Below are 57,108 nucleotides of genomic sequence, written 5' to 3'. Positions count from 1 at the left end.
TAAGAAATAAAAGCAAAAAAAAAAAAAAAAAAGAAATAAAAGCAATTTTCCTTTTCTGAAAAGAATACTCATGGCTGTATCTATAGGCTGACTTATACCAATAAATACATCATTTAAAATATTTTTTTATTTATTTGAGAAAGTGAGAGAGCGCAAGCATGTACAACAGGGGGAGGGGCAGAGGGAAGAGAGGGAGAAGCAGACTCCCTGATGAGGAGGGAGCCAGACCAGGGCTCGATCCCAGAATCCTGAGATCATGACCTGAGCCAAAGTCAGATGCTTAACTTGTTTATCCACTGAGCCACCCAGGTGCCCCACATCATTTTATTACAGTCACATGTGGAACTATGTAGAAATATACTCTGGAGAGTTCAGAGGCCACCATGGGGATTAAGACAAGGCCAAGTAGAACTCCATGGTTTTGATTCCTATGTCATTCTATTTTATCTGTTTTCTATGTAGGCTCTCATTTGTTTAAGATATTTCACTGCTGCAAAAGAAGAAAAGATCATTGTTAGTAGAAATTTAGAATTGGAAAGATCTTGGAGATAGTGTAGTCCAATTGTCTCATTTTACAGGTAACCTTTTGATTCAAGCAATTTATCTAGATAACCTGCCCAAGATCACATGGTCAGTTTATGGCTATTTACAACCCTGTGACCAGTTGCCATCCTATTGCCCTTCCAGATCAGAGCTGACCACATTGCCCTCCTCCTGGCCAGACCCTTCTTGTTACTATCTATCTTGTGGAGATTACATGAAAGTTCTCTGGTGGAGCTTTCCTGTTTTCTAGTCAGCTTTCCATAAATCTTTCAATTCCAGACTTTATTTAAAATATCCAATCTAGGGGATCCCTGGGTGGCTCAGCAGTTTGGCACCTACCTTCAGCCCAGGGCGTGATCCTGGAGTCCCAGGATCGAGTCCCGCGTTGGGCTCCTTGCATGGAGCCTGCTTCTCCCTCTGCCTGTGTCTCTGCCTCTCTCTCTCTGCGTGTCTCTCATGAATAAATAAATAAAATCTTTAAAAATAAAATATCATGGGCAGCCCCGGAGGCTCAGCGGTTTAGCGCCTGCCTTTGGCCCAGAGTATGATCCTGGAGACCCGGGATTGAGTCCCACATCAGGCTCCCTGCATGGAGCCTGCTTCTCCCTCTGCCTGTGTCTCTGCCTCTGTGTGTGTGTGTGTGTGTGTGTGCCTCTTATGAATAAATAAATAAAATCTTTAAAAAATAATAATAAATAAAAATAAAATATCCAATCTAGGGGCACCTGGGTGATTCAGTGGTTGAGCATCTGCCTTCTGCTCAGGGCATGATCCCCAGGTCTTGGGGTGGAGTCCCGCATCAGACTCCCTGTGGGAAGCCTACTTCTTCCTCTGCCTATGTCTCTGCCTCTCTCTGTATGTCTCATGAATACATAAATATTTAAAATAAACAAAATAAAATATCCAATCTATTCATGGACCGTAGGTGCTCTAGTCACTCCCATTGACTGTAGACAGCCTGTTAGATGTCTACCCAATTTCCATTCTCCTGTCTATTAACAGAGTCCCATTTGGGAAGGGGAGTAGTAAATGTGCCCAGTTAAAAGTATTCCCAGGACCTCTTTTTAGCTCAATACTGAACAAGAGAGCAAAGAGGGACCTCATGAAAAAGCTCATTAAAGGCACTGACTTCCTGTTAGTTCATTTGCTTTTTGTCTTTCCTCCTTCTCTTTGCCTGGAATACAGCTTGATGCCTGCAGCCATGACAAAGATGTGAGCATGAGGTGAAAGTTCCACCCTAGGAATGGAGGAATGGCAGCCTAGGAGAAACCTGAATCCTTGACATGAAGCTGATATTCTGGCCCTTGAATATGATCCCCATTTGCTCCAATTTAGGATAAGAACAAAGTAGACTAGGAATTCAGTTTTATTGAGCGAACTTCTTTTTGAACACTTATTAGTTGTGTATATAGTATCCTGTATGTTACAGGACATACAGCATAATAATTCACTCGGTCATACAATGAAACAATTTCCTCTTCTACTGCCTACCCCTAAAGGTAAGGAGAAGGAACCAGCTATATTAAAAACAGGGAAAAAAAACTTTTCAAACAGAGGGAACAACATATTCCACGGCCTAGAAGTGGGGAGTGGGGAGGGTACATTAGAGGGGGAGCAAGAGACTCAATTGGAGAGATGGAAACTGGTAGATAAAAGAGACGTGCCTTAGTCCATTTAAGCTGCTGTAACACAAGTACCATAGTCAGAGTGGCTGACTATGACTAAAATATAAACAAATATTTATTTCTCACAGTTCTGGAGATGGAGAAGTGCAAGATCAAGTCTCCAGCAGATGCACTGTCTGGTGAGAACCTGTTTCCTGGTTCATAGAAAGCCATCTTTCCTCTGTTCCCTATGTAGTGGTGTTAAGTCCTTGGGAAGGACTAATCCCATTCATGAGGACTTCACTCTCAGGACCTAATCACATCCCACAGGCTCCACTTCCAAATACCATCCCATTGGGCAATTAGGACTTAACATATGAATTTTGAGGGGACACAAAGAGTCTATAGCAAGGTGGTAAAGGCATTTGAACTTCATGCCTTGGGAAGGCGTTGAAGAGTCTAAGCTGCACATAGCCATTAATAGTTTTTTTTGAACTCACTTTTGCTGCTGTACATAAAATGAATTGAATGAGGTGAGAGTGGAACTGGGAGACCAGTGTGTAGGTGGTTTATAGTCTTTCAGGTGAGAGGCAGTGGTGGTCTGGACTGGAGTTGTGACTGATTTGGATAGAGAATGGATTCCTGATATACTTCAGTGAGGGAATCAGTAGGGTTTGTTTCTGGATTAGATGCAGGGTTGAGGGTAATGGAGGACCTTGTGGGTATTGGTTTGAGTAGCTGAATAGATAGTGATACTGTTTACTAAGATGAGAACTGGGGGGAGAGTAGGACTGGAAGAAGGAAAAGATTGGGGAAGAAAACTCAAGAGGTCCTCTTTCCCCCTTTAAGATGTCTGTGAGGCACCTGAGTGTAGATGTCAAGTGCATGATAAGATATGTGGGCCTGTATGTTTATGAAGAGGTTGAGGTTGGAGATACAAAACCTAAATTAAATAATTAAAAGAGTACTTATACTCCTGAGGTCATCTAGACAAGGAGTGTAGAGAGAAGGAAGGAGCATCCAAGAAGCCACAGAATAATGTTGTGCCTTGGGTATAATAGCATCTAGGGGAGGAGCCATTTGGTTAATGATTTCTTCCTTCAGGAGACTAGGACCAGGATGCCAGCCCGAGGCTGCTGGGAGAGGGCTGCTGCTGCTTCTTGTCAGGCAAGGTTTGGATCGCAGGACCTTGAGATGAACTTGAGATGGCCTTGCTTGGGGTTCCTGAGCAAGAGGAGGTACAGAGAAGCAGAAGCTCTGCCATCTGGAAGCAGGTATGCATCCCAGGATACCCTCATCACATCACATCTTGTAAGCTACATTATTACTTGCATGTGACTCTTTTTGTTTCCCCTTTATAATCCCCAAGCCTTTACACAAGCTTTGTATAAGTATCCATCTGGTCTTTGCTCTGCTGTGGGAAATTAAACTAAAACTTGTGTGTCTACACTGATATTAAAGAGCTAAAGGAATGCTAATCTCCCAAGTCCAGCATGGTGAGGGCAGCCAGTAGCAGGAGTCCCTAAGGGGAAGGTAAGACTCTTGTTTGAGAGTTAGGAGTGTTAACTGTAGGCTCTCCTTTCCAGAAGGATAGGCTCCTTCCATGACCAGGCTTGAAGGAGCTGGTCTTCAATTTTTTTTTTAATTTTTTATTTATTTATGATAGTCACAGAGAGAGAGAGGCGCAGAGACACAGGCAGAGGGAGAAGCAGGCTCCATGCACCGGGAGCCCGATGTGGGATTCGATCCCGGGTCTCCAGGATCGCGCCCTGGGCCAAAGGGCCAAACCGCTGCGCCACCCAGGGATCCCTGGTCTTCATTTTTTTAAGGGATCTTTTCTTTTCTTTAGAGTTTTTTCTCCACGTTGGATTATAAACTCCCGAAGACATGTTTTAATTGTCTTTGTACCCTTGGTGTCCAGGAGATAGTCAGTACTCCATGAATATTAGTTTAATAGATGAATGAATATATATTAGGCATTGATATATGCACACCGTGGTTCTCAGAGTTTACAGTCCAGTTGCAGTGATCAGATTGGGTGCATGAATGTGTGGCACAGTGTCAAAAGCACTGTAGGTTACATAAAGGAGCTATGAAATGCTATTTAATCACAGAAGAGGGATAAATTACTTCTAGTGTGGGGCATCCAGCTTGGGACAGACTTCGTGGACGAAAAAACATATGGCTAGGCCTTGAGGGCTGGAGGGATTTTCCACAAATAGGATGAGTAAGAGATGAATACATGCCAAGAAGAGGGATCAGTAAGAACAAAGACAGGGTGAGAAGGCATTCTGTTTCTTCAGTGCATGACCAGTAGTGAGGTTTGATGCAAGGGTAACATTCATGGATAGGAGGAAGAAGTGTCAAAGATAGAGAGGGGCTTGGAGCCCCCACTGCAGAGCCCTTAAAAGTGTCTTTCTCAGTGAGCAAGGCCTCTCTTGTCTTAGAACAAAATATTAATAATAATAATCCAGTAATTTTCAGGGAATCCTGATAGCTGAGATTGGCTTCTCACAATGGAAAAATTTCTCAGGGGTGACTGGGTGGCTCAGTTGAGTGTCCGACTCCTGATCTTGACTCAGGTCATAATCCCAGGGTCCTGGGATCCAGCCCCACACTGGGCTCCTTGCTCAGCAGGAGTCAGGGCTCCTTGCTTCTCCCTCTTCTTCTGCCCTTCGGCCCCCACTCATGTACACATGCGCGCTCTCTCTCAAATAAATGAATAAATCTTAAAAAAAAAAAAAGAAAGAAAGAAAACTCAGCAGTGATTGCTGTTAAACACTAGGATGGTTCGTTAGTGGCAGGTTTAGAAATCTTTTCCCAGAAATGTTTATGTATAAAATGGACTTGCCATTTTAGTCAGTGGTTTCCTGTGGCCCTTCTTAACACCATGACAAGGTACTATATGAGCTCCCAAATTCTATGATACATTTGATTAAATTCAAAAAATATTTGAGTGTTGAACTTGATATGGCCCTTGGCATTGCTATGAATGAATTCATGCCACCTCTCCCTCCCCTGTGGCTCTCTTCCAGTGATCCCCATCTCAGCAAATGACACTTCCATCCATACAACCGTGCACATCAGAAACTGAATAATCCTGGATTCCTCATTCTTCCTTATTATTCACTTTCTAATTAATCCCCTTCATTCTACCTCCCAAACGCCTCTGGAATTTGTCCACTGATTTCTCCAATCCTCCATGCTGGTTGAAGTCACTAGCAACTCTGATGTGGATTACTGCAATAGTCTAAATGATCTCCCTGCCCCCAAGCTTGGCTTTCTCCAATCCATCCCACATGCCTGGTCTTTATGAAATGTAAATTTGAAAGCATTTCACTGTCCTACTTAACATTTCTTCAATAGGTCTCAGGGCCCAGGCTTATGAGAGAGGCAGGAGGCCAGACCAGACTGCTTAGATCTTCCTGTGTGCTTGAACTCCAGCCATGTTACTTACCTACTTACTTGACATTTGGCAGATTGCTTAAGCACTCACTGTAGTTTTCTCATCTATAAAAAGGGGATCATAACAGTAATTCATTTCAGGGTAGTTGGGAAGACTAAATGAATCTGGATCTTCCTCTCCTCTGTGAACCTTTAAATTTGGAATGCCACTAGACTCTCGTCCTCTTCTCCATGCTCATTCCCTTAGTCATCTCAGCTGGACTCATGGCTTTAATATCCATATCCTGATAACTCCCAAATGTACATCTCCAGTTCAGACCTCTCTCCTGAATCCTAGACTCATGTATATCTAGCTGGCTTCTCAACATGGCCATTCAATGGCTATCAGATATATTTAATTTAATATGACCAAGGCTGAACTCCTAATTTTTTTCATTCAAACTTTCTCTGCCCAAAATAATTTTTTCCCTAAGGATTTTATTTATTTATTCATGAGAGACACACAGAGAGAGGCAGAGACACAGGCAGAGGGAGAAGCAGGCTCCCTGCAGAGAGCTCAATGCAGGACTCCATCCCCCTGCATCTTCCTGCATTCTTTCTCCAATCCTAGTTCGAGCCATATTTAATTCTCTTATCTCTAGAGCTTTCCACATGTAATCTTCTCTCTGTCCTTCTACCCTTTTATTGGAGGAATCTACATTCATCTCTCATAGGATTTCCCTAACTCTAGGCCAGCCCCCTCCACCAGCAAACCACCCCCGACCCTGACCCCCCCATATACTCCTTGCTCATCACGTTGCTTTGTAATTACTGCCTTCTCAATTGTCTTCTCCAGCTAGCCTTGGTGACAATAGACACTATGCCTGTGATGGTAGTCATTGCAGCATCTACAGCACCCAGCACAAGGATTGATACATAGGAGGCTCTCCGTAAATATTAATGCAGTGAATGAGAACAGCCCACAACAGTGATTGCATTTCTGCACTTTCAACACACATTGCTTAGTAACCATGTGCAATTGCATCTTGTGCTGCTTCTTAGGTAATAACAATCGCTGACGCTTTTCTAACTCAATCCTCACAACTCTGGGAAGTTGGTACTATTAGTGCCCTTACTTGAGAAGGGAGGAACTTGAAATTTAGAGAAGTTAAAATACTTTCTCAAGGTCACAGAGCTGGTAAGTGTTGGATCAGGATTAAAACCCAGGAAGTCAGGCACCAGAGCCCCTCAGCTTATAGGAAGACACATCATTCAGCCATTTTGATTTTGGATTTTCTCTTTTACTTACTTAAAAAATTAGTCAAGTATCTGTCCTTAACAAGTATGTCAAAGAACAATCCATTATCACCTTCAATATACAATTATCACAGTCTTCTCTATGGAGGAGTTGCCACTTCTGCTTCCTTTCACCAAAGTGAAAAATAAAGCCCAAGCAGGGTGACAGCCTTGTGGTGTAGATTAACGTTATTACCATTAACATCAACATGCTGTTTTATCGAACACATGAAATGTGCCAGGCACCTTCCATTCCTCGTCTTACTTAATAATTTTGTTTAACTAAAGGTGAACCTTGTTGTCTGACGTCTACTTCATGACTCTCTGGATCACAATGATTTGAATCACTTAAAATATAATATCAAAGTCATTAGAACTCCCATGCAATTTGCAGAGTGACCTGCCTAAGTACCTCCTTTTCAGATCTGAGAACTGAGATTTTTGAAAGGTTAAGTGCCTTGTCCAGGGTCAGGCAGGTGGTGGCCTGGTTGGGGCTGGAAGAGGCCTCCTGAATCCAGGTCCAGAGCTCTCCATAAGACTCTACAGCCCTTTACTTCACCCGATGCACATAAACGAAAAGGCATCGTGTCTCTCTCTTTTTTTTTTTTTTTTTCATCGTGTCTCTTTTTAAATGCATTTATCTAATGGAAAGGAGTCATTACTGCCCATGCTTTCTTACCCATGATTTCCTATTTGACAAATCCTGCCCTGGAAATCACACTTTTTAGCATCCCCATCTAGGTACCTTCCACGGGTATCTTTACGCAGGCAGCTGCAGCCGCCCCTTTGTGACTGGGTGATTCAAGGCCAAGGGGCCCTCGGACTGGTCACGACAGCCAATCAGGGTGCGGAGCCACAGAGCTGCACCAATTGGAGATTACTGAAGCCTCAACAAGGGCCAATTGAGGGCTCGAAGCCAAGAAGACAGTGACTGGCAGACAGCTATCAATCAGAGGAGCGGATCATCGATGTCCAATCAGAGGTTTTGAAGCCACGGTCGTGGGCGGTGCTGGCGTGAGGCCCAGGGGCCGGCCAATCAACGGGCGAGCGGCCGCCGGCGCGCGTGCGGGGGGCGGCCGAGGGGGCGGGGCCTGCCGGCGCGTCGGGACTGTGGGCGCTTCGAGGAGCGAGGCTGGGTGAGGAGGGCTGGCGACCCTGGTCGGGGTTGCGGGCCGAGCGTGCATGCACCCGGCCGGGGGCTGAGGGAGGCGGGCGGGGACGCGCGAGGGTCCGGGCCGGGGGCGCGCCGGGCAGGTCCAGAGTTAGGGGATGCGGTGGGATTCACCCTCCAGGCTACAGGATGCGGCGGGGAGAGCTGAGGGAGCGAGTACGCGGCTGGGGAGGCGGCCGACGCCGTTCCGGGGGCTGAGGGAGGAGGGGACGTTGTTGCCATGGTAACGCACGTGTGCAGTCTGGCGACCTTTGTCACCGCCTGGACTTGCGCCCCCCTGAAATCCGCCCCCCGTCACCCCCGCCCTAAATGGCCTCCATCATCCTTCGCTCTTAGGCGGTTGAGGTGGACCAGCACAGAGAGAACCGCCTTTAGCAGCCACCCCCCCTTCTCCCAGCCCAGTTACCCCCTCTTCCCCTCCCGCCGGCCGGCTGTCAGCGGGCAGAGGGATGAAGCTTGCCCTGGGGTCCTGGTGTTGCAGGCTTCTGCGGTGTGACCACCTGGGCCGGTTCGCCGCCAGCGCGGGGAGTGGCCAGAGCTGGGCTAGATGCCTAGAGAGCATCCCCCAGGGGGGTTGTTGTAGGGCACCCGGTGCAGAACCTTGTTCCTAACCAAGACCGAAGTGCCGGCTCTCCAGCCGTTGACCGGCTGTCCAATAGATTATAGTATAAAGAGAACTAAATCTGTAGTTTTGGGGATCCCTGGGTGGCGCAACGGTTTGGCGCCTGCCTTTGGCCCAGGGCGCGATCCTGGAGACCCGGGATGGAGTCCCGCGTCGGGCTCCCAGTGCACGGAGCCTGCTTCTCCCTCTGCCTGTGTCTCTGAGCCTCTCTCTCTCTCTGTGACTATCATGAATAAATAAATAAAATCTTTAAAAAAAAAAAAATCTGTAGTTTTACATTTTTCTAGTAACCACGTTTTTTTAAAAGGTTAAGTTAATTTTAATATATTTCATTTAGCCTGATATATCAAAATATCAATGTTGAGTTAATGTTAATATTATATTATTGGTATCTAAAGTTCCTTCTTAAATATAAGACCTTCAGTGTGGTGTGTACTTACAGCACATTTCAGTTCAGACCAGACATATTTCAAGTGCTTAGTGGTGGCCTTTTGCTAATGGCTACCGGTTGAGACTAAGCAACTGTAAGCATTTCATGTATGTGTGAGTTGTGGCTAAATACATGAAACTCATCAATATTCTCTTCTGTGCAGGGAGCACAGCAATGAGGCAACAAAAAATGTTAAGGCCTGGTCTTTTTTCTCAAGGAACTTCCAGTCCGGTTGAGAACACAGACATCCAAAAATTAAGTCAAATTTTAAATGGTTAGAATTAAGGCAATAGTAAAGATAACCGGGCAGTAAATGATTTGCAGACAAGGTGGCTGATAATTATCCTTAGGAATTCTAGAGGGGGATACTTCAGGCTCTTACGTAGAGGAAGACTTGAGTCTGCTCTTGAAAGATAGGTATGGTATTTTGGCTGAGTGAAACTGACTGTACCTTCTTTTATTTTTAGGGTTGAAAATTGTCTGTCCTGAAGGTTTTCAGACCGAAAAAGACTTTCCTTTCTCACTGACAATCTCCACCATGATTCATAGCCTTTTCTTGATCAACTCCTCTGGAGATATATTCCTGGAAAAACATTGGAAAAGTGTGGTCAGCCGATCTGTTTGTGACTACTTTTTTGAGGCGCAAGAGAGAGCTACTGAGGCAGAAAACGTACCTCCAGTTATCCCTACCCCTCACCACTATCTCCTAAGTGTTTACCGTCACAAGATCTTTTTTGTGGCTGTGATCCAGACAGAGGTCCCTCCTCTTTTTGTCATTGAGTTCCTTCACCGAGTAGTGGACACATTTCAGGTGTGTGAATTTGAGGAAGCTCGTACATGTAAACTGTATGTCTTTGTGATTCTTTTTTCTTTGTATTCAGCTTCAATTAAGGAACAGTTTAAAAAATCAAAACTGCGATTGCTCACTTCCTCTCCCATCTTAGAAGATTCTTGTTTCTGTTTATTGAATTGGCTATATCTGAAATGGCAAATTGAATACCTTTGAACGTGTTCCATAAGAAAGCCACTCGGTATGATTGTATACAATCATTTTAGTTATATGGAGATTGGAGTTGCCCTATTTTTTGTTCATAAATCAGATGAATTTAGTTTTGGGGTGTTTTGTTTTCTTAGTGGACTTGATGCTAGCCATTGTCAACTACATTGCTTTGAGTTGCATGAAAAAGTGATGAGTGTGTAAAAATATGTATATTTTCAAGAGCTAGGCAAAAACTCAGTAATGCTTGTTTCACTCTGCTTGGCAGACGTAATCTCTGAACCCAAACTTCATTGTAGGTTTGGGTGCTTATCCACACAGTGTGTCAGTACTAGTGATGAGCTCTTGTTGCAAACTAAGATAAGGTTGGAAATCTTCCGTTCCTGTAAGAATTTAAGTGACACATTTTACAAGACACAGTTTTCACTTTGAGTTTTTCTTTCAGGAATAGATTTGAAGATCTTGGGGAGCAGGGCATAAGGGAAGTATAAGTAAGTTATACCAGGATGTCAGCACCATTTATATTATAGCACAGGGTTTTAGTCTGTCCAGACTGTGGATTCAAACAGTGGGGTCCCTCCCCCTAAAAGAATTGTTCAAATGCTAACTACTATGGTTATTTGCATAACTCAGACAATAAGTGAAAAGCAAGGGCCCTTTAGTTCAACCTCTGTGTTATGTGAGGTCTGGAATTGGTCATATGAATACAGAAATCGTGGAATCAAGAGATGATGACTCAGATATTATGATGAAATTAAAAAACAAGTCAAAGAGTCCTTTCATTTGCACTCATATCTGTATCACATGTCTAGAACAGCTTTCATCCCAAGAAAATTAAATATATTTTATAATTTTTTTCCCACAAATACTAGCTGGTGTACGATTCTGGGTTTCCAGTTCTCATGTGGCATACTAGTTCCTTCCCACAGTGAAAACTTGAGAATTATAAACCCGAGTATGTGGAAGAAGTAAAAGAAGAACCCAGTAGTTAGGACCTTAAACTTCTCTCATTGGGCCTCATTATGATTTCCACATATGATACTTTACCCCATTCTAAGATTAACAGCCCCTTTGGTGAAACCCAGCATTTGCTTCATACTGCTATAGCAATATTATGTAATTTATTACAAGACAGGAAGTGAGAAAAGTTGTTTAATCTGGTGGAAACCACAGAGGAATTTGGGATAATAGTAAAGTCGCTAGCTTGGAAGTCGGGCTTCAGAGCTTGTCATTTTTGAAGAATTTGTTAAAAGTAAATGGATATGCCCTGATTTTAGTGTCTTTTCTCTCTGACTGCATTATTTTTTTAGTACTAGAATATGATGGAAGAGTTCCAGCTGTAGAATTGCAAACACTTTGCTATAGTAATTTGCCATACTTTCCAACTGCTCAGTTCACATTATGTCTGATTTATAAAATCTCGTGAGGTGTTTTGTTTATTTTTCAAAAGAAAAGCACTCTTGGGATGGAACTGCCTTGCTCCCCCTCCCCCTTAAATCCTCGTTTTTAAAGAATTCTTGTTCTGCCTCTTACGTGTTCTTGGATATTGGAATGTCTCTGATAATTGCTATTATTTGTGTAATTTAGATCACATCTGGAGTCTGTTCAGTTTTGAATATTGTAATTTTAGGAGCATATTGGAAAACTAGAGCATGTTCAAAGAAATGGCAAGGTGGTAGAACTATCTAAAAACCATATACCACACCATCAACAGTGGAAGAATCAAACAGAATTGGTCTGGAAGAAAAACCATTGAAGTGAAAGCTTGTAGCTGTCTTCAAATAACTGTGGGGCTATTATGTAAATTTGTTCTGTAAGGCAGATCTAGGAAGCAAATTTCAATTTAGCAAAAGAAAGAACTTTCTAATAATCAGAGCATTCCATGAATAGAATGGGCTTTCTCAAAAGGGTGAATTTCCCTTCAGTGGATGAATTCAAGGAGGGTTGTATGACCATCTCCAAGGTCCTGTAAAAGATTTGACTGACCCTGCTAAAAGGGGCACACCCAAAGACTACAAGCATTCCTTTCTTTTTATCATCCTGCATCACATTTTGCAAAGCACTTTATAGTTTACAAAGTACTTTCACACATACTATCATTTAATCAATCATGCTTAGTTCTTATAACATCCCTGTGTGTCCAGTACTATTAAAGAAATCAAGGCCTGAATTAGCAAGACTTTTTCAGTGAATGACATTAAGGTTAACACCTAGGTCTTCTGATTTGGAATCCAGTGTTTTTTCCACAACTCAGATAATTTAGTATCTAAGCCTTTGTTAGTAAAAGCACAAAGCATTCTTAGAATCCTACCATTTTATTTTATTTTATTTTTTTTAATTTATTATTATTTTTTTTTATTTATGTATGATAGGCACACAGTGAGAGAGAGAGAGGCAGAGACACAGGCAGAGGGAGAAGCAGGCTCCATGCACCGGGAGCCCGATGTGGGACTCGATCCCGGGTCTCCAGGATCGCGCCCTGGGCCAAAGGCAGGCGCCAAACCGCTGCGCCACCCAGGGATCCCCAGAATCCTACCATTTTAGAGTAGAAATGATCCAAAGAGATTTTCTGATGTGCTAGTCATCTCCCTCATTTCATTTTATTTCCCTCTCAATTCTTATTTGCTGTATGAATGTCAAGGAATAACACAGCAGAAAGGGTTAAAAAGATTTTCAAGTCCAACGTGTATCATATCAAGTATTATTTTGCATACTTCTTTCAAATTCTTGTTCATAAGCACATATGATAGTCTAGATTCCATTTTGTATTCTATATATTTTGTCTAATTGAAGAAACTAACCCCCCAAAAGTTAAATGGCTTACTCTTAATTTGTAAAAGAAGTTAGTAATGACACTAGTACTATAAGCCAATATAGTGTTCTTTTTACCAAACTGGGCCAATTAAGAGAACTACAGTTATATTCCCTCATTGTAGAAGAATGTACTAGAAGCACTGTGTAAACACATGGACAGGACTAGATCCTTATTCTCTAGGAAGATTCTTTCCCTTCATTACAGTCTCTGACTGATTTACATTATATATATTGTATTTTCATCAGGATTATTTTGGAGTCTGTTCAGAGCCAGTGATCAAAGATAATGTGGTTGTGGTTTATGAGGTACTGGAAGAGATGCTTGACAATGGGTTTCCATTGGCTACCGAATCAAACATCCTCAAAGAACTGATCAAGCCTCCCACTATCCTTCGAACAGTGGTCAACACAATAACAGGTATGGAAAAAGGGGAAACCCACAGAAAGCTGCCATCTTGGGTGTGGCTTCCTCCCGGGGTGTGTGTTGTTTTGAGTGCTTGTCTTTGGGGCTCTCGGATGTCCAGGTGTTTTAATTTTGCTCATTATAATCTTTGATTATGACCTGAAATATGTCTTTCTCATGTGGAAAATGCCCTGATTTCAATGACAGAATAAAGTGTGCGCCTTTATTTATTTTTTTAAAACTTTAAAGAAATTTTTATTTATTTATTTGAGAGAGAAAGAGTGAGCAGGAGCTGGGGGAGGAGCAGAGGAAGAGGGAGAGGCAGACTCCCTACTGAGCAGGGAGCCAAACATGGAGCTTGATTCCAGGACTGTGAGAGCATGACCTGAACTGAAGGCAGATGCTTAACTAACTGAGCCACCCAGGTGCCCCAAGCATGCTTCTTTAAAAAGAGGGCTTTTGTGTTTGTTTGGTTTTTTTTTTTTTTCTGATTACGGAAGAAACACTTGATTATTATAGAAATGTCAGAGATACAGAAAAGCACAAAGAACTTGAAAATAACTCTTAATCCCACTTCAGTTTTGACATATATTTTATCTTTTCTAGACAGATAAATAATGATTAGATGCATGGAATTTTTTACAAACAACTCTTGTATATTTTTTAAAACTTTCATCAGTATTTTGTGAACATTATCCCATTATGATACATTTTAAGATTTTATTTTATTTATTTGTTTATGAGAGACAAGAGAGAGAGGCAGAGACATAGCAGAGGGAGAAGCAGGCTCCCCGCGAGATGCAGGACTCGATCCTAGGACTCCAGGATCACTCCCTGAACAGAAGGCAGATGCTCAACCACTGGCATCCCAGATAACAAGGAATTAACATTCTTATATTTAAGTCTTTGTGTACATGTGAGGTGATTTGTTTTCAGTACTATGAATGAAAGTGCTAGATCCAAGGGTGTGCACATTTTAAGGACTTTAATGCATTGTGCCAAACTGATCTCCAAAAAATTTATACTTTAGTAGCAATTTCTATGCACCCTGGCCAACCCTATCGTTATTAATAATTTTTTCAAAGCTTTGGCAATTTAATAGGTTAGTTATATCTTATTTACACCTCATTTTTTATTATTAAGGAAGTTAAAACCCATTCTAGTGTTTATTGAGCGTTCTTCCTCTATTGTGAATTTACCTAGTTGTGTCCTTTGTCCAGTTTTTCTTTTGTTGTTGAAATGTTTTTCTTTTTTTTATACTAATTTAAAAGAATTCCTTTTGGGGCACTTGGGTGGCTTATTCCTTTAAGTGTCCAGCTCCTGATCTCAGCTCTGATCTTGATCTCAGGGTTGTGGGTTTAAGCCCCGAGTTGGGCTCCATGCGGAGTGTGGAGCCTACCTAAAAAAAAAAAAAGGACAAAAAAAAAAGAATTCCTTTCATTTAAGAACATTAAACTAATGTATGTATGTTGGAAATATACATGGTAGTTTGTAGTTCTATATATTTTTTAATCCACTGTTATAAATATTTTCTCGGGCAGTCCAGGTGGCTCAGCGGTTTAGCACCGCCTTCCGCCCAGAGCATGATCCTGGGGACCCAGGATCGAGTCCCACGCCAGGCTCCCTGCATGGAGCCTGCTTCTCCCTCTGCCCGTGCCTCTGCCTCTCTCTCTCTATGTCTCTCATGAATAAATAAATAAAATCTTTTAAAAAATAAAAATAAATTATTTTCTCACAGTCACTTGTCATTTAATCATTGTCCATGGTGTGTTTGTTTAGCCACATTCAATTCTGATTTAGTTATATTAATCATTCTGCTTCATTGAGCTCTTACATCTTGGGTCTTGCTTAATATATGAACAAGGATTTGCATGGTATACTTTTACAAAGTAATTGAAAAATACAGGGTGGGGGAAGAGGGAGAAAAAAAAGAAAAATACTTTTAAAGAAGTATAAATATGCAGAATAGCTGGGTATATTTTGAAAAAGAGTTACAAAGCTGTTGGACAGATTTGCCTTGTTAAATATAAAGCTGTATTATACATGTAGTATAGGAAGTAAAAACTCATAGATAAGTTATAAAAGCCAAGGCAGTTTTGAAAATAAATATTTTTTAAAAAGAACAAGAGCAGAAGAGAAAATGCGTCATATAAGATACATTTTAATAAGTTTTGGTAATTTTAAAAACATAGTATTAACCCAGTAATAGACAAATAGATGATTCTGATAAAGGATAAGGTAGTTCAGAAACGGACCCTTGCTTTTGTAGAAATTTGGTATATATAGATGTCATGTATCTTAGCGTGGGCCAGGGGCAAATTGTTAAATATATTGTATTAGGACAGTCAGCTTTGATTTAGAACAAAATGAAGTCCCCTATTCATTGTGTACACAAAATAAATTCCAGCAAGGTCAAAGAGTTAAATACAAACCTTGTAATTGTTAGAAGAAAACCTAGGGGAATGTCTTTTTGATCTCAGAGAAGGAAGGGTCTTCTTTTTAAAAAAGTGTATTTTCTTCTAATTCTTTTATGGTTTTACTTTTGGACTTAATTCTTGAATCCATTTGGGAATATCTTGGTTAACAATATGAAGTAAGGCTCCATGTTTATTTTTCCAAAATTACCTACCAGTTTTCTTAGTGCCATTTACTAGGGCATTTAAGATTACTAAAGTAACCTTTTTCCCTGTTTTAAAGTGATATTTTGTGTTTTACTAAATCACTGTGGATTCTTTGTTTTTAGGCTTCCTGTTTTATCTGCTTTAATTATTATAGCTTGATGACATGTTTTTATTTTTATTTTTTATTTTTTTTGATGACATGTTTTTAAAATGGTGCCTCATTTTAAGAAAACACATTTGTTGGGTTTTTCAATATTCTGGATTCATTTAACTCTTAAACGTTTTGTTAGTGCCTGAATCATTTATGAATACTATGTAGTCATTTTTCTGAATCTCTCTTAAATCTAGAAAAAGGTACCTGAGAGTCACTTTTGAAAAGTTGAAATGTTTTGCAAACATGCTGAATATATGTGTGTGTTTAACGTTTCTTTCTTTAGATTAAAAAGATCCAGGTTGCAAGAAAAGGAAATAGATTTTAAATTAGTTGTAATATTTCAGAATTTCAGCATAGAACTTTTGGATTAAAAAAGTTTTTGATGCTTGTGGGAGGGAAAAACAAGGAGTTGATTTACAGGGAAAGACCTAATTTGTATTCTTTTCCTAAGATTCAGTATAGTGGTAGTAAAATGTGTACATTTTAATACCTAGAAGAAATGCACTTAAAAGCCTACCTTAAACTAGAATATCGTTTTTACCCATGAAAATTTTATATTAATATGTAGTTCACTATCCCTACTGAAAGCCAGTACATTATTTAAGCTACAAGCTATTGTGAAATTTGAGAGACCCAAGTTCAAGTTTCTTTCAAAACCAAAATATGATATCTATTTCTCAGGTAACTTTTTAACCTTTATTCTGCTCAAATAAGCAGACTAGATGGCGACAAGTTTTTAGAATAGACTGGTTATCCAGATAGAAGTTGAGAAAACACTTATCTTTCTTTCTTTTTTTTTTTTTTAAATCCACCAATTGAGTGCATGAGTAGTGGGAGCATAGAATTTCTAGGGAAGTGTTCTATGACTATTATATAATTGGTTACATTTAATTAAATTGGAATTAAATTACAGTCAAATTCATTATTGTAGGAAGCACCAATGTGGGTGACCAGCTTCCTACTGGACAGCTCTCAGTGGTGCCCTGGCGACGGACTGGGGTAAAGTACACCAACAATGAGGCCTATTTTGATGTGATCGAAGAGATTGATGCCATCATTGATAAATCAGGTAGGTGCTTTTATTTATTTATTTTTCCTAAAGATTTTATTTATTTATTTATTCATGAGAGAGAGAGAGAGAGAGAGAGAGAGGCAGAGATACAGGCAGAGGGAGAAGCAGGCTCCATGCAGGGAGCCTGATGCGGGACTTGATCCCGGGACTCCAGGATCACGCCCTGAGCCAGTGGCAGGCGCTAAACTGTCGAGCCACCCAGGGATCCCCAGGTAGTTGCTTTTAAACTGTTTTCAGAACTAGAAAGAAAGTGTCTCCTTCATATACTTGGTAGTATCAGAATTATCTCTTATTCAAGATCATTTTAATTTAGTACCTACTTTGTGTCAGGTACTGTGCTAGGTACTGGGAATACACTTAAATATTAATATGCAGATGACATGATCATATATAGAGGAATGCCTAAAGACAGTAACAGTAAAAAACTGTCAGAACTATAAACAAATTCCATAAAGTTGCAAGATATATAATCGATATATTAAAAACTATATAAATACAATCAATATATAAAAAACTATAAAAAGGGATCCCCAGGTGGCTCAGTGGCTTAGCACTGCCTTCAGCCCAGGGCATGATCCTGGGGTCCCAGGATCGAGTCCCACGTCAGGCTCCCCGCATGGAGCCTGCTTCTCCCTCTGCCTGCATCTCTGCCTCTCTTGCTCTCTCTCTGTGTGTCTCATGTATAAATAAAATATTTAAAATAAATAAATAATAAATAGAAAACTATAAAAAACTTCCTTTTTTCCTTTTTAAGATTTTGTTTACTTATTCATGAGAGACACAGAGACACAGGCAGAGACATAGGCAGAGGGAGAAGCAGGCTTCCTACTGATAAGGGAGTCCAACGTGGGGCTCGAAACCAGGACTTTGGGATCAAGACCTGGGCTGAAGGCAGACACTTCACTGACTGAGCCACCCAGGCACCCCAAACTAAAAAGTTTCTGTGCAAAAACAGTCAACAGAGTGAAAAAAGCAACCTGTGGGAAAAACTCAAGGAGACCATGTTAACCTGCAGAAGGATGAAACTGGATCATTTCTTCACACCATACACAAAAATAGACTCAAATTGGATGAAAGACCTAAATGTAAGACAGGAATCCATCAATATCCTAGAGAACACAGGCAGCAACCTCTTTGACCTTGGCCACAGCAACTTCTTATTAGATGTGTCTCCAAAGGCAAGGGAAACAAAGGCAAAAATGAACTATTGGGACTTCATCAAGATAAAAATCTTTTGCACAGCAAAGGAAACACTCAACAAAACTAAAAAACATCCTACAGAATGGGAGAAAATACTTGCAAATGATGTATCAGATAAAGGGCTAGTATCCAAAAATCCTTAAAAAACTTAAACTCAACACCCAAAGAATATATAATCCAATCAAGAAATGGGCAGAAAACAGGAGCAGACATTTCTCCAAGGAAGACATACAAATGGCCAACAGACACATGAAAAATGCTCCATGTCACTCGGTATCAATGAAATACAAATCAAAACCACAATGAGATGCCACCTCACACCAGTCAGAATGGCTAAAATGAATAACTCAGGAAACAATAGATATTGGCAAGGATGTGGAGAAAGGGGAATCCTCATACACTTTTGGTAGGAATGCAAGCTGGTGCAGCCACTCTGGAAAACAGTATGGAGGTTCCTCAAAAAGCTGAAAATAGAGCTACTCTGTGACCCAGCAATTGCACTACTGGGTATTTACTGCAAAAATACAAAGGTAGTGATCTAAAGGGGCACCTACTCCCCAATGTTTATAACAGCAATGTCCACAATAGCCAAACTATGGAAAGAGTGCAGATGTCCATTGACAGATGAATGGATAAAGAAGATGTGGTGTATATATACAATGGAATACTACTCAGCCATCAAAAAAAAATGAAATCCTTCCATTTGCAATGATGTGGGTGGAACTAGAAGCTATCATGCAAAGCAAAATAAGTCTGTCAGAAAAAGACAATTATCATATGATCTCAGTCATATGTGGAATTTAAGAAACAAAACAGGATCATAGGGGAAGGGAAGGAAAAATAAAACAAGATGAAATCAGAGAGAGAGACAAACCTAAGAGACTCTTAATCATAGGAAACAAATTGAGGGTCGCTGGAGGGGAGTGGTGAGGAGATGGGGTAATTAGGTGTTGAGTGTTGAGTGTTAAGAAGAGCACGTGATGTAATGAGCGCTGGGTGTTATACAAGACAAATGAGTCACTGACTTCTGCCTCTGAAACCAATAATACACTATATGTTAATTAATTGAATTTAAGTAAACTTAAAAAAAACAGACCCTGTTGAGTGAAATAAAAGAGAAGTCGGGGATCCCTGGGTGGCGCAGCGGTTTGGCTCCTGCCTTTGGCCCAGGGCACGATCCTGGAGACCCGGGATCAAATCCCACGTCGGGCTCCCGGTGCATGGAGCCTGCTTCTCCCTCTGCCTATGTCTCTGCCTCTCTCTCTCTCTCTCTCTCTCTGTGTGACTATCATAAATAAACTGAAACTTTAAAAAAAAAAAAAAAAAGAGAAGTTCAGAATTGTGAAAAGGTACAGCATTTAAAAGCCATGCAAAGAAACAGAAACCTGCAGAAAGCACTGAGGAAGAGGAGCTAGAAAAACAAAACAGGGTGAGGTTAAGATAAAGGAAGGAGTGGTCAATAATGACAAGCCACTGAGAGCTCCTGTAAGATAAAGACCAAAAGTGTCCATTCGATCATTGGCAAAGCTCATCGGTCACATTAGGAAGAGCAGTTTCTACTCTGAAGTTTTCTGAACCACTGGTTATGATGATAATCCTGTTTGATTCCGGTACTAGATAGAAAACTTTTAGGGTAATAACTCTCTTATTAATCTTTTATCCCCATTGCTTCATCATAGCATCTCATCCTTGACATACAGTTGATAAATGTTTGGAAAGATGGAAAAAGGCATGGGGTAGACGAATTGCGTAGATGGACAGAGGAAAGAAAAAAAGGGAGGGAAGGTGGGAGGGGGAAGACAAAAGCTGAGAAAAGTTGAGAAGGAAAAGAAAGTCAAAGAAGGTAGTAGGGAGCAAATAAGTTAGTTGTTCATGGAGCACAGAGATGTGGAGCACAGAGATGTGTTGAATAACCTCTTACCTTCTTTTGGTCTTGCTCCTCTCTCAGGTTCCACAATTACTGCCGAGATCCAGGGGGTCATTGATGCCTGTGTCAAGCTGACTGGAATGCCAGACCTTACACTTTCCTTCATGGTAAAATCCTGAACCACAGGTTCAAATCTCGGGATGGCAGATTAACTGCTTCTGGATAGACAGTGGTGAGAATGGAATGGAACAGTAAGAAATAATTAAGGACAGGGACGCCTGGATGGCTCACTCAGTTAAGCATCCAGCTCTTTATCTCAGCTCAGGTCTTGATCTCAAGAGTAGTTAGTTCCAGTCCCGCTTTGGGCTCCACGCTGGGCATGGAGCCTTTTAAAAGAAAAAAGAAAAAGAATTAAGGACAGCCACAAAGCTTGTATCAGTCTTGAATTTTCTAAGTAGCTACAGAATTTGTGTGTGTGTGTGTGTTTGAATAAAAACAGCATCTGAGAATGGATAAAGAAGATGTGGTTTATGTATACAATGGAATATTACTCAGCCATTAGAAACAACAAATACCCACCATTTGCTTCAACGTGGATGGAACTGGAGGGTATTATGCTGAGTGGAGTAAGTCAATCGGAGAAGGACAAACATTATATGTTCTCATTCATTTGGGGAATATAAATAATAGTGAAAGGGAATATAAGGGAAGGGAGAAGAAATGTTTGGGAAATATCAGAAAGGGAGACAGAACGTAAAGACTCCTAACTCTGGGAAACGAACTAGGGGTGGTGGAAGGGGAGGAGGGCAGGGGGTGGGGGTGAATGGGTGACGGGCACTGAGGGGGGCACTTGACGGGATGAGCACTGGGTGTTATTCTGTATGTTGGCAAATTGAACACCAATAAAAAATAAATTTATTATAAAAAAAAAAAAGCATCTGAATGACTTTCCCAAAAGAAATGTGGGTGTTTAATTCCTACTTCCTGCTTCTCCTTGCCTGATGAGTACAGAATCCTCGGCTGTTGGATGATGTCAGCTTCCATCCTTGTGTTCGTTTCAAGCGCTGGGAATCTGAGCGTATCCTCTCCTTCATCCCTCCTGATGGAAACTTCCGCCTGCTCTCTTACCATGTCAGTGCACAGAAGTAAGCGGCCCTTATAATTAAGAATAGAATCTGTGTCTATGTGTATATGTGGAAACAGTATCCGTAGTGATTAAGGACTCAGGCTCTAGTTACCTGGGTTCAAATTCCAGCTTCTGTACTTACTAATTGGGTAACCTCAGGTGAGTTGTTTAACCTTTCTGTGTCTGTTTTCTTATCTGTAAGTGGAAAACAAAAAATGGACCTTATTTGAAGATTAAACAATCTAAATAGTGCTTAACACAAAGTTGGTACTCATTAAGTTTGCTGCTGTTTTTGTTGTTGGTATATGTCTAAACAAGAACACTTTTTTTCTCAGGTTGGAACCTGAGTATACCTGTATTCTATCCTCCTGACTCAAAAGAGCATTAAACTATGCTCTGATGCTATGAAAAACTCTAAAAGGCAGTCCAGTCATCTTTGGTCTTGAACATTCTCTTTAATACTTTGTGCAGGGACTTTAGAAGCCCTTGGTAGAAGGTGTGTAATAGAAGGTATACAGACTGGAGAGAGCCATGATAGCTCCAAGCCACCAATATTTTCCTGTGTGATTTGTAATAAATAATTTAGGACAATATCTGTGTGTTTGAGAACAAAGGCTCTGGGCTCAGACTGCCCACATTTGAACCCCATCTTCAGTACTTATGATCTATGACCTTGGGCAAATTGCTTCATCTTAGTGAAGTGTAAGGACATCATTATTTATGTATAAAATCAGGACAGTAGCAGTACATACTTCATACTTATTGGGAGGATTAAACAAGATAATGGAGATAAAATATTTAGCATAGCACTGGTACATGAGAGTGTTTAATACATGTTAAGAACTATTACTGAAAAAAAAAAAAAAGAACTATTACTGCTTTGGTATTACTCTGTGATTTTTCTGTTTCTTGTTCTGTCTCACAACCTACCCTACCTCCCAGGGTTTTTGTGAGGATCAGAGGAAGTCAAGTAAAAGCACTCCCATGTGGTGTGAATAGTACTCTCTCAAGTACAAATAATTACTGGTCACATGTCATAAAGTAAAACACAGAAATACAGCGACTCCTAATTTTTATCTCTAATGCCTTTCTCATAGTAGGCTTAGTATACCTTTGATTTTTGTTAATATTATTCAGAGTCATTCGAAGTTAGTTGACTTACTAGACAGCATCTTAGTTTTATAAAAAAAAATGAAAGATTACTGGTGTTTTTTCCTGTGCTTATTTTTTAATATAAGGAATAAATTAGGTAAGGAAGGAAAAGCTGTCAGTGGCGGGGGCGGGGGGATGCTTATTATAAAAGGAGAAATGTTGCCATTTTTCCAGTGTAGTAATGAAATGGTGTTTCTGTCTCTCTACCCCAGCCTGGTGGCAATTCCAGTGTACGTTAAACATAACATCAGTTTCCGGGACAGTAGCTCACTTGGACGCTTTGAAATAACAGTAGGACCGAAGCAGACTATGGGAAAGACCATAGAGGGAGTGATCGTCACCAGCCAGATGCCCAAAGGAGTCCTAAATATGAGCCTCACACCATCTCAGGGGACACACACATTTGACCCAGTTACCAAGGTAGGAGAAGAACACACAGGAAGTTTTGAATTGCCGATGTTAAATAGAATTATTTCTGCGGGAGCTCTCCATGTAGACTTTACACCTTATTGAAAAGAGCTTAATCAAAGGGACATCGTTTTCTCCTTGAGATAATTTGCGGTGACAAATAGTTTTCTCTATTGAAAACCATTTTAGGGATGCCTGGGTGGCTCAGCGGTTGAGCGTTTGCCTTTGGCTCAAGGAGTGATCCTGGGGTTCTGGGATCGAGTCCCATATGGGGCTCCTTGAATGGAACCTGCTTCTCCCTCTGCCTATGTCTCTGGCTCTCTCTGTGTCTCTCATGAATAAATAAATAAAAATCTTTAAAAAAAAAAAAAAAAGAAAAGAAAACCACTTTAGAGGCAGCTGGTAATACTATGAACAGATGCCCTGAGGTTAGAACTCAGCCACCTCAGATGAAGGGTTCCACTGTGACTGCTTTGTTTTTCTTTGAAGATGCTGTCATGGGATGTAGGAAAAATAAATCCCCAAAAGCTGCCAAGTTTGAAGGGGACCATGAGTCTTCAGGCTGGAGCTTCCAAACCTGATGAGAACCCCACAATTAACCTGCACTTTAAGATACAGCAGCTGGCCATTTCCGGTGAGTGACTTACAACCTTATGTTCATGGGAACATAAGTAGGACACAGATCTCGGAAACTCTTGTACTGCCTCCCTATTTATGGAGTTTGGTTTCATTACCTGATAGGTAACCTTGAGTAAAATCTCCTCTAGCATTTGTGGGGAATGTTCATCATCCTTACTTTGAAGGTGGCCAAAGTGATCTGACTGCACGTATCTAAGACACAGTTAAGAAGGAAACAGTGGGGATCCCTGGGTGGCTCAGCGGTTTGGTGCCTGCCTTTGGCCCAGAGCATGATCCTGGAGACCCACCACATTGGGCTCCCTGCATGGAGCCTGCTTCTCCCTCTGCCTATGTCTCTGCCTCTCTCTCTCTCTACCTCTCATGAATAAATAAATAAAATTTAAAAAAAAAAAAAAAAAAAAAAAAAGAAGGAAACAATGTGTGTAGACAGAGTGTTGATGAGCAGGTGTGTAGTCATCCCGGGCTTGTCACTTTGGAGTTCCCAGGGTTTTCAGGATGGGAAGCCTTCTGCGTTCTCAGCTAGTGACTGAGAAGAATAGTTTCCCCTCCTTTCCCCCAGATTCAGAAGGACTTTCATATTTGCTTTTATTACTATGTGGAACCCACGTCAGCCTGCTGCAGTCTGCACCTGTCTCAGGATGATGGTGATGATAGTTAACTGCCTACGGGGCAGTTACTATGCACCAGGGACTGTTTTAAGCTCATTTCATCTATTTTATTATTTAATCTTTAGAGCAATTGTGTGAAGTAGGTAGGAGATGACTTCAGCTTCATATGAGGCTCCTATTTTTCTTTACCAACAGAACTTGTCTAAGTGGTTAGCATTCATTTAAATTATAAACTCTTAAAATAAAAATAAAAATAAAAATAAATTATAAACTCTTTCATCTTTAAACACTTCACAAATTTTAAAGCCCTATATAGTATAAAATGTATTTTGCTTAGTATTGAAAATGCTTAGGCAGCATTCATTTATTAATTCATTCATTAAGTTATATTTATATCATTATTCATTAATTTCATTGTTAAATCATGTATTCCATCTAATAACTTGAGAAAAACATAGAGGAGTCTTATTTTTCTTTTATCCTTATTTCAGTCCCCATGTGACTTTTCTGCCCTTGCCACCTTATAAAAAGGTCTTCCAAGTCTTCCAATAGGATACCTTTTTGTTGGAGCAGTTTTTATTAGTGTATGGACCAAGAGCAAAAAATCTGTGAGCTTCAGAAAAGTGAAATAAATCGGGGACAATTACTATTGCTTTTCTGGGTCATTGTTACTCTCTCTTTCCCACCAATCCCTCTGAATTAAAACAAATTTAACCAGATGTCCCACATGCTTCTTTTGAACAATGCTTATGTGTTCCTTCCTTCCAGGACTCAAGGTGAATCGTCTGGATATGTATGGAGAAAAGTACAAACCCTTTAAGGGCATAAAATACATGACAAAAGCTGGAAAGTTCCAAGTTCGAACCTGAAGGGAGTTTTGCAAAAAGAACAGTCACGGACCCTTTTCCCTTTCTTACTTGTCTAAAAGTAAAAAATATCATCCTGTCTCCTAGGTCAGTACCCCCTTCTGGACCCACCCACTCCCTTTTTTCCTTAGCTTTCAGTGTGTGGAGCTAATCAAGGGAGAGAGGGTCGCCAGGGAGAACCAGCCAGAACTGGAACACAGCACCAACTCCGTCCTGAGAGAAGAAATGTGTGGCGGAGGGCAGAGACACTTGATGCCATATTTAACAGTTTTTAACCTGGTCACCATAGAAAAAGACTGGCCTTTGTTACTTGCTTGGCTTTAATTATCTAAAGCCAACGAACGACTTTTTGTTTTCTAAGGTAGAAAGAAATATTAGAAAGATGAGAAAGAAGGAAAGAAAGCTTGGAAGAAAATGAATGCTAGTCAAGGAAAGGCCAGTCAAGGATCTGATATATGAGGGAGAAGAAAGGAAACAGTGTTGAAGAAGTTTGAGGACACAGGCTCAAGTAAAAGGGGCAGGAAAGGCAATCAGGCCTCACATGGAGGATTGGAAGGAAAAGAGTGGAGTTGGTTTCTTTCTGATCCCTTTACTTTGATATATGTAAAATCATTAGTATTTCTAGAAGTGAACTGGAAACTTCTTAAATTTGAGTCCAGTAATGACACAGAAAACCCCAGTAGAGTCAGATTTTCCCTTGAAGACTGTGACGATATCCGATCAGTGTTCAGATACTAACTACTGTTGGCTGTTGGCACTTGGTCTGTCATCTCCAGTGAGAAGGTGATCTTCCCTCTTCCTGTTGGAGGTTGCCTGAAATGCCCCTTTCCCTAACCCAAAACAATTTACTCACTTTACATTACAGAATTCAGCCTTTTTCCTGTTACCCAAGGACAGTTTCAGAAAAACCAGTCCCATAATCGTAGGACAGCCAGATTTTGTGTCACAGTGTTGGAGTGTAGATGGCCAATTCATTCTTCATGAAGTGCATCACAGCTGTAGCCCAGCGACTCCTTATACTTCTCAGAGCCAGACAAGTGCTGGAGTCTAAGCCTTGCTCTCTAATGCTTTCCATCAGTCACTCTGAGTAAAGAGAAAGCTTACTTTATGAGTAAAATGTAAAGAGGGGCGTGGTTAATCCTGGAAGCTGCTCAGTAAAGTTATTTCCTTGGAGTCTCCTGTGCTTGACTCTATAATAGATCTATTAATAACATAGATCTACCAATCCATCTTTGTTTCGAAGCAAAAAAACAACAACCCTGAACCTTTGAATAAAACTGATATTAAAGATGATGGGCCATGTTGATCCTGTGTAACCCAGTTACACAGAAACATGGTAGCTGAGGGGGTACCTCAGACTTTCCCAATGGGTAATTTTTATTCTAGTTCAATATGCCTATTACCATTTAAATATTTATATAAAAGACAGGTTTTTAAAATTATTGTTATAGCTTAAGGAGTGGTATTATGCTCTGATTCATGCATGGAGAAAAATGAAGACCTGTACTCTCCAAACCCTGTAATTTTTCCCTAAAGCCCTGTTTCCAAATACTTAAGCAATTTTGTTTTGCTAGTCTTATCTCCCTACTTCCTGGACTTGTTTTTGCTGCAGAGTAATGCTGCTTTATGGTTTTCCTCTGGGATAAATTGTGTTGTATACAAACAGGTGTGTTTCATACTCCCATCACTCCAGAATTTGTTCTGAATTACTATGTCGTATATACACACCTGACATAGTAGGGGAAACAGCTCTGCCTAGGAATCCAAAATACTTGGAATTACTTCTCCTGTGGGCTCTGAAGGATTTAAGGTTTCCTAGGTGATAGGAAACAACCAGTCTTGGTCCCTGGATATTTTTAGGTTATAAATCCAGCTGTTCTATTACCTCTCAGACAGCTCATCCTAATTTCAAGGGAAGAATTTGACGAAAAATCAAGTATCTAGGGTAGAGGACCTATGAGCCTTAGCATGTGAAGTAATATATCACCTGTGTAGCAGACCTCTGGAGCCCAGTGGAGCATCACCATGACCACTCAGCCACGTGTTAGCATAAGTAGTGCAGGGTGTCCTGGTTCAGCTGTTCAATTCCATATGTGGTTAATGTGTGGAAGTATCTCCTGTGTTTAAATCGTAATAAAGCTGAGTTTTACCAGTCCTCTATGTCCTAAGTGTTTTGTTACCAGGACTAGCAGTAGTGCTAGGTAGAAGCAGTAAGAAATAAAACAATTCAGGATGATCTTACTGCTTCTGTCTTTTCAAGCAGTAGACCTGAAGCCATGTGTATAATGTGATTCTTGTTACCTCTGGAAATAGGGGATGTTGGTATTAATGTCTTTTTAAGGTGGTAAGAACAAAGGTGAAGATGAGTCATTTTCCCCCAGTGTGGAAAAAATGAAGCCATTAAAGCTTCCCAGTGGCTGTTCTAGTGCTTTCCCCACTCTTGATCTTGGGTTGGTCAGTTCAGGTGTGAAACAGGGCTTCAAGGTCCTAGAAATCTTAACTGTAGTAAAGATTTCTTGGAAGATAAGTCATGGACCGTCTTTGTAAAGTATATGGTCAGTGGTGGTTATTTCATCATTTGTACCGACATCATTTGGTAAATCCCTCGGCCATGAAAAGACTTTAGGACTTTTTTCATTATGAACTACAGTGTTTGGTGTTTATCAATACTCCATGCTATCTTAGTTATTAACATGTCTTTACCTGTGGTCTGGCTGTTCTGTGGTTTGACCAGGTGAATTTTACAATACTTGTACTTGCCTCTGTGGCCAGTAGGTGGTGACTCAGTGTTAGCAATGGGATTAATTTTTTAATTGTTAGAATTTTAAAAGGGGGAATTGAATTTGAAACTCTTAAACGATCCCCCAAGATTGCAAATAGTGGAAATTATGTGAGTTTTTGGCTTTTGAAGTTAAACGTGGAACCAAACATTTATGACACTTTTTGATAACCAGATGTAAGGTCTAGGACAGCAGTTTCCATTGTCAGAGTTCCTCTCAGTCTACCACTAAAATGTATTGCATAGCTACCCGAGAATCTTTCTTGTCCTTCAGACCTGTTAGTGTCTATATGCTTTATTAACAAGCTGGGGATAAGGAACTATTTAATTTCCCCAATTAATTTAATAAAGTATTTAATTTCCAGACATTTTATCCTAAATTTCCTAACTCATGCCAGAAAAGGATATGTTGTTGTTCTTTGAATGTATTTGAGTGTAATTCAAAGGGCTCCATTTGCTGGGACTCTGCCCTGTAGCTCGGTCTGCGACCTCTTGTGAGCAATTGTCTTCATCTCGTCTATAGTTGCCAGGACTTCACCCAGAGGAATGCTGGGGCCTGTGACTTGGCGATTCCATCCAGGGGGCCTTGCTGTTTGAATTCATTTCATTCACCCGGCTCTCTGAAGAAAGGCAAAGGGAAAGGGGAGGGGGTAAAACCCACTGAATTCCTGCCAGAGATGCACTAACTAGATGGGACTCCTGCCATTGCCATCCTGGAGCGGTGTTTGTCTCAAATGGCTGAGGTGTGCTTCTGTTTAAAAAAAAAACAAACCACCACTTGCACGGGGGAACTTGTATGTGAGCAGTGTAAGGTTGAGAGAAATCTGACTTCAGTTTCTGTGATCTGCATTTATCTAACTGCTCTGGGTGCTTGAGCATTTCAGTGGTGTTTGGGTTTTGTTCCCCTCTAAATCAAGCTTCTGGCCTTTAGAGAGTCTCTTTTGTGAGCTGGAACTATGTACTTTTTTTCTAAGAACCTCTGAGCAGTTCTCACAGCCTTTCAAGAGGTAGAGCCAACTGCAACCACCTTTTCTCCTCTGCAGGAAACTGCTGGCATATATCCAACAGTAAGCATCCTCAGATTTATTCTTGGATCTGGAGTGGCAGTGATAATACCTGTCAGGCTGCAGCCAGGAATAAGAGTTGCATCGCTAGCTAAGCAAGTAGTCGAAGAGAAGCAGCAAGCAGCTTTATTTAAGTAACATACGAGCATGGACTGGTCTGGGAGTTCATTCTTTTTAGTTTTTCTTTTGAGTTTTATTTACTTAAGTAATCTCTACACCCAACACAGGGCTTGAACTCATAGCCTGGAAATCAAGAGTTGTGTGCTCTTCGGACTGAGCCAGCCAGGCACCCCATCCCCATGGTCTGGGAGTTAATTCTTTCAGATGAACAGGAAATGGAATGGGAAGAAAATGGCCAGTACAGGCTTCTAGTGTGAGCAGCAGTGGGATGTTGCTAGGCTCCAGCAAGGTCATGCTTGGGGTCTTCGTACCCCTTTGCTTCTTTCTACTGTGGTTGCTGTCCATAGTCTCCCTACCCAGTCTGCTTTCATCCCCCTGGAGGTTCATTTTCCCTGGGGCATGCTCAATTCATCACTTGTGTTACAAGTCCCAGTGGCTCAGAGTTGCCTACAGAATTAAGTCCAAAATTCAGTTTGGCATTCAAGGCATGATCTAAATTCCTACCTATATTCTTCATAAACTTCACTTCCAACAACCTATACAGAATCCTTCCCCATTCTCCCACTCCCCATTTTGCTCTCCAGATCTTTATATTTCCATGCAGTGACATTCCTGGTCTCAAGGATACCTTGCCCACACCTCCCCACCAATCCAAATCTCACCCCTACCTAACTCTGTTTTTCCTTAAGATCCCTTCATACTTCCTGCAACTGAAACTCAGTAAAAGTTTCTCTTCACCGTTTTGTGATCCATCTCCATTCTACCTTAGTGTTTCTTTAGTGCCTTATTTTCCTGCCAAACCAAGAACTGCCTTCTTCCCCCTTTTTACTCTATAGCAACCAAACATTGTATACAATAATCTGTATATGCCAAACAAATGAGAGGAAACATTTGAAATGCTTTTAAAAATGTGACTGTAACAATAAATAAGCCATGAGATATTGCAAGTGTAACAAAATTATCCCACTCTGGGACACCTGGGTGGCTCAGTGGTTGAGTGTCTGCCTTCGGCTCAGGGCGAGATCCCCAGATCTGGGATCAAGTCCCGCATCGGGCTACTTACACGGAGACGTATCCCTCTGCCTATGTCTCTGCCTCTCTCTGTGTGTCTCTCATGAATAAATAAAATCTTTAAAAAAAAAAGCCCACTCTGATTTGGGAAAATGTGTGAAAAATAATCAATTTATTTCAGCACAGTATGATACATGGGTGTGGCAACAAAGTAAAAACAGATATAAATATACTAAAGCCTAGTTTATCAGTTATTAAAATGATACAAGTCTTCCATTTTATTATAAAGTTTAATAGAAAAAGATTTACACTATACACAAAAATATTTCTTTCCAAGAGCTGTAGAGTGGAGAAAGGGAAAAGCCAAATACTTGATTTAAAAGGTGGTGTTGAGGAACATGATCTGGCCAGCCAGCCCATCCCTTATTAGGAGGCCCCTGTCGGCTTCCTTGTGACCTATAAATAGACATTCCATTTCTAAAGCAATCCTTCATTCCTGAAGGACCTAGTTATTTTTTTACTGAGACATGCTTTTATCTTTGTGATCCCACTTCCAAAGCTTCTCATGTTGACAGATCAGGAGGTGGGGCTTTTGTTCTACCTCTCTTCTGCCCTCCAGGGTGGTTTTCCAGGAGGGGTTGGCATTTATCCGTCGTCTTGGCTGACAGACATTCTGAAATCAGATCTTAAGCCCTGAAAACTTCTAAAAATGGGAAGTACCTATGAAAACCTATCCTCTCCCCTCTCCTCTGGGTTTTCCCTGCCCTGCCACCCACTTACACTGTGTGATGGCTCAGCTCTGTGAAGAAGCACTCCGGTTTGATGTGTCTTCTGAAGTGGAGGAAGCAGGGTCTCCCATGATTTCAGGGAATTCAATGTCCTTGGTCACAGTTGCATGTTGTCTTGAATCCAGTCTAGGTAATTAGTAACCTTGGTATATATACCTGGAACATCTTTCTGTCCACAGCCAATGCCCCAGCTGATGATGCCAACCAAGGTCATGCGGTTGTCCTTCATGCACACCAAGGGGCCACCTGAGTCACCCTGCAATACAGAAAACACTTCAGGTGTTGCAAAAAACACAGACTCTTGGGCGGAAGTTAGGGTGAATATTTGTATTGCTGAGATTGTATTCTTCAAAGTACTTATTTCAGAGAGGGGAATTTTTATCTCAATGATCTTGATCCTGTAGAGGATTTGGTTGTATCTACATTGCAAAGTAGAATGGAGATAATTGCTCAGATGTTTCAGGCCACAACCCTCCTTTTAACTCTACCACTTACAAACCATGTGGCCTTAGGCTAACTGTGCTTCAGTACTCTTATCTCCGAGATAGAGATCATACTATCTACCCTATGAGGTTGTTAGGGGAATAAATGGGAGAAAGCATGAAAAGCTCTGAGAACAATGTATGACATTTTGAAGGACTCTTGGTACTTGTTGGCTGTTATTGTCTCATTGAATCAAAATGATTTCTTGTTTTTGTTTTCAACTTGAAGCTTGCAGATCATGGTTTCACTTTGCATACCACCTTTTTACTGTCTAGCGAGGAGTACAGCTGAGGTTTCTGAAGAAACCAAAGAGGGACAAACATTGTCAAGGAACTGAGGGAAAATGTGGGTTCGATTTAATTTGTTAGAACAAAGCCCACAAAGTCTTCAATGCAAGAGCCCCGCTTCCTTCTTTTTGCTTTCCTTCTAACCCCCAGCCCCTGCAGGCTTGAAAATGTCTCATCAGTATTGGTGTTGTGGTTACTATTTAGGTCCTAATACCACAGGCCGTGTGTGTCCCTTACAGGTGCCTTGTTATGAAATAGAAGCACTGACTGATAAGGGTGCCAACACAGACCTGAACTAGTTTGCTTCCCCAGGTGAAAAACCTCCTATGAGGGCTGCTATGAGTTTTTGTTTATTTTTTTGTTTATTTTTTTATTTTTTCATTTTTTTTGCTATGAGTTTTTAAAACTTATTTCTCACAAATCATCTGGGTCATCCTTCCCAGTAAGCTGCAATCCCCACCCCCCCCCCCCCCCCCCCCCCCCCGCCATCTACACAGCTGGTTCCAATTTCCCCCAGTACCTCCAGAAGTCAAGAACTGCTTAATTTGTGTTGCTTTACCCATGACCTCAATAGTTGATCAATTGCCTGGGCTTACAGGAAGCCCTGAAGCAGGTGGAGTTTCCGGTGTAGACACTGGGGAAATTTCCTGCAGTTGAGATTTCTTAAGTTTGGGTAACTTTGATCTTTCTTTGATTGTGCTACTTGTTTGAAGCCCTCATCTAGAATCTCTAGCGCCTCACCAAGATGAAATCATTCCGTTCTGGCTCTTTTTTCTTGGTTCTGAACCTGTTGGCCAAGGAACATGGGCCACCCTGGGGTGTGCTCAGAGTACAGCGAGGCCCTCATGTTTACCTGGCAGGCGTCGTGCAGGTTTGCTTGGTTTCCACCACTCCGTGTGTCTCCGGCACACAGCATATTGTTCGTAATGGTTTTGTTAAACAAATGCCGTGATGTGCAGCGGCTAGATGGGTACAGCCTGACATGAGCCTCCTTCAGCCGCTCAGAATAGAAAGGAGAAGCTGAAACAAGAAGGGAAAATATCTTTTGGGTTTAGGGAAAGTTATTTGTAAACCTTTTAGAAGGAAGAAGCCAACTTTTCTACTAATGGCTAACTTGTATCAAGCTTTCACATAGATGAGGTTGAAGCCTGCAAAATATTGTCAATATTGTTTTGACCAACAAAAATTAGTATAGAGGTTAGCACATGGTTTCTCAGTAGCAGCGCTATTGACATTTGGGGCCAGATAATTTTTTGATGGGGGCTGTCTTGTGCATTGTACATGTTTGGCAGCCTCCCTTGCTTCTACTCACTAACTGCTAGTATAAATCTCCATCCTGAGTTGTAATATTCAAAAATGCCTCCAGACATTGCCATTGTCTTCGTGGGGGCTGAAAACCACTGGCTTGACCCACTGTCACTTAATTCTCGTGATCTAAGGAGGTAGGTAGTTCTACCCACGTTACCAGTGAGGGGATCAAGGTGTGGAGCAGTGTAAAATAAAAACCCACGTCCCGGGTCACACTGCTACAAGGTGCAGACCTGCAGACCTAGAGCTTGGACTGAGGCCTACCTGACCAGAGAGTCCAAGAACCCCCCACACCCCTTCATTACTGTACTCTACTCCTTATCAGAACCTTCCTGAAATCTCAAGCCCTTCAAAGCACTGGTACTATTCACATCTGTCTTGACCTGCACAGTGACCCTCTGTGAAGTGGGAAAGGCAGGTGATGCCTGCAAGGAACTTGCCTACATTTACACAGCATCCGTGCCTGAGCCGGGGCTAGAACGTTCTTGTGACTTTTTCCTCTCAATAACTAGTCCCTGCTGTCCTGCAGACAGACAGGGTGGGGCCGAGACCTCCTTCCACTTACACGCCTCGTGTTTTCCGTAGCCAGACAGCTCACATTCTGTCCAGTCGGGCAGCTGCAGGTCGGCTTCGGGGAGACAGGCAGTGCGGACAGCGTCGCTCTCCTGGGCACAGTGTAGCGAATCCGACTGCAATTTCAGCAGTGCTGGCAGGAAAGCCAGAAGAGAATAACTCCATGTGATGCTCGTCTGATTTGAGGGGAGGAAGACGAAGGAGAGGGCGAGAGTGTGGAAGCACGAGGTGCAGATACACGTGTGGTGACCTCCGGAGCAGGGGAGCATGACACCTTACCAATATCATTGTTGTAAGTGTCATCATCAAATTCCTTATGGGTGATGTACTTTTCTACTTCAAATTTCTGCTCCTTCTCTCCAGGGACCTCTCGGTATGTTCTGCCCAAGACCACCTTCAGCTGGTGGGGAGGATACCTAAAGGACAAACAGCCTTAGGATGCTCTGCTTGCTGTGAGGCTTCTTTTGACGGGCCCCAAAGTCTAGGGAGACCTGCTGGGTCTCTGAAGTCCCTACCTCTCCTGGAAACAGTGCGCGGCAGACAGGACCCAGCAGGAACTGATCAGTATTCCCCCACAAAAAAACCTCTCTCCTGGTGACCTCCTGTTCTTGACAAAGATGGCAGCCTGCCATGGGTGAGAGGTGATGTCTGCGTAGAGCCCTCCTTTAATGCGAAACTGTGGCTGCTTGTAGTGTCTCAGGCCACAGGTGGCTGGGAGAGGAAAGGGCAGAGAAGGGCGATCAGCCCTGCAGTCCTCAGGTGTGTTCCCTGAGCACCTACCCTCGTTTCCTCTCTTGCAAGCCCCAGTTTCTACAGGCACCTCTCCAGGTTATGCAGAGAGAACAGTCTCCATGGTAATAAAACCCTGGCTTGTACATACTGCGTACCGCTGTACACGCACTCTCTCTAACCCTCACAACACTGAACTTCCGAGAGGCTGGGAAATTTTTGCCCAAGGTCCCAGCAGCATCTGGATTAGAACCCACATTTGTCTGACTCCAAATGGGATCTTTCTGCTACGCTTCATTACCCCTAGTTTTTTCCTGCACTGGCCTCCCAGCTTCAGAAATAATGCAGCCCTGTAGGTCCCTCCTGGAGAACGTCTACCCCATTTCTTTTCTGTCTACTCCACCTTGCCCATCCTTCAAGGCCTAGGTGAAATCCTGCCTCCTTGTGGAGCTTTCCTAACACGCCCAGCCCACCAGGACCTGAGCGAGCTTACTAATACTGCTCACCGACGACTCCCCATGCATGGCCTTCGTTGTGAATCCATTGGTAGTTTGTGTCTTACCTGCCCAGGTACATAATATGTCCCTTGAGAAACCTTCTGGCAAATATGTGCGTTCACAGGAATTGAGTAATAATCTGTTCTCAGACAATTTCTAAACTAAGGTCTTTCAGCAAAATGTGCCAACTTGAATTTTCTCATTGTCTTCCATTCCCACCAGCCCAGTTCCCTTGTGTTAAATGGGGTCTGTGAGTACGGTGGAAGAGTTCACAGCAGGAGTACAGACTGTGAAGTCAGAGGATGTGGGATCAGACTGAGCTCCACCTCTCGGAGCCCAGTGGGCTTGGGCAGGCCTCGTGACTTCGGAGCTGCTTTCCTCATCAGTAAACTAAAAGATAGGAAGACTGCCTCTCACCATATTGTCAGGAGAGCGCTATGAGAGCACTTTGTTTTCTAGGGAGCCATATATGTGAGCTAGCCTCCTGCATTCTCCCCAGGAACCCATCATCAATAATTATAAAGGCATCTGGAGAGAGAAATTTAGAGCCTAGTGAATTCTAAAAGAAATTGGCAAGTTCTCTCTCTCTCTCTCTTTTTTTTTTTTTTCTCCTCTGCATCAAGCTTATGCATGGGGAGTGAACACCTGCCCAGAGTGTTGTCATCCTACCATTGCTTCAGTCATGAAACGCCCCTCCCCACCAACGCCTTCCTGAAAATCTAGGAGCTATACAGCCCAAACCAGGCAGCTGTGAAGACACAGGAAGTGGCAGAGGAAATGGTCAAGGGAGGCTGGGCAGCGGGAGATGCCAAAGGCTAGCCCTTACAGCACTGGGGCACGTCACAGTATTCCCATGTCAACTTGCGGTCCTTCAGCACGTGGCACCATGGCTTGGCATCCCCATCTGGGTTCCTAGATGATAAGAGAGTTTGAGATTTTCAGTCACATAACAAGCCATGTGAGAGAGGAAGGAGGCTCAATAAACCAGTGGCAAAACAGTGAGCTCAGAAAGAGGGTCCTGAGTTCTGAACTTGGCTCTGTCAGAGATCTCACCAGGGAAAAACAACTTTAATTTTTTTTTTTTTTTTTAAGATTTTATTCACTTATTTGACAGAGAGAGAGAGAGAACACACAAGCAGGGGGAGCCGGAGTGGGAGAAGCAGGCTCTCTCCTGAACAGGGAGCTGAATGCGGGGCTGGGTCCTAGGACCCTGGGACCATGACCTGAGTTGAAAACAGATGCCCAACTGACTGAGCCACACAGGTACCCCTAATTTTGTCTTTCTATCAGCAACATAACATTCTCATGTCACAGAGATGTTGGAAGGAACAGTGAGCTGTGCTGTGAGGACACTCATGATTCACTGGGAGAAAGGTCCATAGGAAAACAGACAAAAGGTGCTATATAAGAGTGATAAACTGGTGAACTTCACTCTTCATAATAGGTGTTATTCTAGCAAGTGAAGAGGTGTGACTGAGCTTCATGGTTCCTTCCCACCCACTAGGTCTTTCATAGAACCTTAGGTATGAAATCTTCCTCCATCCCACAACCCATTCCTGCTTCTGCCCAGATATGAACCCCACAGACCCTGTGCTACATACCGACAGTAATTGTGGTTGCCCAGGCCCAGTGCCTGGGCATTGGTCTTCCATGTTGTGTAGAACTTGCCTGCGAGGACCCTGGAATTCCACGGGAGGCAGGGGGTACCAGATGTAGTGAAGCTGTAGGTGCCACGGTATGCTAACCCTTTTCCAAAGTAGCAGTCCTCATTTTTTTCTGGAACAAAAGGGATCTCAAACTGAAACAAAACCAATTAAATACAACAGCAGGCACATCAGGGTTTGCAGCAGGGCCTGCGTGGGGCTGCCGACCTGAGAGGATGAAGGCAGCCAGGCTTCCCTGTAAGAGGGATGTGACGCCATCCCACCTCCCCTCTTTCCTCCTCCAAGCCCTGTATGTAGGGATGGTAAATGGCTTTCATCTGCTGGGCAACTTTCACCAGTTGGATGTGGCTTCCTAGGTTTCTGTGTCGAGGGATCCCAAGGGTTTGCTCATGTTCAGCAGGAAGGGGTCTAGGCCCTGTTAATAGCGATTATTGCTGGAGCTGCTTTGAAAGTAATTGGGGATTTCCTTGTTTATATTTGACACATTGTGGTGAACCAAGATTCTTCAATGGGGGGACATGTCAGCAGGCCCTAATGTTTCAGATTTTCAAACCGCTCTGGATGGTTTGTTGGGCTTGAGCAGGAAGAGAGAATATGCACCTACGGATGCTGCCTATTTTCACTGATTTGCCCCATTTTACCCTTCTTCTCCTTTTTGAAATTGGCAGAATATACCACTATAAATAAAGCAATCTTTAAGACCACCTAGACCAGCTGAGTCCCAATTTACCACTCCGGGGACAGGAGAAGAGGCTTTAGAATTACTGTAAGGAGTCCTCAAATTCACGGGTATGTCAGACTTACCCATAGACAGGATGTATATTACTGTATATGAATATTTAGAACTTTAAGACATATTTTTATACTATTGTGATATCATTATTTATAAAAGCACCACAGAATTCATGGTGCTTTTTTATAACTCAGTATTTTTCAATTTGGGAAATTTTCTCATATTAAACATCTCAGAGAAAGAGAGACTGAGAAATAGGCCTGTCAATCACAAGAGGGAGAATCTCCATCCATCCTCAGAAGGACTAGAAACCACCACAGCAGCCCTTCTTCTCCTTTGTACACGAGGACATGGATGGGCAGAGGGGTAAAGAGACCAGTTCAAGGTCAAACAGCTTGTTAGAGGCCGGGCCTGGGTGAGGACCTAAGTCTGCAGCCTTTCTTCCCTCTGCAGCCAAAATGATGACACACACACCCCCATCCCCCAGCCTACTGTTTTGCCTCCAGAGTTGTAGAAACACTGTCAGCTGTGTCCTTTTAGACTCTACTCCCCGGCTGCTTGGGGGAAGGTGGGAGGCTGCACTCACCCTTGGGGCAGGCCGGCGTGCTGCAGAACTCAGTGCTGTACTTCCCTGCCTTGAACACGTAGCACCAGGGCCGTAAGTCTCCATCAGGGTTTCTGAAAAAGTAGCCAGGGAAGGCCAGGGGAGGTGAAAAATGAAGCCTCCATCTCAGCCCCAAGGACTTTGCCTCCTCTTTTGGGGAAGAGGTCAGTGCCCTTTCGTGCGCGCCCGGGATAGCTGGATCGTGTTTGGTGGAAGTATGACTTAGTTATTGTCTTCATTCGGAGACCAAGTATGGTTTAAGGAGGCCTGTCTGGGAGCCGGGTCGACAAGGGGCGGCCTGTGAGGTTAGTTCTAGGTGTTAACTTGGCCCAGTATCTCCTCGGACACTCATGGAGATGCTGCTGTGAAGAGCTTTTATAGCTGTGGTTCAGATCGGCAACCGGACTTTACTTAAAGGAGATCATCCTCCATCCTGTGGTCGCCTCGTGCGGTCTGGGGAACGCCTGGCGAGCGAGAGTCGCGAAGGAACTCCGCCTCCCGTCGGCAGCGTCCGAGCGGGTTTGCAGGTCCTCCCTGCGGACCTCAGGCTTCCAGCGCCCGGCCGGGCGGCTTGGAGCGGGTGGGGGACACAGACCGCTGACCGGGGGCAAAGGTCGGGGGCTTCTCTGGGGAGCCCCGGCTGACCCGCACTAGGCTTCCTCCCCGCTGCGGGCCTCCTCCCGGAGGCCAGGCTCTCCCGGGAGGCGGCCAGCGAGAAGGCAGGGGCGCACCTGCAGTAATTGTGGCTCCCGAGGCCCAGCCGGACGGCGTGGGGCCTCCGCGCACTGTAGGGCTTCAGGGCCAGCGCGCTGCTGTTCCAGTTGGCACACTCGGCCCCGCTCTCTGCCGTGCTCCACGTGCCCCTGTAGGTGATGCCCTGGTCCTTGTAGCAGGTGGCACCGGCATCTGACGGGACGCGGGACACGGGACACCTCACACGTGAGCCCCCGTCACTGGGTTCTCCCGCGGGGCCCCCACGCGCTCCTGCGGCCAGGCGGGCCCGCTGCGGAAGCCGCTGCCCGCGCAGAGCAGGTGGGGGCCGGGGCCCCGGGGACCGTGGCAGGGCGACTCCGGGGCCCCCAAGGCCCTGCCCGGGGGCGCAGCCCTCCGGAGCTGCTTCCCTGTCCCCGCCCGGGTCACACGCCCTTCCTCCCCTTTCTGGGAAGGTCTGGGCCTCCGCCCCTCTCCTCGCCCCCCCCCCGCCCCGCCCCCGCCCCCGCCCCCGCCTCACCTATTTCACAGCGTTTCCCCAGGAACCCCTCCGGACACTGGCACACGAAATCCGCGAAATACAGGGCCTGCCGGCACGTCCCGCCGTTAAAGCACCTCGGCTCGCTGCAACCTGTCCCGGAAAACCCAGGAGGCCCCTAGTCACCCCCCAAGTAGCTCCAGGAACCGCAGAGGAGTTAGTTTTAAGGGTGAGCTCGGCGGGCCGGGCGCTATCCCAGGCAGTTTGCAGAATGAGCTCGTTTCCTTCTCTCAGCAAACCCAGGTAGGCGCGGCCACTCCCACCTCTGACAGACGGGGAAACTGAGGCCAGGCCCCAGAGGCTCTCTCCCCGGCGGGCACCTCCGCGGCGGGCTAAGGTGGGGGGGCACGTACCTCTGACGGGCACCGAGTGGCACTGCGGGCGGCCGCCCGCGCACCGGCAGTACTCCACGCGGTTGCCCCGCAGGCCCGGCCGCAGCCACGACTCGCTCGGCCCGTACTGCGTCTGGGTCTTCTCGTCTCTGCAGCTCCCTGTGACGGCAGACGGGCGGGCGCAACGCTGCAGGGCCCGCTCCCCACACTGACGCCCCGCCCCCGAGGCCAAGGGGAAGCCCCGCACACCTGTAGCACGACCCATCCCTCATCTCCCCTCGCTGCCAGCTGGGGGATAGCACGCACCTAACAACCTGTCACCTGAGACCCCTTTATTGTTTCTCCTTGGATGGGCCCTCATCTTGGAAGCATTTATCTATCAAAATACATTTACTGATGGAATGCTACACTGCCATCAAAAGATGAAGCCTTGCCATTTGCAACCACATAGATGGAACTAGAGGATTTTTTAAGATTTTATTTATTCATGAGCGACACACAGAGAGAGGCAGAGACACGGGCAGAGGGAGAAGCAGGCCCCCTGCAGGAACCAGATGAGGGACTCGATCCAGGACCCTGGGATCACGCCCTGAGCAAAAGGCCCACACTCCATCACTGAGCCACCCAGGCGTCCTGGAACTAGAGGATATTATGCTAAGTGAAGTAAGTCAGCCTGAGAGACAATTATCAAAAGATCGCAGTCATATGTGGAATTTAAGAAACAAAATAGGATCATAGGGGAAGGGAAGGAAAAGTTAAACAAGATGAAATCAGAGAGGGAGACAAACCTTAAGAAACCTTTTTAATCATAGGAAACAAACTGAGAGTCGCTACAGGGGAGGGGGGTGAGGGGATGGGGTAACTGGGTGATGGACATTAAGGAGGGTAGGTGATATAATGAGTACTGGGTATTATACAAGATGGATGAATCACTGACTCTACCTCTGAAACCAATAATACATTATATGTTAATTAACTGAATTTATATAAAATTTTTTTAAAAAGAAAATATAAAATACCCCAAAATAAAAAATAAGATGCTTCATCCACTTAGAACCACAAAACAAAAAAAAACAAAATACAGGGCAGCCCAGGTGGCTCAGCAGTTTAGCACCTGCCTTCAGCCCAGGGCCTGATCCCAGAGACCCAGGATCGAGTCCCACATCGGGCTCCCTGCATGGAGCCTGCTTCTCCCTCTGCCTGTGTCTCTGCCTCTCTCTCTCTCTCTCTCTCTCTGTCTCTCATGAATAAATAAAATCTTTAACAAAACAAAATACATTTACTAAGTAATACTCTGATTTTTTATTTCATTTCATTTTTATTTTAAGATTTTATTTATTTGATAGAAAGGAGGGGAGGGAGAGCAGGAGCAGAGGGAGAGGCAGATGGAACAAAAGGCAGGCTCCCCGCTGAGCAGGGTGCTCCATTTCAAGGCTCCATCCTGGGTCCCGGGATTATGATCTGAGCTGAAGGCAGATACCCAACTGACTGAGCCACCCAGGCACCCCTCATTTTCCATATTAATTCATCAAAAATATGCACATGTATATAACTGCCTACCAGAGATTTTGATGCACATTGAGTATTACCACACCAAAATGACGCATTGCTCGCCCAAAAGAAAGAAAACTGACATGTTAGTCTGTGTGAGGAATGTGCTGCTCTCACTAGGATTTTTGATATAATGAAAATGATCTAAGTACTCCCATTGATATTCTTGCCCTCTTTGTCTCTGTTTGCAAAGCAGAATGCCAACTTAAGAAATCTTTAACTGGGATCCCTGGGTGGCTCAGCAGTTTGGTGCCTGCCTTCGGCCCAGGGCGTGATCCTGGAGACCTGGGATCGAGTCCCACGTGAGGCTCCCTGCATGGAGCCTGCTTCTCCCTCTGCTCGTGTCTCCACCTCTCTCTCTCTCTCTCTCTCTCTCATGAATAAATAAATAAAAACTTAAAAAAAAATCTTTAACTTTTCATCAACTAAAGAAGTGACACATGCTCATTGTAAATAATGTTTTTTCTTTTGCGGGTCCACTGGGGCCACGATACCCTGTCAGAAATGCTGTGCTATCTAACAGTGAAGGCACTAAGGGTATAGCATTGGGGCACCTGGGTGGTTCAGTGGTTGAGCGTCTGCCTGTGGCTCAGGTCATGATCCTGGGGTCCTGGGATTGAGTCCCACATCGGGCTCCCTGCAGGGGGGCTGCTTCTCCCTCTGCCTGTGTCTCTGCCTCTCTGTGTGTCTCTCACAAATAAATAAATAAAATCTTAAAAAAAAAAAAAAAGTATAGCATTGGGGCACCCTGGTTGCTCAGTTAAGCGTCCAACTCTTGGTTTTGACTCAGGTCATGATCTCAGGGTCTTGGGTTGAGCTCCCATGTTGGGGCCCAAGCTGGGTGTGGAGCCTGCTTAAAATTCTTTCTTCCCTCCTTCTGCCCCTTCCCCCCCACACGTGTGCGCATGCGCTCTCTTTCTCAAAAAAAAAAAAAAAAGAAAAGAAAAGAAAAAGAAAAAAAAAGTTACAGCATAACTCACTCTGGGGAAACTTCCACTTTGAAAGAGGTGTTGCAAAGCCAAAGATGAAGGTAGCTTGCGATTTGAAGCTGGGCCCAGAGTTCTTCACCAGAGTCACTGCACTCTGGCTGCCAGCATGTTTTATTTTTGGACTCCTACCTAATGCTCATGGGGATGTTCCTCAGGCTTCTAGAGTCCACTGTAGGCATGGTTTCATGGAATGAAAGCCTTTCCACATCTGTGGAACTTCTGTGAGGTAACCCGGGTTGTTAGCCTGGTTTCACAAACCAGAACATATGGAAGCACAGAGATGGCAGTTAACAAAGGTGCCAGGTGGACTCAGGTGAGATGGGGACCACAGAGGACCAGCACATCTGCAGCCTGGCTGTGGTGTGGCCTTGGGCAAGGTGCTCAGTCTCTGGCTCTGTTTTCTCACCTGTGTAACAGGGCTTTGGGCCATTGAGCTGAGGGGCTCCCAGCAGCTCTGTGACTCCCCAACAGTCTGACTCCTTGAGGGCACACCTGTTCCCATCCTCTCAGAATCTGGCCTTAGAGGCGCCTGAGTGGCTCAGTGGTTGAGCATCTGCATTCGGCTCAGGTCATGACCCCAAGGTCCTGGGATCGAGTCCCGCATCAGGCTCCCCACCGGGAGCCTGCTTCTCCCTCTGCCTGGGTCTCTGCCTCCCTCTCTGTGTATCTCTCATGAATAAATAAATAAAATCTTAAAAAATAAAAATAAAAAAGAAGCTGGCCTTAGCTAACTCGGTGAATGAGTAAATGGGTGTGGGAAGTGGCGAGTGACCCAGGCATCTCTGCAGAATTCCACCTTTACACAGCTTACGTAGGCTGAGTGTGGTGGAAGAGAAATCCCCACCAGAGCCCAGAGCACCTGAGCGCCTAAGCCCTGACCCCGTGGCCTCTTGCCCTGACCCCCTTCCACATCAGCTTCACCTTACCTCTGTAAGATCTGGCTCCTCTTCTGAATCGTATGTGGATTTCCTGCAGAGCAACCAGGGGTGGAGGAAGGATCAGCACCCGCTGGTGTCTTAAGAATAAAGTTGGTCGATCTAGAGACCACCCAGGCACCCACCAATCCGATGCCACCTGTCCCGAAGGATCCCCCTCAGGTCGCTGGCCCCAGGAGCAACATCTGCTTCCTGCTTCTTTTCTCATTCTCCCTCCCCTTCTAGACCAGTGATGCCAAAATAACTTTCTAAGTGATGAAAATCTCTCCTACCTGTGCTGTCCAATACCACAGCCATGAGTCACACGTGGCGACTGAGCACTTGAAACGTGGCTAGTGTGACTGAACTAAATTTTTAAATTCTATTCTAAACTGAAACAGCCACAAGTGTTTGGTGAAGTTGTAGCCCTCCCCCAACCCCTCCATTTAGCCAACCCCAACTCTCTTCTCTAAAGTCTCACTGTGCAAGTACTGCTCATTGGGCCTGACGTGATACCCTCGCTTGCTGGGCATATTTGGAGAGCATGTCCATAGCATAGCTTCTATCCCAATTAGATAGTAAACAGCACGGGATCCCTGGGTGGCACAGCGGTTTGGCGCCTGCCTTTGGTCCAGGGCGCGATCCTGGAGACCCGGGATCAAATCCCACGTCGGGCTCCCGGTGCATGGAGCCTGCTTCTCCCTCTGCCTGTGTCTCTGCCTCTCTCTCTCTCTCTCTCTCTCTGTGTGTGTGACTATCATAAATAAATAAAAATTAAAAAAAACAAAGATAGTAAACAGCATAGGGCAACTCGCCAGCTTCCATGGCTCACGGCTTGTGCACCTCCTTTTCTAAATACTTTCTGGATGAATTCAAACACATTCTTTAAGAACAGCTCCAAAGAAGGCAGCCAAGGCAGTGCAGTGGAATTAAGAACTATTTACCCAAATCAGAAGAATGGCCTAAGGTTCTGCCCCCAGAACCCTGAATCCCAAGAATCCTACCCAGGGAGGAGTGGGTGCACCATGCTCTGTGACTGCTGACCCCACCTTGGGGCGCCTGAGCCCACTGAGGGCACGCAGGCTCCAGGGGTGGGGGCACACACCTGAACTGCACACCTACCTGGCTGGGCAAGGTGAGGGCTGCTCCACAAAGCAGCAGCATGCACACTAGCTCTCTCCTCATTGTATTCATCATTCCTTTAGAGTGTCCCTTAAATTCTGGAAGAAGAAGGGAAAAAAGCTTAATCATGTGATTGAGAGATCAAGGAGCATGGCAAAGTTCAAGAACCTATGACTTGATCATGGCCAGTCCCTCTAGCATCAGGTCCCACAGAAGGAAATGCCACAAATGTCTGGAAGATTTTTTTAATTGTATATATTTTTGTATTGTGGTAAAATACACAAAAGTTACCATCTTAACCATTTTTATGTGCAGATAAATGCCAGTTTAGTGGCATTAAGTGCATTCATATTGTCATGCAACCATCACTACCATTCCTCTCCAGAGCTTTGTTATCTTCTCAAACTGAAACTCTGTACCCCATCTAAGCAATAACTCCCCATTCCCCTGGCAACCACCAGAAAGTAGAATACTTTCTGTCTTTATGACTATGACGTGGGATCATATAGGTGGAATTATGTAGTACATGTCCTTTTGTGACTGGCTCATTTCACTTTGCATACTGTTCTCAAAATTCATCCATGTGGAGCCATATGTCAGAATCCTCCCCCACCTTTTCTTCATAAAGTAGGCTCCATACCCACCATGGAGCCCAATGTGGGGCTTGAACTCACGACCCTGAGATCCAAACCTGGGCTGAGATCAAGAGTTGGATGCTCAACTGACTGAGCCACCCAGACATCCCTGAATCTCCTCCTTTTTTATTTTTTTTTTATTTTTTTTTTTATTTTTTTTCCTCCTTTTTTAAAGCTGAGTAATATTTTGTTGTCTGTATAGACCACATTTTGTTTATCCATTCATCCATCAATGGACACGGGTGGCTAGGAGGTCATCTTGCCCAGAGATCTCTGCGGGCTGAATAGTGGGACCATCTCTAGTGCCAATAGCAGCCTGGAGACCCAGGATCCTACCTCGGTTTCCTCCAAGTGAATTCCCGCCCTGCGGTCAACTAGATGGAACCACAGAAATGTCCCCTTTGAAACTTTTTCAGGGGACACCATAGGGATTCTACTGCCAGCACATCACAGAGCCAACCTACCTCAGATCACCTCAGTTCTTCCACTTATAATTTCCATGCCTCTTTGTCCACCACAGGGAATGCTCCTCTGCACCAGCTCTCACCCTCCCCACTTCTCCCTTGGAACGTCTGTCTCTTGTTTTGTAGACAGGCTGGGCAGGGTGCAGACTGGCAGAAAGGCGGAAAGGAATGGAGGCATCTGGGTTTTGGTAGTTAGACTAAGATCTTCCTGGACCTAGAATTCCCACTTTCCATGTGCCTTTCCCCAGTGATTTTACCCTCAGAAGCTTAAACTAGGTTAGTTGGTCGGGGTTTTATTTTGTGGTCTGGCAGGCCCACTCACTCCTTTATCCACAAGAATTAAATCCGGGCATTTCTTCCCTTGACTCATTTCCCTTCAGTCACAACAATGTTTGGTCCCACCCCTCCCCCCATTGCAAGGATCCTCAGGGACCTCTCAGATCAGAGGCTTCCAGGACCTTCATCCTGGCCTGGCTCTGGCTCCTTCTTTGTTTCTTTGCAAAGAAGGTCCCTGTTGGAAGTGGCCTTCCCCTCACTGGCCACAGGCCCCCTTCAGAGCAAGGGTGAAAAAGAAAGGATGAGTGGGGGCAGTGGGAGGACTCTGTGCCCCATTGCTTCTTCTGGGGCTGCTGGGGACAGGCAGTGGAGGGGTGAACAGGGCGAATGGAGGAGGGGGTGGGGAGAGAGCAGCAGGGACTGGTCAATAGGATTCCAACAAGAAAACACAGCTCAGAGGGCAGTCTTGCCAATCAGCACAGCCCTTGCCCCCCATTGTGAAGCAACCTGAAAGAGGGCAAGATCTGGGCCTCTGTTCTATTTTTTTTTTATTTTTATTTTTTATTTATGATAGTCACAGAGAGAGAGAGAGGCGCAGAGACACAGGCAGAGGGAGAAGCAGGCTCCATGCACCGGGAGCCCGATGTGGGATTCGATCCCGGGTCTTCCAGGATCGCGCCCTGGGCCAAAGGCAGGCGCCAAACCACTGCACCACCCAGGGATCCCTGGGCCTCTGTTCTAATTTGCTGTGCTCTTTGGGGGCCCTTTTCTCACTCAGAGGAGGAAGTTTCAGAAGTTGAGGCCATCAGAAACAAGGACACTTAGTGGTCTCTTCTGATCACAGGAAACTGCTCTGGATTTCCTCTTTCTCAAAATTTGCCAAAGCCCTTTTAAATTTCTCTTCTTAATTTCATCCCATTTAAAATTAACCTTTTAAAATACATCTTCTTGAATGCATTCCTCCCCTTCCTTTCCAATGTTAATCCTGTTTCACAATCGCATAAAGCTTGTCCCATCCTTTATTATCTTGGCCAAACCTTGAGATTAGGGGGACCTCTAAGCTCTCAGGACATTATGAAGGAATTCTGAATGAAACAATGAGCCACCAATCAATAGGGAACTTAACCCTTATTCCTGTTGCCTGTCAAACCACCCAGGCCTTTCAATTTTTCAGTCAACTCGACAGCCCAAGATCAGGGGGTTGGTTTTTCTCTGGATGCCCACCAAGATATTGTTTTACTTTAATAATTCAAGGTCTTAAAAAAAAAAAAAAGACCTCTGGGTTCTTCTGACGGGAACACAATTCTACATTTTGGAAAATTGCCAGGTGAGATGATGTGCAGCATTAACACATTTGCATCCCCTGATAAATGGGGAAGCAGGACCAGATGGGGGGCAGAGCATGACTTAGGGCTTCCCTAGCAGTTCCTACAGCTGCACCATGTGCAAACCCTTGGCAACTCAGGGGCATAAGGGGCAAAGGAGTCTACTTCTGTCCTCTGCTCCTGGGAGAGTTTGAGATAGTCTCTGTCCTAGCAGTCTTTATCTTCCTCCACTTTTGGGGGCCTTGCTAGGCCACGGGCTGGGTCAGTGGCAATCTCAAACAAGGCAATAGCTCCATCCTGCTGCACAAAGACAATGCAAGCATCCGGACAGGCCAAATGGGGTAAGAGGATGACAAAGAAATGAGTCATCCCGCCAGCAGACAAGCAGTGCAGTCCAAAGACAAGGGAGAAGGAGGAGAGGAGGAAAAAAATGTGTCCTTGTTTTGCCTTCGTTAAAGAGGTGGGTGTAGAGGTCTGGGGGCAGTGCCTGGACAAAAAACAAAGTGAATACCAGAAACAGGGACTCAGACTGAGTCCGTGGGGCCAGCCAGTGCCAGGCTTCCACGCTGTGAGCCACGGGCTGCCACGGAAGGCGGGAATGCCTTGGGGTTAAGGTGAGGAGGGGAGGTGAGATGAGAGGAGTAAGTGTAAGAAGTCCTTCAAGGCTCATTTTATAAATGCAAGACAACTTGTTATTTTTTTCTGTGTTCCCTTCCTTTTGCTCTATTTCATAGTTCTCAGAATTAGAGAACTAAAAAAGCAAGGGAGTAAGAGGGAGGAAGGAAGGGAGGAAGGAAGGAAAGAAGGAAGAAAAAAGAAAAACCATGTTTTTCTTTTGTTTTCTTTTGTTTCACTTTTGTTAGACTGGAATCCCTAAGTCACTGAAAAACATCGCTGTGTGAGAGTGAGGTGGAATGGCCATAAGGCCTGTGGTCCCCAAGGTCCCAGGGCCCCAGGCGTAGCAGGCCCATGCTAGCACACAAAGTTGATTTCTGCAGATTTGCAAAAGGCACCCTCTCTGGTAGCTGGAGTTCAACAGACACAGAGCTTGGCATATTGACAAAGAATCTGTGCAAATTAAAAAAAAACAGGACACATGGCCTGGCAAATAAAGCCTGGCCTGGATTTCAAGGATGCATGGGTGGGAATCCTTGTGCGGGATATAGCCTGCACATCCATGTGCAGAAGCCTCGTCTGCTTCCAGAACATCTCTGACCTTCCTGTCTGGAAGCTGTGTTAGGTCCTGCTGGCTATGGCAATAGAGTGACTCTGTTCCCCGGCTGTTCTGAACAACCTTGAATGATGACTGTTCCAGGGAAAAATGAGAACAATGGACTGGTAACCATGGAGGGGGTTACTCTGCTAGAGGAAGTGTGCCATGTGGCTGAGAAAGCAATGGTAGGCCAGCCAGAAACTCAGTGTTCATTTCTGCAGTGCTAACTTGGGGGGAAGCTGAGTGATGGGCACCCATTCATAGCTGTTGAGTCTGCACTAGGGGAAGCCCCTGGGACAGCAGCATGACACTTGGAGGAAGGACCTGTGGATGAACTGTTGTCCCCAGTGCCTTCACACGTTCCCTCCCCCTTTTTAAAAATGTATTTGTGGGATCCCTGGGTGGCGCAGCGGTTTGGCGCCTGCCTTTGGCCCAGGGCGCGATCCTGGAGACCCGGGATCAAATCCCACGTCGGGCTCCCGGTGCATGGAGCCTGCTTCTCCCTCTGCCTGTGTCTCTGCCTCTCTCTCTCTCTCTCTGTATGACTATCATAAATAAATAAATTAATTAATTAATTAATTAAAAAAATAATAAAAATGTATTTGTTTGAGAGAGTGCAGCACATGTGCCTGCATGTGCAAGTTGGGGTGGGAGGGAGTGAGGGGGGAGAGAGAGAACCTCAAGCCTGGACTCAGGGCTCAATCTCACAACCCTGAGATCATGACCTGAGTTGAAATCAAGAGACGAACATTTAACTGACTGAGCCCCTCCAGGAGCCCACCATGTCCCTCTGCATTACCCTTTCCCTCTACTATCCTACCTTCTCCATCTTTCCCCTTAAAAATCTACCCTCTGAAAAGGGACTGACATGCTCATTCACATAAGGTTAGAATGACTGAATAAAAATTGATACACTGCCCTTCTCAAAGCATCTATATTTTGAGACATAAAATCAGTTCCCAGGAATGCAGGACCGAGTGGGCTAGATTCATGAGGTTTACTCCAGGGCTGACATTCTGTGGTTTCTGCTGTTGTGGGAACAAATGATATAATAGATGTAAACTGTGAAACACTTATAAATGCATATAAGTACTTTGATTTACACACAACCACAGATGTGAAAGTAATCTGCAATAAAAGAACTATACACATATGGTCCCTCAGTCAAGTTCTGTGGTTCTAGGTACAAACCATGCAATTGCCCCAGCTGGTATAGAACTCAAGCACTTGGGATCCCCAGGTGGCTTAGCAGTTTGGAGCCTGCCTTCGGCCCAGGGTGTGATCCTGGAGTCCCGGGATCAGGCCCGCATCGGGCTCCCTGCATGGAGCCTGCTTCTCCCTCTGCCTGTGTCTCTGCCTCTCTTTCTGTGTGACTCTCATGAACAAATAAATAAAATCTTTAAAAAAAAAAAAAAAAGAACTCGAGCACTCTAGTTTTTACTCTTGCCAGAAAGAAAAAGGCAGAAATATGAGCAAGCTAGAGGAGGAGGGACATTGCAAGAGAAAGACAAAAGTAAGTTGATACTATGATCAAATTTTACACCGTGTGCAAGGTTTGCTACCCTAATCTTTGGTAAAGGAGATCCTCCATTTATTATTACTTTGCAAAGCTTCTCTCTGGAAATCTGAGTAAGAGAGAGTCAGTCTCCAAGAATACCAATACTCTAAAGTGACTCATGGCTTTAAAACAAACAACACCCTCCTTCCACCCCTCAACCACTATGGCCCAGAATGGATGCCAACAAATTAGAAAAGAAGTGGTCAAAAGAATAACTTCTTGGAAGACCAAAGGCATGTCTCTAGAGTCAGGGCAAGGGAGGGGGTGAGATGGCAGGAGGACCCGGGCATTAGAAAGGTGGCTGGTGGAACGTCCCTCCTGGAACCATGGCCCAGTTTGTCCATAACCTCACCGAGAAGGCTCCGTCCGGCGCTAGTGAACGCTCCTGTGACTTACTCGAAGTCTGGATTGGCCACATTTTGGCACTATGCCAGGGTTGAGCTGGTTCCTCCAACCCCTGCTGAGATCCCTACAGCTATTCAGAGCTTGAAAAAAATAGTCAAGAGTGCTCAAACTGGTAGCTTCAAACAGCTCACAGTTAAGGAAGCTCTGCTGAATGGTTTGGTGGCCACCGAGGTGTGGATATGGTTTTATGTCGGCGAGATCATAGGCAAGCGTGGCATCATTGGCTATAATGTTTGAAGACCAATCTTTAACATCTCTTTCTATGTGGCTTATTATTTGAGTGTTCTTGGACCATATGTGATCAGACTGGTATTTGAATAAAATAAGATAATGTATAAAAAAGAAAGAAAGAAAGAAAGAAAGAAAGAAAGAAAGAAAGAAAGAAAGAGAAAGAAAGAAAGAAAGAAAGAAAGAAAGAAAGAAAGAAAGAAAGAAAGTAAGAAAGAAAAAAAGAAAGAAAGAAAGGTGGCTGGTCCCCACCGAAACTCACCTTTGCTGGCTCCCAGTGGAGCCAGGACAGGAGCCACTAGCCCCGTAGCCTTGGTCTTGCCTATCCAGGTTCTGCTTTTTCCAAAGGCCATGATCTCAGAATAAAAACCATTTTCAAAAACTCTCATGTAAACAGTTCTTAACTTTTCAATACTTAATTTTCTGTGTGTCAAAATTTAGTTTCTCTCTTCTTTAATCAACTGCTTTTATAACTAGGGGCCAAGTGAAAGAGTCTGTTTCTTTTTTTTTTTTTTTTTTTTTAATTTTTATTTATTTTATGATAGTCACAGAGAGAGAGAGAGAGGCAGAGACACAGGCAGAGGGAGAAGCAGGCTCCATGCACCGGGAGCCCGATGTGGGATTCGATCCCGGGTCTCCAGAATCGCGCCCTGGGCCAAAGGCAGGCGCCAAACCGCTGCGCCACCCAGGGATCCCAAGAGTCTGTTTCTTATATAAATTGATCCATTCCAATGAGGTGAATAGAATATCTCCCACCCATCTCACTAGTTACTCAGGGCCGAACACTCTCCAAAACAGCTTCAGAATATAGGTGTGTAATTTGTGTCTAAGTTACATGAATTTAACCTGGCTACTCAGAAAAATCTACGCCGAGCAGTGTCATCTACTCCATGTCCACCCTCTGCCAGGTAATCCTGGTTATTTGGAGGAAATAAGGGAGTGTTGGCTGTAGGTCTAAGAAAATAGAAGTCCATCCTGCCTCCTTTCAGGATAAGAACAAAAGAAGCCCTTTCCGAATGAACTTATAACCCTGAGAAGAAAACACAAGGTTCAGCTGGCAAAAGCTAACTCAATTAGTCAATGCAATAAAATGTTAACCCCAAAGCCTGAATCTAAACAAACCCTGCAATCTGATGTTAATCTAAAACAGTGTCTCACTTAAGCATAAAGGTAGTTTCTCATGTTCCTCCCACTCCCTAGAGCAAACATCACCGTGAGGCAATTAAATACGAAATACTTTGATAATTCTTCAGTTTACCTCCAGATTGCAACACACATGAATCAGAAAACTGATCAGCAGCTCTCACTGTATCATGACTGAATCTGTCCACGTTTTCCTGGGCTCACAGGAAAGCGATGTTGCAGTGTATTTTGAGAACTGTCTGTGGATTAATGCCACTCGCTCAATGGGCTTTGAGTACCAGGCCTAGTTTATGAAACCCTTTTACAACCATTGAATCATTTAAGGCAATGTTATTACCTTGTTTTTACAGATGAGAGAACTGAACTTCAAAAAAGCATAAGGGCCTTGGCCCTTAGGCAGGACACTTAGTGAGAGGTAGTGTCAGGACTCAAACCTGATGCTCTTTCCACCACTACTTCCTGTGTCCTGATGTGGGACTGCAATGTTTTCAGTGAGCTCAGAGTTGCTATTTGAAAAGGGGAGCACGTCACAGTGCAAGGAGTGTAACCTCTGGAGTCTCAACTTCAAATTCCATGACACACAAGTTATGTGTGGTTTTCTGGATTTTCTAATGGGCCAATCATTCCCACCTTGCTGAATTTTTATAGCAATTAGAGAAGAAGCAGGCAAAAGCCCTACGCAATGGCCAGTGCACAGCAAGGTCAACTGTACTGACTGTCATGAGTGTCCTTCAACAATGGGAGCACCAAAGTCCACAGCTTCTCCCTGGAAAAATAACCAAAAGCTACCAAGACAGAAAGATGCTAATCTCTATGGCGTCCCCATTGTGGTCATGCATTAGTAACCAAATACTGTTCCCTAAATCCTGTCGACATGTTGTGATAACCTGCAACCAGATTCTTCACAACTGATATAAAAGTTCTCACCTTTTATCTACATGCACAGAACGGTATTAATAGGAGCCATTCTTTCCTGGATATTAGGTCATGTCTTTTATCCTATTTTTTAAAAAAGATTTTATTTATTTATTCATGAGAGACACACAGAGAGAGGCAGAGACACAGAAAGAGGCAGAAGCAGGCTCCCCATGGGGAGCTTGATGTGGGACTTGATCTTAGGACCCCGGGGTCATGCCCTGAGCCAAAGGCTGATGCTCAACCACTGGGCCACCCAGGTATCCCTTTTATCCTATTTTTAATCTTTTTTTTTTTTTTTTAATTTGCCTTTCCTGGACCTACTTATATCAAGGCTACTCTGAACTCTCAGAGGAAACTGGAATTAGCACCCAAGACAGCTGGAAGATCAGACCATTGCTACTGATAAGACCTGTCTGATGCAGACCACATGGATGTTTAAAAACCAGAGACATTGTGTGAGAAAAATTAGGAAACTGGAGCTTCCCAGAAAAAGAAAAAAAAAAAACAACTTCCCTTTTTCTCTGCAGCCCAGGTGGCAGACACTGGCTCTTTGCTATGGCAAGGCAAAATAAGACAAGTTTCTCTTTTCCATTTACAAAATGTAAATAGCCAGAAGAGATCCAGTAGACTGGTAGTCTTTCTCCTTTTAGATCACTCAGTGCAGGTTACTGGGCTTAGCTTCCCTTCCCTACTGAGTGTCCTGTTCCCTACCTGCAAAGACCTCAGCTGACATCAAGGTGTTCATGCAAAGGTCTCTAACAAAGGGGCTTGAGGGCCTCTTTGAGTGTCCTCCTTGGATGCCACCTATCAGATCCTCCCCGCACCCACCTCTCCCTCAAGCCCCACCTCAATCTAATTTCCTCCTTTCTTGAATTCATGGGTGAATATTTAACAACTCTATGTATTCAATATCAGACATTCATTGAGCGCCAACCCTGTACTAGGCACAGGCCCTATGGTATAAAGACAAATATGTTCTATCCTCAAAAACTCATAGTTTAGGAACAAGACAGACAAGTAATTAGGCAATCACAGTACAATGTAATCAGTGCTGTGGTATGCAGGGAGGTAGGGATAGAAGGTGAAATGCAGCAGAAGAAGGGGTTTAGTAGAATGTGGAGGACAGAGATCTAGCTCCCTCTTGTTGAGGTAAGGTGCTGGTCAATGTAGGCTTCCTGGAACTGATGTTATATAAGTTGCTTGTTGAACAAAATGAAGAGGTGCTCCTGACAGAGCATATTGCCAAGAGGTGACCGTTGCTTGGGGTGCAGGGTGATAGCAGCAAGCAGCCAGAGCCCCTTACTCTTCAGCACAAACACCGTCCATTGGCTAAAGGAATATGATTCACACACCCCAGGCTCTCCCTCCCAGGGCATCTCTAGGAGGAAGTATGGTTTGGAAAGCCCAAGAGTTCCAAGGGATATAAGAGCCTCTGGGACACGAGTTCAGTTTTGATTCCCTAATGTCTGGTTATAAATGGAATATTTGTGACCATATAATAAACAGAAAAGGCTTTGAATACAAAGATAGCCTCATATCTAGGTTCAGCCTGACCTTGAAGTGGGTTACTTCCAAGGTTCAGGGTGGAATCAGGTTTTATAGATCAGTCCAACCAACCTCTCCAAACCACTGATACATGTTGTCAGGAGGATCACGTAGCCAAACTGGGCCTGCTGGCCAAGAGTCACCCTCAGAATCATGGCTGTTGGCACAGATGGTGTTAGGCAGCTGCTAAAGACACACAATTGTATTAGTTTTATAGGAAGAACAGTTAGTTAGTATTGTCTGGGTAACCATACTAGGCACCAGAACTTGCCCAAGTCATCTCTTTAAAAAATGTTTATGAGGGATGCCTTCGGCTCAGGGCATGATCCCAGTCCAGGGATCAAGTCCCACATGGGGCTCCCTGTGAGGAGCCTGTGTCTCCCTCTGCCTGTGTCTCTGCCTCTTTCTGTGTCTCTCATGAAGAAATGAATAAAATCTTTTAAAAAATGTTTATGAAATGCCTGCTGCATGCCTGCATGTGTTTCCTTTTCCCTTCTGTCGTACATGTTATTTTTCAGGTATCAAGAGGCTTGTCTGTTGCTTTACCCTCTTCTCCAAAAATCTGTTTCTCGGGCAGGAGAATGTAACAAAAGATCACCAAGAATATATGCTATTCTTATATATGGAAGTAGACTACTAAGCCAGTATTCGGAGGCCGTGTGGCTGAACTTGGGGTTGGACCAGAGCAAATGATCTCTAAGGTTCTAATTCTGACTTTCTATGAGTCTAAATTTGTCTTCATTCCTTTATCCGGTTTGATTTGAGACTACCGTGCAGTTTTGTGAGCTGGCTGGCTAAGATGAGGCTTATAGCCTGAAAGTATGGACAGAAATTTTCAGGGCACCTGGGTGGCTCAGTCACTTGAGCATCTGCCTTTGGCTCAGGTCATGATCCTGGGGTCCTAGGATTGAGCCCTGCATTGGGGTCCCTGCTCAATGGGGAGCCTGCTTCTTCCTCTCCTCCCCACTCATTCTCTCTCTCTCTCTCTCTCTCTCTCAAATAAATAAAATCTTTAAACAAAAAAAACAACAAAAAAAGAATTTTTCCATGCAAAGTAAATAACCAAAAAAATGAATGAATAGAATATTCTGGTCACTCATTGTCCATCCTAGCCATCTTATCAGAGCAGAGCTGAAATTCACTCACAGTAGTAGAAATTTTATTCTGAGACTGCAGATGCACAATGCCAAATAACCAAGTAAAATTGAACATTTCAACTCAAAACCTAAATCCTTCCTCACCATCAGGCACTCAGTATCTCTGAGAAGTGTATGGACTTTGAATTTCGACTGGAGCTAAGTTCACCACCACTGCTGTGAACAATATTGCCCCCTTGGCTCTCTGATAGACAATAACCTGCCCACATTTTAGAAGCTTCAGAAGTCCTGAAGCTGGTGCTGCTCCTTCCAAATGATGATCTTCATCAAAGGGGCCCTTCAGTTGGTATAAAACCCCATAACCAGAAAAGCTGCCATTTGCAGATTAGTAACAGGCCTCCCCTGGACAGTAAGTTTCCCCAAATGTTCTGCAGTCCCAGCCAGTCACTTACAAAAACCTTAGATCAATATGGTCACTGGGTATGGCTGGGCTGCTGGTTACAGTAATTTGAAATGTACTGAGCACGGTTCTGCTCAACATGTTATGACCCAGGGAAATGAAGCCGAGTCCCAGAGCTCCTCCTCAGTGAGCACAAAGCACTGCTGTCCCTCAGCTACTCCCTGGCTGCATGAACTGTGCCAGCGTGTGAGGAAGCCACTGACAGTAGCACAGACACCAGGAGTATCTGATAGGAGGCATCACAAAATAAACTAGGTTGGTCTAAGGGAGTCTGGACAGAGACTGAGCCACTGGTCGGAGAGAAGCTACCACTTATTCTTGAGGAGATGCAGAGCTTTGAGGTTGGTGTCTCTGAGAACACTTCAGGTAGAATAAATTGATGGGTTGTGTGGAGCTATTTCTATTTCAATATTCACAAATCTCTGCAGGTACCTAGTCTGGCTCACGCTGTCATATATTGATTCTGGACAAGTCAGTGTCTAGATCCCAGGATGAGTCTTCCTGCCCATGGGCAAGAACTGCTAGGAAGTCACCTTTGAGGGGACTCCACTTCAGAGTTGTATTTGCAGGATCTCTTCATGGAGTTGCAAATGCACACACACACACACACACACACACACACAATCTAATTTTTTTCCATCATCAATCCACCACCGGAGATCACTATTATTAATCCAACTTCAGCTCCAGAAAAATCATCATTTCCACACTTCTTTGCATTTAAGTTTCTCGCTAGTTACCTGGGAGCTCAGTGGGTTTTCCTCCTTTCCTGGCTCCCTCCAGCCCTCCCTCCCAGGGAGGTTAAGAAAATACAGATAATAACTGAAAATTTGGAAAGCCCTAATATGCTCCCTGCAGAGTGCCTTAGGAAGAAGAGCATTGATGTTCTGTTCCTCCTTGTAATTGAAAAGTCCTTACAGAGGACCTCACACTTGCACACTGCGCAAAACGCCTGGGAACAAGCTGACCAGTTGAAATGAGGGGGACGTGGGGAAGGGGGGAGGAGGGTTGGGGATTGGGGGCCTTTCTCTGACAGTCCCATCTGTCTTTTGTCCTTTGATCACCAGCACTTCCCACCTAGGTAACCAAGCTCCAAGGCAAGTGACCCGCCGCGCAACCCCCACCATCCCCAGCCTGGGCTTCTTACTGGGCTCACTGGGGGAGGGAGGCAGCCCGACACCCCCCTTGGACCCTCCGGGCTCGCAGAGCCACCAGTAGCCAGGGCAGCTGACTCCACTTTCTTGCCCCTTAGTCATGAAGGGCTCCCATTGTCTCTTCAGAGCATTTCTCTGATTCTTTTCACTTTTCCTTTGACCCTGCAAGCAGAGATTTCTTCTTCAAAGAAATGAACCCTCCCCCTGTCTCTCCCCTGACCGCCCTCGCTCCTCCAAAACGCTTCAGCCTAACCCAATGAAATGCAGATGCAAAAAGAAGGATCCCTATGGGCTCGGATTCCAGCTAATCCGCTTTTTGCCTGAATTACAAAGTCAGTCCCTCGTGAAGGCATTCCTCTATTTGGCTCCGTTTGCCAGAAAGACTTTTGAGAGAGACAAGAGGAGCCGGGCGGGCAGAGAGGCAGAGAACTCAGCTTACCGCCGCCGCTCGCCTTCCTCGCCGTCCTTCCTCGCCCCTGGCAGCCTCCTCCGCGGCTCCCGCAGGCCTCGGCTCCAGCGCCCCCGCGCAGCTCCGGGCTGCCTACATTTCAAGGCAGAGGGTGGGGTCAGGGGCCCTGGTGGGCGGGTTTCTCTGCGGCTGGAGGATGCCCACTGGACAGGGCCAGCAGGGTGCCCGATGGGGCCCGGCCTGTTTTCCTAAAGAGGGGGAGGAAGTTTGTGATGGAAGCAGCACAGCCTAACCTGGCTCAGGGCCAGCGGGATTATTCACAATCCTGATGTCATCGAATCACAGGAATTTGGGAGTTAGACGGAACCTTAACAATCATTTTCCTTCAAAGCCCTAGACTATGACCTAAATGGGACCCTCTGGATCAGCTGGCTGTAAGCCTATCTTGGAAGCAAGAATTTACGATTTGAAACAAATACACACGGAGGAGGCCCCAGGGGTTCT

General features: G+C 44.3%; 2 protein-coding genes, 1 long non-coding RNA gene and 1 pseudogene across 3 annotated transcripts; 2 read left to right on the top strand and 2 right to left on the bottom strand.

Annotated features, from left to right (window-relative positions):
* Nucleotides 1-1,465: 1,465 nt before the first annotated feature.
* Nucleotides 1,466-7,915, bottom strand: LOC111090272. The gene is made up of 3 exons (XR_005371415.1): nucleotides 7,507-7,915; nucleotides 5,605-5,657; nucleotides 1,466-3,371 (listed from the first exon to the last, which is right to left on the bottom strand). It is a non-coding gene; the product is annotated as an uncharacterized LOC111090272 (long non-coding RNA).
* A 17-nt stretch (nucleotides 7,916-7,932) lies between these two features.
* On the top strand, nucleotides 7,933-25,130 carry AP3M2 (adaptor related protein complex 3 subunit mu 2). The gene is given in 9 exon segments (NM_001290111.1): nucleotides 7,933-7,963; nucleotides 9,518-9,861; nucleotides 13,108-13,279; nucleotides 16,971-17,108; nucleotides 20,260-20,345; nucleotides 21,190-21,323; nucleotides 22,669-22,876; nucleotides 23,354-23,498; nucleotides 24,880-25,130. Coding segments are annotated over 8 exon segments (1,257 nt in total). The 5' UTR covers nucleotides 7,933-7,963; nucleotides 9,518-9,588; the 3' UTR covers nucleotides 24,981-25,130.
* Nucleotides 25,131-30,104: 4,974 nt separating this feature from the next.
* PLAT (plasminogen activator, tissue type) lies at nucleotides 30,105-56,800 on the bottom strand. The gene is made up of 14 exons (XM_038559941.1): nucleotides 56,635-56,800; nucleotides 43,775-43,872; nucleotides 42,665-42,707; nucleotides 39,220-39,357; nucleotides 38,849-38,959; nucleotides 38,349-38,523; nucleotides 37,600-37,691; nucleotides 36,218-36,392; nucleotides 35,443-35,528; nucleotides 33,906-34,101; nucleotides 33,670-33,806; nucleotides 33,383-33,523; nucleotides 32,363-32,529; nucleotides 30,105-30,995 (listed from the first exon to the last, which is right to left on the bottom strand). Exons 2-14 carry the CDS (start codon nucleotides 43,847-43,849, stop codon nucleotides 30,837-30,839), a joined length of 1,695 nt encoding a protein of 564 aa, XP_038415869.1. The 5' UTR covers nucleotides 43,850-43,872; nucleotides 56,635-56,800; the 3' UTR covers nucleotides 30,105-30,836.
* Nucleotides 49,572-49,991, top strand: LOC100685534 (annotated as a pseudogene).
* Nucleotides 56,801-57,108: the final 308 nt, after the last annotated feature.

This window comes from Canis lupus, chromosome 16 (genome assembly GCF_011100685.1).
Source record: "Canis lupus familiaris isolate Mischka breed German Shepherd chromosome 16, alternate assembly UU_Cfam_GSD_1.0, whole genome shotgun sequence".
Classification (NCBI taxonomy): domain Eukaryota; kingdom Metazoa; phylum Chordata; class Mammalia; order Carnivora; family Canidae; genus Canis; species Canis lupus.
Note: the sequence above shows the minus strand (reverse complement) of the source record. Positions and strands in the feature narration are given on the sequence as shown.

Coding starts and splice junctions, on each gene's coding strand:
- PLAT (XM_038559941.1), bottom strand. CDS start 43,849: ATGATGAATACAATGAGGAGAGAGCTAGTGTGCATGCTGCTGCTTTGT. Junction 37,692..38,348: donor GGGAGCCACAATTACTGCAG/GTGCGCCCCTGC, acceptor CTACTTTTTCAG/AAACCCTGATGGAGACTTAC. Junction 34,102..35,442: donor CTGTGACGTGCCCCAGTGCT/GTAAGGGCTAGC, acceptor TTCCTCTCCCAG/CCACCTGTGGCCTGAGACAC.